The sequence below is a fragment of the Hibiscus syriacus genome, unplaced genomic scaffold (genome assembly GCF_006381635.1).
Source record: "Hibiscus syriacus cultivar Baekdansim isolate YM2019G1 unplaced genomic scaffold, ASM638163v2 tig00112253_pilon, whole genome shotgun sequence".
Lineage (NCBI taxonomy): Eukaryota > Viridiplantae > Streptophyta > Magnoliopsida > Malvales > Malvaceae > Hibiscus > Hibiscus syriacus.
In genome coordinates, this window is record NW_024063283.1 from 780,331 (window position 1) to 852,419 (window position 72,089).

At 36.3% G+C, this 72,089-nt stretch overlaps 1 protein-coding gene and 2 pseudogenes across 1 annotated transcript; 2 read left to right on the forward strand and 1 right to left on the reverse strand.

The window, feature by feature from the left end:
• Positions 1 to 3,198: 3,198 nt before the first annotated feature.
• Positions 3,199 to 5,598, forward strand: LOC120176763 (annotated as a pseudogene).
• A 6,537-nt stretch (positions 5,599 to 12,135) lies between these two features.
• Positions 12,136 to 30,046, reverse strand: LOC120176765 (annotated as a pseudogene).
• A 37,922-nt stretch (positions 30,047 to 67,968) lies between these two features.
• On the forward strand, positions 67,969 to 70,275 carry LOC120176762 (aldehyde oxidase GLOX1-like). Its single transcript, XM_039183104.1, has 3 exons — positions 67,969 to 68,513; positions 68,595 to 68,755; positions 69,078 to 70,275. Exons 1-3 carry the CDS (start codon positions 68,010 to 68,012, stop codon positions 70,258 to 70,260), a joined length of 1,848 nt encoding a protein of 615 aa, XP_039039035.1. The 5' UTR covers positions 67,969 to 68,009; the 3' UTR covers positions 70,261 to 70,275.
• The last annotated feature ends 1,814 nt before the right edge of the window (positions 70,276 to 72,089 follow it).

Here is a 72,089-nt window from a genome sequence, read left to right on the forward strand (position 1 = left end):
AACCAAACTTCCGTGCACAGCTATAAAATTTGAGAAGATATGGAGATGATGTGTATGAATTCGCTGTTGAAATCCCTAAGGAGAGATGGTTATAAGAATATGATGTTGAGGGTCGACGTTACGATTATATGACTACCAACCTTACCGAATGTATCAACTCAGTGCTGAAAGGGACTCAACATCTCTCGATAACAATTATTGTTAGAGAGACATACTTTAGGTTGGGAAAAGTATGGGAAGATAAAAGTGCACAAATAGATGACATGATTAGCGATGAGAGAAATTGGGCTCTAGATTTAGAGAAGGCAATGCAAAAGTATCAAACACATGCAACATCAATGTTTGTCCATAATTTTGCCAGACTTGATTCTGATTTCGTTGTCCAAGCACTAGTTCGACCACATGAGGGAGGTAATTCTACAATGTACACTAGTAATCTGAATATAATATGGTGTAATAGTGGTTGATTTCAAGCTTTTAGATTCCTATGTGCTCACGCTGTTGCTGCTTGTATGCACATTAAAATTGACCCATACTTATATGCTGATGACTGATATAGCTTGCACACTATGCATAACTTTTACATTTGTGTCTTTAAGTATCTCCCAAATAAAGCATACTAGCTTACATCAACAATTTTTGAAGAATGGTTGCTAAATCCTAAATTGCGTAGGAAGTTAAGAGGTCGACCTGAATCTAGTCGAATTCATACAGATATGGATGATCCTCAAATAGAGCCATGTCTACCAAAACTTTGTGGCCACTGTAGAGGTGAAGGGCATAACAGAAAGCATTGTCCTCATCTTCCTAAATATTGGGCTGGACGCTAAAATAATTGTTAAAAAATATTATGTTATCTTTTTACTTTTACTATTTTAACTATGTGTTTCACTATGTTTTTAGTTTGTACTCTAACTATGTTTTTTTAACTTGTACTCTTCGCAATATGTTTATGAGTTTTTTTAGTTGAACATCATTACTTCAAACTTTCACTTCAATTCTTATATAATTGCAAACTATTACTAAATAAGTTTACTTAATCCAATAATTACTTAATTAATAAAGACAACTTCATACTTAAATTAAAACCATAAAAATCAATATTTTTACATGTCGTTTTCTATTTTTTAGATCTCTCTTCAATTCGTTCACTACGTCGGATTAAGACACCTTCGTATTTTTCTTTCTCTTTTGTCTTATTCTTCTCTTCCATTTTCATCTTCTTCTTCTCTTCCATTTTCATCTTCTTCTTCTTATGCTCCTCAACTATGTACTTTATTGCCTCTTTTTCCCACTCTTCATTTAAAGAATAGCTTGAATATGAATCGTCGATCTCCAAGTCGGTGTTGTCAAACCCATAAACACCGTTCGCCAAATCATACTCAAAATTTTCTCACGACCACATTATTTGATAATCTCAATTTTTCTCACTTCTCATACATTAAAACCTTCACCCTAAACCCCAATTTATACTAAAACCATATCCCAAAATAGCCATTGAAACTGGTCACACTGGCGTGACAAGCTCCATTGAATTTAAAAAAAATCGACCGCAGGCGAACGATCCCCCACCAATCGATAATTTCAAATTTTTACCCGTTGGAACTCATCACACACACACAGACACACATATATATATAACAATGTTTTTAAAAAAATTATTCGGACTCGTCACGCGGGCATGTCATCCTTGAATATATATTAAATAGATTCGGTCTATGGGACCCACGTCCCACGACCCAATAAAATATTATATCCTATTAAACTCGTCACGCCGATATGACAAGTTTCAACTCCACTTTAGCTTTTGTCGTAGATCACAAAATAAAAAACAGGATGCCCTATTGGGCTAAATAATTGAGTCGCTTGCATTATCCCACTAATTTTGCCACTGGATGATCGGCTTTATTTAGTATTTTCTTTGTTTCTTTATTTTTCTTGTTCAGCTTTTGATCTGATTCATTTGTTTTACTTTCCTTTTCTTTTGTTTTGGCACCGTTAGTCTTTTTTCTTCTTCATCTTTGTCATCGACAGCGGCATCAATTTTGGTGTTGATCGATGACCGTCTGTGTTCATTGTTTTTTTTTCTCTATCTTTATCGAATGTTTTCGGTCGTTTGACCATTCTTTTTGTTTATTCTTTTTTTAGGGTTGGATTTGACATCGTCAAGACTGATCAAGATGACATTTTGTTTGTTATCATGTTGATCTTCCGTGCTTTGGACCCTCGGATTTGATTTGGATACACTATTTAGGTTTATTGATAGTATTTTCAGTCGTTCAATTCTGATTTACGATTTATCGATGACCTTTCAATGACTTCATCTCCTTTTGTGGTTCATTTGTCGATCCAGTCAGATCTATTCGTATCTACCTTTTATCTGAGTTTATTTGGTTAGGTTTTTTAACATTTTTCATGTATGATCCTTATGATCTTAAGTGTCTAGTTTTCTCGTGTTTAGAAAAATATCTCTATTATGTATTTAGTTTATATTGTGGTTGTAAACCTTAATTGTAATAGGCAAGCACGTGGAGACTCATTTTGTTATGATTCTTGTTGGTTGAGTGAGCAAGCTTACAGGATTGTGTACACACGGCATGGGCGTACGCCAAAATCATTTTCACATGGTTGAGTGAAGATTTAGATTTTACACGCACACATTTAAGCTAATAATTCGATATTAATTGAAGAGTCGGGAGAAAATTGTTTAAATTAAATGATTGAGTTGTAACATAATCAGTCGTTTGATAATGACTTGCTACTTTCTTTTCTAATTAATATAATAACAAAAAAATATTTACGTAGCCTTCATGAATTTAGGTTTCAGATAGGCATTTTAGATACATATTTTTTTTTAAACTGTATTAAACTGGATGATAATTGATTAAAAAGATTCAGTATTTAGACTTTATCGTTAGACCGTATATCTTCCTAAAACTGTGTTTGAACGATTCAAGCATTGAAAATATAACGGCATTGGTTTAATTAGCTGTAAACAAGGAGCAAAGACCGGATTGCCGTTAATTGCATTTGCATGCACTCAAAATGCATATAAAAGGCGACCAACCCTTGCTGGAAAACTCAGGCAGCAGATCTTAGATAAATAAAAACAAGCAGATTTAACTGGTAATAATAATGGTTTCTATTTGGAGAGGCTTATTATTTACCTCTCCTTTGTCTATGGAAACTGTCAAGGCTTGCTGTTTCCTAATCTATTCCATCACTTCGGCAACCCCATGACGGGATTCGAGGCCCCGCGGTTCGACGGACCTGCGACCTTGGTGGCCGATGATGGTGGATCTGCTGCCGCCGGCGACGACGTTGAAAGTGTAAAGCAGAACGGCGGGAGTTCACAGACGTTGTTGGTTGAGGGTCTTGAACGTGTTGTGGAGGCTCAAACTACGTTCAAGGGAAGTTGGGAATTGTTCGTCGAAAACTCCGGCGTTTCCGCCATGCACTTGGTGTTGCTTCCGAAGATCGATCAGGCTCTGATTTTTGACGCCACGGTTTGGAAGAAATCGAAGCTGAAGTTACCGGGACCGCCGTGCCGGAAAGTCGAGGGAACCAATGAAGAAGATTGCTGGTGCCATTCGATTCTCTTGGACGTCGAGACAGGAAATATTAAGCCACTAAGGGTACATTTATCTCTTATTTTACTCTTTTTTTTCCCTTCAAAGTCCGACGTTATTAATTTGAACATGTTTCTTCGGAACAGATTGAACATGATACATGGTGTTCATCTGGTGCCCTTGATGCGAATGGCCGATTAATAAGTACCGGTGGTTTTGCCAATGGATCCGACACCATCAGAATCCTCGACATAGCTCCCAATTCTGATTGGATTGAATATCCTGGTGCACTTGGAAATGGAAGATGGTATAAATTCAACTTTAACCTATTAGTTAGACTTAGATTCGAAAAGTTTGAAATTAAACTTGACTCCATAAGTTATAAATTGTCATATCAAGTTCGTCTCGAATCTAAATTAAAAAATTAAAGTTGACTGAAAAAATCACAAGTTTAAAATTTTTAAATTTCACTCAAAATAAACACTGTAATATGATTTGAGTTAAAAAAAAGGTAACTTAAAATTTTTCCAGACTTGCGATGCGTAGTCTCGTTTATGTCCCTACCTTTATTACTGTTTCCACATTAAGAGCTTGAATCTGACAATATTTTTCTGGGTTTTCCATTGAAGGTATGCCACACAAGTGACCTTAGCCGACGGGCAATTCATGGTGTTCGGTGGCCGGGGAGCTCCGACGTACGAATTCGTTCCAACACAAGGGCAGAAAAATACCCGTTAATGAAGTCTTCGATTTTAAATTCCTTGTGGAAACCAATGATCCTCCAAAGATCGAGAACAATTTGTACCCATTCGTTTACCTTTCAACCGACGGCAAACTCTTCATCTTCGCCAAACAACCCGCTCGATTTCCTCAACCCGAACAACGACAAATCGTCCACGAGTTCCCAGTTCTCCCCAACGGCGCCCGCAACTATCCGGCTTCGGGTAGCTCCTGTCTCCTCCCAATCATACTTAACCCCAACGAAAACCGCCGAGTGATTCCGGCGGAGGTTTTGGTATGCGGAGGAACGGCGCACGACGCGTACCCAAAGGCCGAAAAACTGCGGCCCAAGGTGTTCGTCCCGGGGAACACCGATTGTGCCCGCATGGATATCACGCAACTATCCGGCTTCGGGTAGCTCCTGTCTCCTCCCAATCATACTTAACCCCAACGAAAACCGCCGAGTGATTCCGGCGGAGGTTTTGGTATGCGGAGGAACGGCGCACGACGCGTACCCAAAGGCCGAAAAACTGCGGCCCAAGGTGTTCGTCCCGGGGAACACCGATTGTGCCCGCATGGATATCACCAAGAGAAATGGCAAATGGAAGATCAATAACATGCCGTCAGCTCGTTTAGTGGGAGACGCGGTGGTGCTCCCTACCGGAGATGTTCTTCTAGTCAACGGTGCAAAAACCGGTGCAGCCGGTTTTGATAATGCCAGGGAGCCGAATTTGAACCCGGTTTTGTATAAGTTCAAAAGTGACGGAACCGGTTCGAAGTTCACCGTGATGAACCCGTCGAACATTCCCCGTATGTACCACTCATCGTTCGCCGTTCTTCCCGACGGTAAAATCATGATCGCCGGAAGCAACACGAACCCAGGATACAGACAACGTACTGTTCCCAACTGAAGTTCGGGTGGAAAAATTCTCGCCCCATTACTTGGATCCGAACTTGGCCCAGTTCAGGCAAGAGATCGTGGTCGAACAGTCCGATAACAAGGTGAAGTACGGACAGAAATTCACGGTGCAGATTCGTTTAGGTGGTGCGATTAACGAGACAAAGCTGCAAGTGACGATTTACTCACCGCCGTTTACGACGCACGGGGTGGCAATGAACCAGAGGTTGGTTCAGTTGGGTATTCTGGAATTCAACAATGGCAAATTAGTTCTTCAAGCTCCCATGAATGGAAACATTGCTCCTCCTGGGTATTACATGCTCTTCGTTAACTACAACGGAGTGCCTTGCCGCCGTTCCATTTGGATTCAGATTCTGCCCTAGAGATCAATCGTCGTAACCGCTAATGTAATTATTAGTATATCTATTGAATCATTTGTTCAACGTTCAAATCACATAATAATATTACGTGAACTTATTGGTTTATTTGTTGGCGTCGCCGCTTCTCTCTCTATATTAATCGCTGAAACACTAACACAAATTTTAAATTATTATAATTTTGAGTTATTCTTAAATTGTTAGAGCCAATAAGAGCACCAAAATAACTTTAACACTAAAGTTAAGTATCAAGTCTATTTCTAAGATTTTAATAGAATGGGACCAACATGAAAATTAGGTCTTTAATAACAAGGATTGAAAAAAAATTGAATTATAATAACAATCAAAAATAAATAAATTTCCTTGTAAATTAATTGTTTTTATTACATTTAATAAATTATCTAATAAATAAACATTAAGAAATTTTATTTAACACCAATTACTCAACAACATAAACATGACCCTCTTTTAAGAAAGTCTATGTTCAATTTCAACATCTTCATCTTATAAAAAAACAAAAATAAAAAAAATAATTAAGTAGAAAGTAAAAAATAATTTTAAAAATTTTCATAAAAGATGTGGTTAATTTTTTAATAATAAAAAATATAACATTAAATATAATTAAATAATTAAAATAAAAATAAAATAATAGATGAGTAATAAATAATGTACCTTTTTTCATTATATATGAACTTTACAAGATCAAACGTACAGGCAATTACTCAGAAAATTTTCGCAATCAATTTATATTCATATAAATAATTCATAAACCTGGATAACGCAAGTTCATGACATAATATTTAAAGTAAAATATATAAATAGTCCCTAAATTTTTTAGATTCTTGTATTTTGGTCATCTAATTTTTGAAACTTTTAATACAATCATCAAACTTCCTTTACATCCCGTTTTAACTTTTGTCCCTCCCGTTACCTCTGTTAGTTTTTGCTAACGTTGCAGTTAACTACCGTAAACCCACCCCTTCTTCATATTATTTCTTCTTCTTCTTCTCCAGGTTACTTTTTCTTCTTCTTCTCCAGGTTACTTTTTCTTCCTCCTAAAATCCCAACTCTCCAAATCAAACAAGACTTCACTCTCACACTCAAATCCATTTAAGTCACCAAAACCGTAACAAGGATTATAAAACTCACTATGGAATGTAATACTGGGAAGAAAAAACCTCACAGTTTCACTTAGAATCATGCAACACTAAAAAATTGTAAACCAGCATAAGAATTACGAGGAAGTAAAGTGACTTGTTTATAGACCCCATCATTCTCCTTATTTGCCTGGTAAAAAAAAAGGAAACTACAATTTAAGCGTCGATGTTTTATAGAAAAGGTAAAGTTATAACCTTTAGGGGGAAGCTAATGGCTAATACAAAGACAATTTAGGGCGCTTATAAGAAGTTAGACGTTCACCACTTGCAGAAGATTTGAGGGAGAAGATCAAAGGTGGACAATTCCAAAGGAGAAACAGAAGCCACTCTTTCCAAGTGACCTTGAGGGAAGTAAACAACAAGATTTCTGATTTTGGGAAGTGAAGTGAGGGGGCAAACACAACCATGCCAAAGCTCTAAGTAAATGGAAGAGGATGAACATGGACATGGTGGTGATGCTAAGTTTGAAGAACTTGAAGAAGATAGTGAAAAGGACAAACAGTTCACTTTGTCACACTCCCCATCGCAAACTGCAGTCGTCTTCTCCTCCTCATTCACACTGCATGGTTCAGATCAATTTCCATGAACACCCCAAGTTCTTTTCTTTTTTTTCTTCTTAAAAACAAAAGCTTTTACCTCATTATAAGCACCCACATAACCAAACAAAACATCAAAGGAGAGTGATAATAGAAAAGGGAATTCCCAGAAAGCTAAAAACTAGAGAAAATATGGAAATTTTAGTGAAATTAGTGTCAAGAAAATCCCTTTCTAAACAAAGGAAGAAAAAGAAGAAAGGCATGTTGAATAAAAGGGGGGGGGGAAGGTTGGTTAAATAATAACAAGGAACTCGAAGTAGGATTCCTCCCCCATTTGCAGGTACTGAGAAGAGGGAGCAGCAGACATGAACAACTGTGTTGGTTGATGAATTTGAGTGTGGGAGTGAAGTCTCATTTGAGCAGTGTTTGGAGAGGTGAGATTTTAGGAGGAAAAAAAAGGAGGAGAAGAAGAAATAACCTGGAGAAGAAGAAATAACCTGAAGAAGAAGAAGGGGTGGGTAAACGGAAGTTAACTACCACATCAACAAAAGCTAATGGGAGATAACGATATGAATAAAAATAAAAACGAACTAAAATTCGATTATTATATTATAAGTTTCAAAAGTTGAGTGACAAAAATACAAACACCTAAAAATTTGAGGATTATTTATATATTTTACCCTAATATTTATTCAATTTGAAAGTTCAATTTCAATTATACTCGCTTACTCCAAGTTTTTAACATCATCAATTACAGCAAATCAAGTATCAATCATCCCCTTTAGATTAAAACCACTAACATGATCTTGACATATATAAATCAACATAAACACAACTAAAGGGTATGATTTAACATTCAACAACATATGAGATGGTTTCCGAATGGTCTTACCTTGCTTGTAGGATAATCTTGGTACAAATTCAATCAATCATCAACTTAGTTAGTATCTTAACTCAAGATGGCTCTCATCTTTATTATAAATCAATTTATTATTCATAAATCATTTTATTATAAAGCCCCTTAGTGATTTTCTAAAAACACTTTTATTTAAAAAGTTTGTTTTGACCACAAAATCAATGTCAAACAGATAAAAAATAAAGAAAATACAGTGAAAACAATGATTTCAAATTAACCATAAAAACTAGAATTTATCGCTTTTCATTTTTTAACTTTGCCTTTGGAAACAAATTATAATTTTACCCTTAATAATATGAGCTCCACTCAATAATGCATTTACATTTTATTTTAATAATTTAATATTATCCTTAAAAAAATTATTACTTAATAATTTATTTTAATTACTTAAAAAGTAAATAAAATTCATAGTTTATATATTAAATATTAATAGTGAGTTGTTATAAAATATATTTTTATTATAATTATATTTTTTATTTAATTTGTATTTTTTATATTTGTATTATAGTTTAACTTATATATATATATATATATATTGAATGGTTAAAAAGATAAATGTATCATTTAAATTATGTTATTTTAAATTTTAAATGAGTGATTGTGGTTAAATTAGAATAATTAAAATATTATCATAAAATTCAATCGTTAAATGAATGATTTTAGTTCAATCAAAATAATTAAAATATTTTCTTAATATTCAAATATTAAATGAGTTATCTTAAAATAATTATTTATATTTTTATTATAGTTTAAGTTGATATATTTTATATATCATAATATTAATAAGTGTAAATATAATTTAAATTATATACTTTTAATTTACAATATAATATGTATAATGTATGAACCAACTTACCTTAGTGGTGAAAGGAATCGTTGTTGTTCATAGAGATTATGGGTTTGAGCGGCTGCACCATGGTGATTAAGCATTTATTTTCAAATAGTTGAGAGTATTTAGAACATATACTACTTTGTAATCACCTTAACTTAATAAAAAATATTATATATAATGTACATTTTATCTTTCTAATTTTTTGAACAACAATCTCAAACAGTTAAATTTTAAATTACACTTTTAAACAACACTTTTAAAAATTCTTTTCTACCGTACTTTTAAAAATTACTTTTCAAATGCCCTGCCGAATGACCTAACTCAATTACATATTTATATAGAATAAGTTTATCAATTTTAAAATTATAAAAAGTATTATCGTAATTCCTTTTTAAATTTACATTTATACATGATTTTTTTACATAAAAGTTTATATTAGGGGTGAGTCTCTAGTCTAGGGTCAGGATATACTTATGAGACAATTGAGATTTACATAAGAATTTATATATTGCTCAACAAGTAGGGATGGCAAACGGGTACAATTTCGTGAATTTCGCACCACATCCGCTCCAATTGGGGCGGGGATGGGTATAATTTTAGCGGGTAGTGGGCGGGTGTGGATTTAGAAAGTGGTACTGTCGCGGGTGGTGGGCGGGTAATGGGTTTGAGACATTACCCGCCCCGCATCCGCCCGCCCCGCATCCGCCCGCCCCACATTCTCCCGCCCCACATCCGCCTGCCCAGCTAAATATCCATTAAATTTTGGACCATTATGAATTTAGGTGTAATTTTAGAGACTAATTTATAAATTCTAATATTGTATAAGATATAACATGTAATTTATCCAACTCTCCAACAAATAGCAAAGGATATTTTGGGCATTCATGTCTCCACTGTCCCATCAAAATCTGCATTCAGTATAGGTGGAAGAGTAATTGGTCCTTATAGTAGTCGACTACTTCCGGAGACGATTGAAACATTATGTATGCTCAAAATTGGCTTTGGGCCGATATTAAAGGTAATATTATTATTTAGTTTATATTAGTTGTCAAATTGTGCTTAATTATCTTATTAAAGTTTAGTTATTAACTTATATTACTTTTACTTTCTATTATATATATGTAGGTAGTAGTGAATTTAAATTGGAGCGCTCTCAGTTGGAGGAAATAGAGAATGATGATTGTAATACTGGAGTATTATATGTCACAAATATTACCTGAAATTTTAGAATGTTGTGCCAAAGAACAAAAACATTATGTGTTTGTCATTTATGTTTCTAGACTTTAATTATGTCATTTATTATGGTGTTTTATGTATTTTAAGATCTATATTAACACTTAACTTAGATAATCCTTGGATTATTTTATTATGTTTCTTAATGGACATGTTTTTTTATGTTTGTTGCTTATGTATAACTTAAGTTTGTTATCAGGCGGGTCTAGACGGGTACGTCGCTAGTCGGTAGTGGGTGTGGAGATGGATTTGAGAATGTACCCGCGTGGGCGGGTGTGGATTTGAAAATTTGTACCCATCATGGGTGGTGGGCAGGGTGGTGGATTGAAAAATATTAGGTGAGTATGGGGATGGGAGGGGGTATCCGCACCCGACCCGCCCGTTTGCCATCTCTATCAACAAGAATAACGGTGATAGGATTTGAACTTAACCTTACAAATTCAAATTTCTGAATTACAATCACTTATACTAGTACTCATTTATTACTTTTATACATGATAGAAGATATAATATTTATACCGTAATAGTATTTAATTCTTCTATCCAAGAATATTCTAAATGAACACATCCGCAATGATGTGGATGTTGAATTAAAGTTTTTTTTTATGCACTAATCATTTTACTTCAGTGATTAAAAGAATTGTTGTTATCTTTAGAAGTTATGTGTTCGAACACTAACAATTTTAGTATGGTGACTGAGCATTTATTGTCAAATAATTTAAAGTATTTAGACTAATCACTTTTGGTTAATAAAAAATATTTTTAAATTTTTCTACTTATGGCCCCTTCTCTTTCTTTTCTATAACCCATAATTGGTTATTTTTTCATCCTTAGTAAAAAGAGAACGACATTATTGATTATTTTTTCATCCTTAGTAAAAATACAACTACATTAGCTTTGATGTTAATTATCGTCACTATTATCTTAATTTTTTCTTTATTTTTTTATCATGTATTTTTTTCTTTGTTTTTAATAATCTTATTTTTATGGTATGATTTTTTAAGGAATATTTTTCGGTTTTCTTTTTCGATCGTTTGACCGTTTCTGTAGTTTATTTTTCTTATTGTCAATTTAATATCATCGTGACTGATTAAAATTATACTCATTTATTATTCGGATGATCTTTCCTACTTTAGACCCTCGAATTATATTTGAATACACAGTCTATATAGTTTTATCACAATGCTCATGTTTTTTGTGGGTGTCTTTTAGTAGTTTAATCTCATATTGTGGTTAGTTTGCCGTAACAATTAGATATGCTTGTATTTATCTTTTGTTCAAATTTTTTGAATATATTTTTATCTTTTTCTTGTATGGTCCTTATATAATCTTAAGTGATTAGTTTCTTGTATTAATAGTTACTGGAGAATGTTCTATTATATATTCAATTTAAGATTCTAATTGTAAACCATCATCGTAAATTTGAATATTTTCTCTTTCTTAATAAAATTAGCTGATTCTAATTCTGTAAACAAAGTTTTATTTAATTTTTTCATCAAAGTTTTCATGTGAGATTCGCTAAAAGAAATTCAAAGAAAAATACTTGTAAATTTGTAATACATTTTATATGCTTACATTCATCTCCCAACAAGTGAGTGAGTCAAACATAGAGGAAGATAAGTAAACAGAAACTTACATTTAAAGACTTCATCTTTTTGGCGAATCGAACGCCTATCCGATTGTCGCCATAAAAGATTTATCTACAGAACGGGACTGGCTGCATTCTCACCAAGAATTTCTTCAACAAATATTTTCAGCTCAGATTTGGATTTCACTTTCCAAAACTCACTCCAATTCCTCGAGGAAATCAATATTATCAACAGAGACCTGCAAAATTTTCCTTTGATAAGCTAAAAGGTTTCAGCCTCCCTAGTATCGACCCAAAACACAAGATTCGTAACAAAGCATCAATTTATAAAATGTGCAAATGGTATGCCATCTTCCAGCCATCGGGATCTAAGCATGCCGTGATCTTGGTGTTGATACCAGGTAAAGGTCCGGGTTCCCGGGTAATTTTTCCACCAAAAGAGTTTAACTGCTTCTGCAGTTTTGTAAACATCATCTGTTCCAATAGCAATCTGCAGATACATGAGCAGTATGTGTTTAACTTGTTTCCATACATAAGAAATAAGGTTCAAGTAATCAAGTAGAATCATAAAAACATACTGTATGCAGTTAAAAAAAGGATTTTTTTTACATTGAAGTGAAAAGATTGCAGAAGTATTTTTACCTGAGCGTAACCATTTCCTTTATCGTAATCAGTGACCCCGTAATTATACGTCAACTCAAGCACAGCATTTTTATCTTCGGGCCCATAGCCCATCATGGCTATTGTATACTGACCGAAAGTTCACAAACATACGTCAATTAATATAATCTGAACACAGAAATGTTCACAGAATACTTTCATCAATCACATACTTGAATCCTTCTTTAATACATGCACCTCTCATCCTTCTCTACATTTTTCAAAATACATATTGTAATGAGTTCCATTTGCCATATTGAATAGAGGATAGTTATTTACATTGTACTGTGGATTATCTCGTGTGTGAAGAAGTTCCATGCCAAAGGCCTACAACAAAAGGAAGAGAGAGAATAAGACTTAGGGCATAACTTAAAACATAGATAACACCATGTCCTGTAAAATAATAATAAAATAAAAGGTGTGAGGTGTCCGTGAAAACTACTGGAAATAGCATCAGATCATCTTTGCCTAATATTCGCAACTCTCACCTTCTCGTAAAATTTTATTGAACGATCAAGATCACCAACGCGGAGCATTACTTGGCACAGAGGTTCAGGAGTAGTACCCCTCTCAATTAGTTCAAATTTGTAACCATCGGGATCCTCAACAATTGCAATTACAGTTGAACCACCTTTCACTGGGCCAGGTTCTCGGGTTACTTTTCCACCCTTGGCCTTTATAAGTTCCACAGTCTTGGCAACCTAATCAGAGGAGCATGTAAGCATTCAGCTTTCGAAACAAGGACCTAGAAGTTCTAAGATACATGACAGTCTATCATCTTGTTCAAATGAAAAAGAGATTGTATAACTTTCAGAAGCCAAGGTTAGAACTTACATCATCAACAGCAATACGGAAATGACCAAATGCAGTTCCGATGTCATACTTATCAACTCCGTAATCTGGAAAATTATTTAACTACTTAAAGCCAAGCTCATACATATGGTTTAGAAATTCCAAGTGTAATCTGATAGCTTACTATAAGTGAGTTCAATAACAAACTGAGAATCTTCTGGCCCATATCCAAGAAAAGCATCTGTGTATCTCTCCTCTGCTATGTCCCGTTTCCTCAACAGCTTCATTCCCAAACACTCGGTATAAAATCTGCAACCACCATGCGTTCGAGTTTGTTACAAACGTTCCAACCGCAAGATTGTATAAAAGGAATAAATCTTGAAATGACATACTTGATAGTCCTATCCAAATCCCCAACTCTATAAACAACATGGAGCATTCTTCGGTTGTCCTTTTTAACCCATTCTAGGGCAGCAGTCTCTTGGGTGGCAGCCATGCTTGCCCGTACCACATTTCCAACAATAGGCATCCCTGACTTGTTTTCTTCACCTCTCGACATCTTAGAAGCTTTGAAACCAAAGAATTGTGACTCGGGAGCAGCTGGAAAAAGATCAAAAAGAGATACATTTACATCAAATAAATTCAAAATCTCTTTTCCATTCTATAAAACTCAACAGAATCTCCTGATCAATATTGTTACTTATTCTCACAAACTGACAACCAACAGAAAAAAAAGTAACTATTTCAACAAATTTGAGATTCTTTCAATAAGGAAAAATATAATTGCATTGTAAACAGATGCTTCTAAATTCCTTAAAATCTCCTCTCTTTTTTTCCTATTAAATCTCAAACTAAAATGAACAGAGGAAGTTTCACATCAATGCTCGATTCCATCTAATTCTTCAATCAATAACTAAAGTAATAAGAGAATTCCAGGGCATAAAACAAAAAAAAATTACAACAGCGAAAAGAGAAAGAAAAGGGAAATAGTGCTTACCGCTGCCGAGATGAGAGAAAAGAAGGCGCCGGGGGAGGTGGAGCGGAGAAAGGGAAACGACAAAACGCGTGGAAGCAACACCACCGGAGCACCTAAACGGTGAGAACGAAGGTCGTATTGAGGACGATGCTATGGGAATTATCCTCACCATCTTCGCGAATTGCTATATCGTAATTGTTTAGTTTCTTCAAAAATAATATTAATAACAAGTAAAATTGAAAATCCAATCAATTCTCCTTCCCTGTGTAGACACATTTTTTTCGTCCGATCTTGAGTATATAGTATATTATATTATTATATCATATAGTATATTTATATTATATATTATAAACATACTATATGATTATGCATTTATTATATGGTATAGCATGCATATATATATATATTATATTATATAGTACGTAGCGGTATATTTATATTATATATTATATATACATATTTATTACATAGTATATTTTATTAAATTTATATTTATAATTCTTTTATTTTTTGTTAGGTACGACCCAACTCGAAAACAATTACAACACATGCCCAATATTACAAGACCCAAATAGCTGATCCATAACCAGTTGAAGCCCGACCCACTTACAGATAACAAACCAACCCAGCTACAACCCAGAGCTGATCCGACCCGGCCCAGTCAATACCCTAGGGTTTCTGAAACCTTAGAGAGCAACCGCCGCCTCTTGGCTTTTGCTCCTAGTCGCCAGTATCTCTACCTTTGGACCAAGATGAGATCCAACGGCCTACAACATAGATCAAATTTAGGGTTTCTAAACCTAACAACCCCAATTCGTGCAGCCGCCTAGCAAGGATGGATTCGGCTCCATAACCCCCGATTTTTTGGCCGATTTTAAAGAAGTTATCCCCTAGTGGGAGACTAATTTCGGAAAATCAAGCCAACAACCAAAATCCTAAAGGACTCTAATCTAACTAGGACTCTAAATCGAACAGAAAAAGGGGATTATTAAGTCTATAAATCCCTGCAAAATGAAAAGGAAAATAGGTTAGATTGAAAGCAAAAAAGACTTGTATTCTCGAAAAAGAAAAAGTCAATAAACAAAGGTATTATTTTTTACCTTCCTCGGTTTGGTTTTAGATGCATTTGTTGGCTTCGGTTTTGTTTTTTGTTGTTGTTTTATTCTTTTGGCTCGAAAAACCCTATGAAAAGAGAAAACCGATGATTGGGAGGAAGGGTATGCGAAGGATCTTTCTTAGATCTAGCCCTCCTCGAGGTTGTTTTATAAAAATGGTGGGGATATTTGAAAAAAGGAGATCGAAAGATGCAAAAAAAAATGTGGGTTTCACCGCCGATGAACGACAGCCGGCAAGGCGGAGCACGGCCAGAATCTGGGTTTCCCATGAGTTTTTCGAAGAACACAGAGAACACTTCAGAGAAAAAGAAGGAATGCTTTTCGATCGGTTTTGTGGGGAGGGAAGAAAATGAAAGTTGTTTAAGATTTTTTGGGCTTTATACGTGACCCGATGACCCGTTTGAGACCCCCAGGGTCTGTGTGTTTTGTCGTGGATAGGGTCTAATTGCATTTTCAGCCCTTTAAAGTTTAATGCAAATTTATCTCATTCTTTTACAACGTTTTTTTTAATTTAGCCCCACACTTTATCTTATGTTTGCAATTTGGTCATTTCTTTCTTTATTTATTTCATGTTTTCATTTGATTATTTTTAAAAGGCTACTACACTTTACGAGTTCTTGATCCGACAATAATCATTTTTATTTTTATTTTTATTTTTATTTTATTTTTTATTTTTATTTAATTAATTTTTAAATCGTCTTTGTTTGTATTTGATCTTGCATTTGACATTTTATTTTTATTTTAATTTAATTAACTTTTTCTTTATCTCGTCTTCCTCATCACTTTATGTTTTTAACATGTGCGATCCGTTCCTTTATGTGGTATGAATTTGTTCTATTTATTATTTTTGGCATTTCATTATGTTAATTTTATGTCCATTTATTTTTCGGCTTGTATGATATATGTATTTCTTTTTTTTTCATTTAAAGTATTTAAATTTAATTTTTGTTAACTTTTCCTTTTGATACATTCAATATTTTATTTTACAATCTAATATCTTTTTGACATTTTAGGGGTACTTTTTAATCGATCGGAGGTAAGTAATTTGGATCGATTTCTTATTTTTAATTTTCGCAATTAAGACAACTTGGAAATTAAATTAGTACCGAAAGGGCAGTACAAGGGTGCTAATCCTTCCTTGACTGTGACCTACTCCCGAACCCGACTTATTTTTGGTAAGACATGGATCAGGTAAGAGAATAAATCGAGGTGTCCGATAAACCTAATTTGTATTTTTTTAAAATAAATGATCGATGGCGACTCTAACCTGTTTATTTAAGTCAAAGCCTGATTCTGGGCCCACCCGATGGACGGTTATGACAGCTTGGTAACTCTTCTGGGGACAAGTAAGTGAGTAAGGCTAAAATTAATTTCTGGTTGTCTTTTTAAGAAAAAATTATAAGTTAAAATTTTAATTTATTTATTCGATCCTTATTACCTATCTTTGATTATTTTTCAAATAAATAGTTGAACTGACTTTTTTGAATGATTTCAGCTTCTTAAAATTTTCATCTCAGGCTCTATACCCGAGCTCCGAACCCTTTTATAAGTGGAGGTGAAAGCGACGCCTTCGTGGGAATTTATTCTCCGTATAGGCCTAGCAAGTAACCTTCGGGATTCATATACCTTATGTCTTCGTGTGAATTTATTCTCCGTATAGACATAAGGGAATGTGTCATCTCGAGTTTAACTTGGTCCATATAAGCTTTTAATGGGCTTAGGACTGAAGGTCTGGCAAGCCCAAGGGGGTAGCAGCAAAGAGAACTCGGGTACATTTTTTTTAGAACTTAAACCGGGAGACTACAAAGAATTAGAGCCCACCCCAAAACTCCATTTCAAAATTTAGGCTGCTTGAGTGATTTACTACTTTATTATTATTCAACGCATGTAGTATATATGGTTGGGACTTGTTCAAAATTAAGCATGTAGGGTAGATATCATGTGGGGTAGGATCATTTTTTACTTTTATTATTATTTTGATTATTATTTCTATCTTACTAACTGGTTTTGATCAACAAAAAGTGTTTTTATACACAAATAATTTGTATTAATGGAAAAAGAGGTTGTAATGCAAGAGGTTAAAAACGTAGAGGTTCGACTATTGTCCGAAAAGACTCATAAAGAAAAGGGAAACAGTCTGCAAGGAAACTATGTGTCAGATCTGGTTGGTTATGCCTTTGTCAGCCTTAAGAATAATGATGTTCAGGAACTGGGTAACATTTGGGACAGCTGGGAAAGTGACCAAAAACAGAGATTCTGCCAGCGGTATGGTGATATCGCATTTCTACTCTATGTCAAGATATATAAACCCCTAATTCGAGCCTTAGTATAATTCTAGAATATGGGGTAAGTTTTTTCACATTTAACCAAGAATACATGGTACACACAATCGAAGAATATACCACTTTGCTGCATAGTAAAGGAATCAAAATGGACCGGGTTTACAACAAGTACATCAAAAGTCAATTTCAAGAATGGGTTGGCGAAAGTTACGGGGGTAGATGAGAAGTGAGTAACTGATCGGATTCATCACAAAGGTAACGAGGAATGAATTGCTTGGACCTATATCAAGAAACTAATGAAGAATCATCCCGATGAATGGAAGGTGATACACCTTTTCGCGCTGGACCTTTATGGTTTGGTTATCTTCCCAAAGACTTTGAGATACATTGAGGCGGCTGTGGTAGAACTGTTTGAACAACTTATGAAGCGAGTAAATCCGACACTGACAATATTAGCTGAAACTTTTCGCTCACTCAACCACTGCAGGAGACTGACAGAGGAAGATTTATATGATGCACACAATATCTTCAGGTCTGGATCCATAGTCACTTCTGGAAACTAACGAGATCTCTTACCGTCAATTCAACACCACTTATTCTCCTTTAGGGGAATTCGTTACACTGAAATGGAAAAAAGGCATCCCAAAAGAAAAATGGATAAAAGTATTCAAAAACCTTAAGGATAGGGATATTGTTTGGAGAGCCCCTTGCTTAACCCATAGTGACATTCTTTTCTGATGTGGAGACTAAAAACCATAATGTTACTTGGATTATGGGGAGGAGTCGAATATTCTCCACTTTTGGCACTTCGGCAGTATGGGGCACGCTAGTTTGTCCCAACTACACACGAAATATTTGGTTCAGAATTTGCGTACCATGGGGACAACTACAAGAAAAAGGTCAAAGAGATAGCTGAGTAATGGAAGAAGATGTTCCTCATGGATGTCGTGGCCACTAAGGACATGCTTACTCCAGATTATTGGGAATGACAGAAGTTAATGAAGAATGACACCATCCACGTGCCAGATCATGAAGACACTCGGACCATGGAAGAACATCTTAAACCCGTTTCCTCCGAACTATAAATATCAAAGAAAGAATTTGAAGATGAAAAGAAAGAGCTGAAACAAAGGCTAAGGAAACTCAAAGCTGAAAGATTCCAGTGGAAGTTAGATGGCGATACTCAGAAGGATTGAGCAGACAAGTTAGAAAGGAAACAAAAGAAAATCTACTTTGAGCTCAAATATTTGAGAAAAAAGATATCAAGAGCAAGTCCAGAGCAATTCCAATCTAAAAAGATCTTCTGAATACTGGAAAAGTGAAGCTAACAGCTTGAAAAGAAAGTTCGAAGGACAAGATGAAAGAGAGACCTTGAAAACAACTAAAGACATCACAGAGACGTTTGTTAGATAGCCAACACCAGAACAAGCATTTGAGGATCCATGTAACTGATTTAGAGAAGTCTCTTCAGAAATAGCAAGAACAGGATGGTAAAACCATAGCTGATTTAGAGGCCATTGTGGACGGGTTCAAGAAACAAGCAAGTGAGCTTCAGATAGTTCCCTTTGAAGGAGGATTTCAGTGGCATTTTCGTTGGGAACAGGTCCAACAAATGGTGAAAGCTAGAGATGTATTCATTCGAGATTTCTTGGAACAAGTACAAAAAGTAGCTCACCACTTATAATGTTTAGTGAGAGAAGCTGAAGTGGTCCAGCAGGGTATTCAACTAGTGACAAATAAAGGAATAAGACTTGTCAACCTGTTAGAAGCTATTCGGGGTTTAGAGGACTTAGTTAGAATGTACCTTTAATATTTTTTTTTCTCTTAAAAAATAACACTTTTGTCTCAATAAAGATTATTTATAATAACAGACACATTTTTGGATCAATGTCCTAATTCTCATGCATAATACATTTTTTTCATACTTTGCATTTTATTTTTATTTTCCATGTTTTTACATTCACATTAACTAACAAAAAATATCTCATCAGAAGAGGGAACAAACACCGGGTTTACCTCCACAACCTTTGGACACGTATCATCCTCACAACACCCATACAAAGAAAAGACAAATGGAAGCTAAAATTGCTCATATCGAAGAGAACATGTTGTGGTTGCAAAGAGAATTGGAAGAAAAAATAAGTCAGAATAATCAAAGTACTCTAGAAACGATCACTAAAAGCCAAGAGTCTTTGGTCGATCAAATTGTTGCCAAGTTATTTGGCTTAAACCAAGCAAGTGCGCCTGGGGCAGGGTCATCTCAAGGGGTAACTATGCCACCTACCCCGCAGGTGGTTATCTCATCTGGAATCTTACCAAGACTTCAAGGGGACTCATCCGCTGCAAAAGCGAAGGCCTCGTCCGCTGTAAAAGTATAGACTTCTATATCCAACCCTGAGAATAATCTGAACGATTACCATATACCGACTTTTAATAAAGAAGACAAGGCAAAGAAAATGGAAGAAAATTTCAAGCTGTTGGAGAACTAAATGAAAATATTAAGACCTGGAAAGATCTAGCCAAGTCATTCTTAGAACAATACAAACATATAAACGATATGAGACTAGATCGAGTTATGCTGCAATGTATGAAGAAGAAGCATAACGAAAGTTTTAGATAATATGTACATAGATTGAGGGATTTAGCTGTGCAAGTTCATCCACCTTTGGACGAGAAGGAAACCAGAAAGCTCTTCGTGCAAACACTGAAGGCTCCTTACTTCGAGCACCTAGTTACAATCACATCTGGAAATTTTTCTGACTTAGTTATGGTCTGGGTGATGATAGAAATGGCCATAAAACAAGGCAAGATTGAAGGAGGGGAGTAAAACAAGAAACCTCCTATGAATAAAAAGGATGGAGAGATTAACAACATCAACACCTACAATGCCAATAAAGGTGTTACAATCTATAACTCAAAATCAACTGCAGTTGTACCGTCAGGTACTTCTAGACAAAATCCAAGGGAACCTAGGAAAGAAAGAGAAAATGAATATTTCGATCCTATTCCCATGACTTACAAAGAATTGTATCAACAACTCTTTGACACACATGTAGTGTCACAATACCCGGTGGAACCTATGAAGCCCCAATACCTCAGGTAGTATGATGAGAACGCTCAATGCGGATATCATGATGGTGTTCCAGGGCATACCATTGGAAACTGCCTCGTATTCAAGAGGATCGTACAAAGAATGGGCAATAAGAATTGGATCTACTTCAACTCAGGAACGCCAAATGTTGCACTAAATCCTTTGTCTAATCACCAAGAGACTGGGATTAATGCAGTCACTAAAGAGAAATGCAGGAAAGTTAAAACTGGTGTTTCTGAAATAAAGTCTCATTTGGCTTGGGTATGGAGAAATATGGTGAAATCATGATTTCTTGCACCACATTCTGATACATCAAGAAGTGAATATGGTAATAACTGTTGTTACCACAATGAAGAATGACATGATGTGCAAGAATTCTCAGAGTTTAAAGATTTGATCTAGCTCATGATGGATAGAAATGAGCTGTAATTCTACGAAGAAGTCCAAGACACTCTAGAAGCTGATGTTTGTGTGATTGGAGAGTTAGCGATAGAGGATATGGTAGGAGTCGTCCATTATTAATCACCCTAAGATGCAACCGATAGAAAAGACACCCAGGCCTTTTCCTTACAAGGAAAACAAGCAAGTGCCTTGGAAATACGAGTGTCAAGTTAGCACTTTGAAGGAAGATGATAATAAAGTGGGGCATGTCGTGGGGAAATACTACTCCCAAGAGGCTAAGTTACCCCAGAGACCACTTGAACCATTAAAAGGGGACGTGCTGGGAATAAATGAGCCAATAAAGGAAGAATAAGCTATAGAGTTCCTGAAATTTATAAAACACTATGAGTACAGTATCGTGGAACAATTACATAGCTTACCATCACGTATTTTAATGTTGGCATTGCTGCTGAATTCGGAGGCACAAAGGGAAGTACTTCTGAAGGTCTTAAATCACATATTTATGCCATAAGACATACCAGTCAGCAAGATGGATCGGCTAGTTAACAACATCTAAGCTGATAATCTCTTCTCATTCTCTGATGATGAGATTTCAACTGGAGGAAGAGATCAAGCTAAGGCTTTACACATCATCACTCATTACAAGGGGCACGACTTACCGAGTGTGTTAATCGATAATGGTTCTGTCCTTAATGTGATGCCTTTGGTTACTTTGAAAAGGCTGCCAATGGATACTTCCCACATGAGAGCATGCCAGAGTATGGTCCGAGTATTTGATGGGACTAATAGAGAGGTAATTGGCAAGATCGAGATACCCTTAACCATTGGACCTGCTACTTAAAATATCAAATTCTTGGTGATGGATATTATGCCTTCCTACAACTGCCTTTTAGGAAGGCCTTGGATCCATCAAGCTGGAGTAGTACCATCTATGCTGCACAAGAAAGTCAAGTTTGTCATTGACAGGGCTCTTATAATCATTAATGCTGAAGAAGATATAGTGGCGAGTGTGACCACTGATGCCCCTTATATAGAAGTAAATGAAGAAGCAGTAGAGTGTTCATTCTGCTCTCTAGAGTTTGTGATTGCCATATTTGTGGCTGAATGAGAAAATATTTCCAAACTCAGGCTCTCTGAATACACTAAAATGGAGATCAAGTAGACTTTGGGAATAGTTCCAAGGTAAGAAGAGGGTTTGAGAGTTTTTACAAGGAATGATCGACCCCATTCTTCCTATAACATAGTTAGACCAATTCAGGTTTGGTTTTCAACCCAATCATCAACAGAAGAGAAAGAAAATTCAGAAGTGCCAAGAAAGAAGGTTGACCAGATTAAACGGGAATGAATTTCAATGGGAACCCATGGTTTTCCTACCTCTTTACGACACATTTAAATATGGTGGCTATGTATTTGAGACCACCATACTAGACTGGGAAGTTAATTTGAAAGATTTGACTATCAATGAAGTAATCACAGAGAATGCTAAAGATGCAGATAGATCCATAATATGTCCATTGCCACCCGAGTTTGTGCTCAACAACTACACGGTTGAAGAACTACCTGTGCTTTTCAAATGTCTTTCAGAGTAATACTCAAACTCTCCCTATTTGCTTATACCCGGGGAAATAGGTGATATTTTGTAAGGGTGAATAAATGGATTTTATTGTTATTCAATAAAAGATGCAATTTCTTTCACGGCAAACATTTCTTCTTACTTCATTTCATTTCCTTTTGAATTTAATTTTCTTTCATTCTGTAATTCATTTCATCTCCTTTTGAATTTAGTTTTCTTTCATTCTATGTGGGATATTTACCTCTCGCATATACACATTTCTTTTCTCCTTCCTCTTTCAGGTCCCAAGATATTAATGATGCGGGCATTGATAATCCTAACCCGGAGGTGAATTTTGAACAGTTCAATTGTCTTGAGGAAATTGATAAATGTGACAATGAAGAAGAGTACAACTTACATTCCAAATTATTAAGGATGGTAGAAAGAGAGGATAAACAAATACTGCCACATGAAGAGGAAATTGAAATTTTGAATTTGGGCATAGAGGAGGAATGGAAAGAGGTTAAAATTGGCACAACTCTGTCGGTTGAAGCAAGACAAAACTTGATAAACTTACTTCAAGAATACAAATATGTGTTTGCATGGTCGTATCAAAACATGCCTGGGCTAGATACGGATATGGTAGTCCACAAATTACCTATCAAACCAGAATGCAAACTCGTGCAAAAAAAAACTAAGGAGAATGAGACTTGAAATGCTCCTTAAAATAAAAGAAGAAGTCAAGAAGCAGTTCGATGCTGACTTCTTTCAAGTGGCCATGTATTCGGAGTGGGTGGCTGACATAGTGCCAGTTCCAAAAAAGGATGTAAAAGTGCGCATGTGTGTCAAATATCGAGACCTTAACAAAGCAAATCCTAAAGATAATTTTCCCTTGCCGCATATAGACACTTTGGTGGATAATACAATAGGGAACACTTTCTTCTCATCCATGGACGGATTCTCAGGATATAACCAGATTAAGATACATCTTGATGACATGAAAAAGATCACATTCGTCACAATGTGGGGAACTTTCTGCTACAAGGTGATGCCCTTCGGATTAAAGAATGATGGGGCAACATACCAAAGAGCTATGGTGACCTTGTTTCATGACAGATACACAAGGCAATTGAAGTTTCTGTCGACGACATGATTTTCAAGGCACAAACCGAAAACGAACATATCGAGAATCTGAAAAAGCTCTTCCAAAGATTAAGAAAGTTCCAGTTGAGACTGAACCCCAATAAGTGTACATTCAGAGTAATATATGGAAAGTTGTTAGGTTTCGTGGTCAGCAAGAAATACATCGAAGTTGATCCAGATAAAGTCAAGGCCATCCAAAATTTACCTCCTCCATAATCATAAAAAGAAGTTTAAGGTTTCCTAGGCAGATTAAATTATATTGTGCAGTTCATATCTCAATTGACCAAAAAGTGTGACCCAATTTTCCACCTTCTTCGAAAAAACAACTCTAGAATATGGGATGAGGACTGTCAGAATGCATTCGAGAGAATTAAAGAGTATATATCTCGTGCTTCGATTTTAATGTCTCATATTCTAGGCAAACCTTTATTTCTGTATTTGTCCATCTTTTAGAATTCAATGGGATGTGTCTTGGGCCAACAAGATGAGTCCGGAAGAAGGAAAGAGTCATTTACTACTTGAGCAAGAAGTTCACTGATTGCAAAGTTAGATATTCATCCATTGAAAAAGCTTGATGCTCTTTGGTCTGGGCTACACGTAGACTCAAACAGTACATGTTGTATCACACTACTTGGTTGATTTCCAAGTTAGATCCACTAAAGTACAAGATGAGTGTCCCTGTTCTATTTGGAAGGTTAGTCAGATGGTAGATGTTATTATCTGAATTTGATATTGAATATGTGAGCCAAAAAGGCTATAAAGGGAAGTGATATATCTGAATTTTTGGCAAGAAGAACGACCAAAAATTATGAGCCACTTGACTTTGACTTCCCAGACGAATACTTGATGGCCATATCTCTAGAAGAAGCAAGCACTTCTACAAGTGATTCTTGGAAAATTGATTTTGATGGTGCATCAAATGCATTAAGACATGGCGTTGGGGCCATATTAGTCTCACCTGAAGGAAGTCACTACCCGTTCACTAGCATATTGAACTTTGATTGCACCAACAACATGGTAGAGTATGAAGCTTTTGTTTTGGGGATTCGAGCTGCTATTGGACATAACATAAAGATCTTACGGATATATGGAGATTTGGCCTTATTAATCTATCAGCTTCGAGGAGAATAGGAGACGAAAGATGCAAAGCTGGTGGAATACCGAAAGCTAATATTGGATATACTCAAAGAGTTTGATGAAATCACCTTCCATTATGTGCCTAGAGAGGAGAATCAAATGGTTGATGCCTTAACTACCTTGGCAACAACATTCAAGGATGGTGGATAATCTGATATGATGCCAAATTACATGCAGTCGTATGAGTACCCGACTCATTATTACCAAATTGAAGAAGTAAAAAACACTAATCCCTGGTATCACGACATCATGCAATACATCAAAAACTGAAGTTATCCAGAGGAAGCCACCAAAACTGATAAAAGAACCATCAGAAGGATGACAACCGAATATGTTCTAGATGGGGAAGTCTTATACAAGAAAAATCATGATCAAATCCTGTTGGGATGTGTAGATACAGAAGAGGAAAAAATGATATTATAAGAGGTACATGACGGGGTTTGTGGGACACATGTGAATGGACATATGATGTTGAGGCAAATTATGAGATGCGAATATTTTTGGTCTACATTGGAAGGCGACTGCATCAACTATGCTAGAAGATGCCATAAATGCCAAATCTACAGGGATAAAATAAATGTTTCACCTCAACCTCTTCATGTAATGACAGCACTGTATCCCTTTTTTATGTGGGGAATGGATGTTATCGGGAAAATCTAATCGAAGGCTTCAAATGGTCATCAGTTCATTCTTACAGCAATTGACTATTTTACCAAGTGGGTGGAAGTTGCGTCATATGCTAGTGTCACTCAATCCACTATGTACAAGTTCTTGAAAAAAGATATCATATGTCAGTATGGTTTACCCGAAAGAATCATTACTGATAATGCTACGAACCTGAACAATAAGATGATGGACTCTGCTTGTGAACAATTCAACATAAAGCATCACCACTCTACTGCTTATAGACCGAAGATGAATGGAGCAGTAGAAGTAGGAAACAAAAACATCAAGAGAATAGTGGAGAAAAAGACTAAGACATACAAGGATTGGCACTAGAAATTGCCTTTTGCTTTGTTTTCTTACCAAACTTTGGTACAAACTTCGACTGGAGCAACCCCATTTTCATTAGCATATTGGATAGAGGCAGTATTGCCCATTAAGGTGAAGATCCTGTCACTCCATGTTTTGTCAGAAGTTAAACTAGATGATGTAGAGTCATGGTCAACTCTACCAAAAACGAATGATGCGCACACATAATAAGAAGGTGCACCCAAAAGTATTTCGCGAAGGAGATATTGTGCTAAAGAGGATTTGACCAATTGAAAAAGACTTTTGAGGAAAATGGATGCCAAATTGGGAGGGGCCTTATGTCGTGATAAAGGCCTTCTCTGGAGGAGCACTTGTCTTGAATAAAATGGACAGACCAGAGATACTTAATCCCGTTAATTCGGATACAGTCAGAAAATACTTCGCTTAGGATGAAAACTTGAGAGGGCACCCTAAGTTGAAGCAAAAAATTAAAAACAAAAAAACCAGAAAAGAAAAACGTTTAGGGTGAAAACCTGAAAGGGCACCCTAAATTGAAAAAAAAACAAGAAAAATAAGGTGGGTCCAAGATGAAAACCCGAAAAGGGCGTCTTGAAACCAATGATGGATCCGAGTTGAAAACCCGAAAGGGCAATTTGGATAATGATTCAGGAAAGGTCCCAAATTAAGACAATAAAGCTTCATGACATCTAAATCTTTTATAAACTTAATGATTCAGAGAAATGTTTCACTCTCCCGAACATTGTCGCATTTTCGAAGTTCCATTGACAAAGGTTGTACTCAAAAGTCATCTAACGATGTATCAGTTCAAAAACACCCGCATTGTTGAGATCTAAGGCATCTACTTATATTTCTTTTATGTATTAACTTTCCAGAATGTTTTTCATGTACTCCTTGCTCCTTTTCCCTTGTAAATAAATATGGTCATTTCTCTAAGTCATTTCCCTTCAGATATCTTAGATTGAATTTAAATAAGAATGATTTATTCACTTAATAACGTATTTCTGTACAAAGATTTTTAGGAAAGTACAAGTGGTCGGAAGCTGATAAAGGTTGTTACACCATAGTCAAGATAATGGGTTCCAGTTTATTAAGGCGACGTCAAGACTAGAGATAAAGCTTATTTTACGAAACTCCTAGAGTAAGTGTCAAATCAAAGATCAGAAATCAAGAATAAAAAACTTCACGACGAATGAGTCATCTGTAACACAACAATGAAAACCATTTTCATACCAAAGTCTTCAGGTCAAATTTCAGCTTCATGATGAAGAATATTGGGCTAAAAGATGATTCAGAAGCTACGTTCCAATACTTTAAGCTCGGTTTTAACTTCACAAAGAATGTTATCACACTTAAGAGGTCCATGATTTCAACTTCACAACGAAGAATATCATGCTCAAGATTTTTCAGTTCAACTCAATTTCACAGCGAAAGAGTCAACCATGATTTCAACGTTATGACGACGGATATCGTGCAAGCCATCGTTTCAAGATTGACTCAACTTCACGGCGAGGGAGTCATCCGTAATTCAGTACAAGTTAACAAACCAATAATAACATCGAATTTTAACTTTACGACAGAGGATATTCGATAAGATGTGAATCAACCCCCCATAACAGAGGATGTTAGACCTGGTGATCCATTCATGATGGACGAAAATAGTGTCTTTTAATCTTTGTCGTATTCCCATTACAAAAATATGGGCAAAGAGGGGTAGCTACAGAAACACATTTTTTGTCCAATCTTGTATATATAGTATATTATATTATTATATCCAATAGTATATTTATATTATATATTATATATTATAAACATATTATATGATTATGCATTTATTATATGGTATAGCATACATATATATATATATTATATAGTACGTAGCGATATATTTATATTATATAGTATATATACATATTTATTACATAGTATATTTTTATTATATAGTACATTATTATATATTACTATAATTATTTTATTAAATTAATATTTATAATTCTTTTATTTATTTTTTGTTAGGTACAACCCAACATGAAAACAATTACAACACAGACCCAGTATTACAAGACCCAAATAGCTGGCCTTGAACCCAGTTGAAGCCTGACCCGCTTACAGATAACAAGCCAACCCAGCTACAACCCAGAGCATCTGACTCGACCCAGTCATACGCTAGGGTTTCTAAAACCCTAGAGAGCCAGCAGCGGTCTCTTGGCTTTTGCTCCCAGTCGCCAGTGTCCCTATCTTTGTTAGGTACAACCCAACATGAAAACAATTACAACACAGACCCAGTATTACAAGACCCAAATAGCTGGCCTTGAACCCAGTTGAAGCCTGACCCGCTTACAGATAACAAGCCAACCCAGCTACAACCCAGAGCAGATCTGACTCGACCCAGTCAATACGCTAGGGTTTCTAAAACCCTAGAGAGCCAGCAGCGGTCTCTTGGCTTTTGCTCCCAGTCGCCAGTGTCCCTATCGTTGGATCAAAATGAGATCCAATGGACTACGATATAGATCAATTTTAGGGTTTCTAAACATAAAAACCCCTAATTCGTGCAGCCGTCTAGCAAGGATGGATTCGGCTCTAAAGGACTCTAAAGAAGTTATCCCCTAGTTGGAAACTAATTTCGGAAAATCAAGCCAACAACCAAAAGCCTAAAGGACTCTAATCTAACTAAGACTCTAAACCGAATGGAAAAAGGGGATTATTAAGTCTATAAATCCCTGTAAAATGAAAAGGAAAATAGGTTAGATTGAAGGAAAAAGACGTTTATACTTGAAAAAGAAAAAGTCAATAACAAAGGTATTATTTTTTACCTTCCTCGGTTCGGTTCTAGATGTATGTGTTGCCTTCGATTTTGTTTTTTCTTTTGGCTCGAAAAACCCTATGAAAAGAGAAAATAGATGTTTGGGATGAGGGGTATACGAAGGATATTTCGTAGATCTAGCCCTCATCGAGGTTGTTTTATATAAATGGTGGGAATATTTGGAAAGAGGAGATCGAACGCTTTCAAAAAATTCCGGTTTAAATGTTCTTCGTGTCATTAAGAACACGAAGAACACAAAGAGAAAAAGACGGAAGGCTTTTCGATCGGTTTTGTGAGAAGGGAAGAAAATGAAAGTTGTTTAAAGATTTTTTGGGCTTTATATGCAACCTGATGACCCGTTTGAGACCCTCAGGGTCCGCGTGTTTTGCCATGGATAGGGTATAATTGCATTTTCAGCCCCTTAGAGTTTAATGCAAATTCATCTCATTCTTTTACAACTTTTTTTTAAATTTAGCCCCACACTTTATCTTATTTTTGCAATTTGGTCGTTTCTTTATTTATTTCATGTTTTCATTTGATTATTTTTAAAAGGCACTTTACGAGTTCTTGATCCAAAAATAATCATTCTTATTTATTTTATTTTCATTTTAATTTAATTAATTTTTAAATCGTCTTTGTTTGTATTTGATCTTGCATATGACATTTTATTTTTATTTTTATGGCCTTATCATCTATTTCATGTTTAATGTAAGTATTAAATTTTTCGGCATTTGTATTTTTGTATATTTTCCATGTATTGATTTTTTTTGTTTAATTTAAAGTATTAAAAATTTATTTTTTGTTAATTTTCCTTTTGATCCGTTCAATATTTTATTTTACAATCTAATTTTTTTTGACCTTTTAGGGGTACTTTTTAATCGATCGGAGGTAAGTAATTTGGATCGATTTTTTATTATTAATTTAACTTTTAATTTTCACAATTAAGACAACTGGGAAATTAAATTAGTACCAAAAGGGCAGTACAAGGGTGCTAATTCTCCCTTGACTGTAACTGACTCCCGAATCTGACTTATTTTTGGTAAGACGCGGATCAAGTAAGAGAATAAATCGAGATATCCGATCAACCTAATTTGTATTTTTTAAAATAAATGATCAGTGGCGACTCTAACCCATTTATTTAAGTCAAAGTCCGATTTCGGGCCCACCCGATGGACGGTTACAACAACCTGCACTAAACTTTGAGAATCAGTGATATTTGTAGCAACTGTGTATGACGGTGAGAGTAACGGGACGTTTCTCCCTCTGCCCTTGTTTCGTTTATTCCTCTCTAATAGTATTTTACGTCATTATCAATTTAAATTTAATTTAAATTAGATGTTTGTTCCTTCTATTAGATTAAATATGTAATAAGTTTGTATTAGGGTAAACTACTCCAATGGTCACTAATGTTTGGGTAAGTTTTCGTTTTCACCACTGATGTTTCAAAAATAAAAAATTGGTCACTAACGTTATTGTTTGATACAAATTGGTCACTCACCGTTAACAGGCGTGACGAAAAACATAATTGGACTATTAACAGCCGTTAACAGGCTTACCTAGATGGTATTATTACACAAATAGTCCATGTTATGTATATATTCTTTCAATTTGATCCTAGTTTTAATAAATTAAAATATATTTACCTACGAATCAGGAGGTTCCATGTGTCATTGGTTACACACTTGTCATGTTCTCTTTTTGTGGTTCGTTTGTCGATCCAATGAGATATGTATTGATACCAATTAATTCTAGGCGCGTTGGCGGCATTGATAAAAAATTGATTCATGGAATTTAGCATTTAGTCAACGCAAGCTTTGGTGCTAAATTGGGTTAGAGCCATATAAATTTATTATGAGAAATTTAGGGTCTAAATTAAATTTATTTTAAAAACTTTTAGTGTATACAAAATATAAAAAAATTACAAACCCAAATTAAGCAAATGTCCACGGTCCAATATTTTTTTACAAAATCAACAACTCAAATTATATCATTAAACCCATTAAGAAATTACCCACCTAAACTCATAACACATTATCAAACCCAACAGCCCCAATACACGATGAACTCAAATTAAACCTAATGGTGCGTCAACTATAACTATAACACCCTAAATCCAAATGGGCCTAAAGTGCCACATTGGATTATCGAGACAACCCAGTTTTCCAAAACTTACTTCCTTTTCTTTAAAACATGATGAATGGTATCATAAAATAATTGTTATAAAAACATTTTATAAAATGGAGCTCCATGACACATAATTTAAAACAATAATACATCTTGAGTGTTAGGATTTGCGGAAGCTCGAATTAACAACCGAAAAATTACAAAGGGGTGAATTGACAATAATTTGATTAGGGAGTAAGGAGAGTAAAAGATAGAGAAATTTGGCACAAGGATTTATAGTGGTTCGACTTATCAACCAAGTCTACTTCCACTACCTAAGCTCCTCATTTAGGATTTTCTAACAAATTCACTAATTTGTTCTTTCTTTTTCAAGGATCAAGAGATAACCTTTACACTCACTACCTTTTCACTTGGATAAGATAGAACTAATCCCCTTTTACAAAAGGTAAAAAGATGCAAACAATAAAACCTCTCAAAGGTAGGCTGTTTACAAATTTAGCTCACTAAAAACACAAAATATTTACAAGAGAGATAAAATAAGATTGGAAAACTCTTCTCTTGTGTTTGAATGCTTGGATATGTGTTCTAACCCTTATTCAAGTGTCTTGAACTTGTATTTATATGTTGGAATGAAGTTGTGGCCGTTTCTAGCCGTTGGGGATGATTTCTAGCCGTTTGAGGATGAAATCTCTACAAAATAAAACTGCCCAGTGCAGAGGGTATCAATACTCTTAAAGGGAGTATCGGTACTAATTTTGTTATTTTTAAATCAACTAGCTGTTTCTAGCCGTTGGGGCCTGATGGTATCAATATTATGCTTATGGTATTGATACTACTATACAAAGTAGTATCGCTACCCCTTTGGGTATCTGACAACTGTCGTTTCGGATGTCAAATAATTCCTTATTCTCAATCAATAAATTAAGGAAATGCGTAGCAAAGAGAAGTAAGGGTCGATTCCACAGGGACTTAGAAAATTATAAATTTATGTCTGAATTATTTATGCCAGGCGTGAAACAGTGAAAATGGGGGGATTTTAGTAAAAGATAATAAAGTGATTAAATAAAAGTAATTAAAGTAAAAATAAGAAGATGAAGATTTTGAATAAATACGGTAAAAGTAGCCTCAAGCTTCGCTTTGATTCAATTTCTTTTAGATCATCGAATAAGATTTTCTCTTCGGGATTCACATCAGTTACTTTGTCTACAAGGGCTATCATTGTGACTCTATCTTGTATACCGAATACCTAAGGTAATCTTTGATTCCGGCTTCGGTAGTTGATTCTAACAACATCTATTGTCGTAGATCAAATACCATTTAAGTTCGTGGCGACCGACTCGGATTGTTGTTTCTATAACCGTCAATTCCGATCTCAATTCCCTCTTGGCGAAGCTATCTCGCCAAGTGTGTTCCCAGGAAGTCGAATTGCTTTCTATAAGCCGAATCTTCCTCCCACACGTTTAATTGCAACAACTTCTTGACCAAAGTCAATCTTCGATTTTGAAAACTGTTTTGATTTTGAAAAATAAGCGCAGAGATTGAGAGAGAGATTCCGAAGATATTAAGGGACCGTTTCAATTCTCCCGTTGGAATTGAATCATCGCGACAGCTCTCGGCTTATGAAAAGTTTAGCTAAGCATGACAAAAGTCATACTTAGCATAAAAATAAAACTTGAAAATAAAGAAAAATAAAAAGAACTTGAAAAGGAAAAGAGAAAACTTTTATAAAAACTAGAGAGAAAAGAAGAATGTATTCTGAATGATTCGTTTAGGCTTACCCCAAGTGGGTATTTATAGCCTCTCAAAGCCTAAAGGATAAACAAAGAAAATAATAAAATAATACAAAAGATAATTGTTTTTAAATTTAAATTCAAACTTAAACTAGTCTCCTAATGCAACTCTGCTCGTCAATCTTCCAGAAGGCGTGCAGACGAAGTCTCCTAGAAACCGCCGCTGACTGGACCTTCTAGAAACTGCCATGTCAGACCGCGTCGTGCCCAGAGTCGTGCCCATGTCTCCAGCCGTGACCAAATAATAAAAAAAATGCAGAATTCGCCCGTTTTATCACCAATTCTGGAAAGTAAGGACCTGCACGAAAATAGACATAACACAACCAAATCAGCAGCAATAACTTCACAAAATCGAAGAAATAACGAACATATATTAACGATTCTGAACACTCATCAAATTCCCCATCACTTATCTCATGCTTGTCCTCAAGTATGATTAACCAAATCAGTCAAAAACTTTATTAAACGTTCTTTGTCAAGTTTCATATTCAAGGAAGCAAGGTAGAGACCACAATAACTATTGAAGTCAAGAAATCAATCAACTGAACATCACCAATTGAAACAAGTCAAGTGCAATTGTAATATCCATTCATTCATAAATCTCAATGCTCATAACTCAATACCTTACCGGGATTCACTCAAATCACTCAATGTGTTTGGGGTAAAGAAACGCTCAATGTCAGAATCGACACGATATTACCATAAGCCTGCAAGTAAATCAAATCTCCACTACTAATAAGAACAAGATGATAAATCAAGGGTCTTTATTGGTTGTAACGTGGCTTAGGTAAAGGTGGGGAAAAGGCTAAATATATGGCTAAAATTCAAGGCAAGGAACTAAAAAATAATAATCTCAACTCCATCAAAACATTAAGCACAACAAGATAAAAAGACGACATATCAAACAACAATTTTCTCGTCCAAATGCATTTTTTCTTTTTCACACTTTTGTTGTTTTGTTTTCCATTTTTTCTTTCATGTCTTTTTTTTTCGAACAGTTTTTTTTTCTTTTTCGAACTGCTATTTTTTTTTCAACATTTTTTGTGATGGAGAATACAATGGTAAAATTATTCACTTGCCCTGAAAAAGGTAGAAAATAGGGATAAAATAAAAAGGCTCGGGTTTATGAATATGGTGGAAACAAAGAAATGGAAATAGGCTCAAAAGTGGTTAACTAAGGGAAAATATGCATGGGTAGGCTATTTAGTGGGGAAACGGAATGGTTAATCCTAAGGTGCCCAAATCATTTTTAAGCATCATGTTCATGTGTAATCTCGACAGTATTTAACATGCAGGTTCTAGAATGCCAATGTCAAATTCGACACACTCAATCAAACAAAATGAGAGCAAAAATGATATGCTCGTAAAGGCTCAAATCTCACAAAATTATTTTCATGTATTGAGCTAATCACATTTCAACCAACAAAAATCATGGAATATCACAAAAATACCAACTTATCACAATCCATTCTATCCATTATCAAGAATATCATAACCTAAATAATCATGTGTTCCCAAACAAGCATAGCATTCCAAAAATTTTCACCAAGACAAAGACAATCAATGAAATTTCCGACCAATTCAACCAACACATACTAGATTCAAAGCATAAAAATAAACAAAGGGAAATACAACCGACACTCTACTCCCCCTCACTTAGAGTGTTTTGCCTCAAAGCGAAAAAAATTAAAGTGCAAGAGAAAGAACAGAGAACTCCCCGGATTTAATGTCGACCGCGGCCATGGTGGGAGGTACTGGAAACATCATGTTGTCGGTGGAAAACCAGCATCTACATCCCCCGATTGTGCGTACCATTGTGAGTGGAGAGGTTGAAAACACGTTAGCAAGGGCGTCGGTGAGGAGAGGAAGAAAGGATGATGGTCTCGTGCTTTTTGGGGAATGAGCGATCGGGTTTGAGAAGATGAAGATGGTTGGAATTTTGGTTGAATTTGGTTTAAAATTGGTTCTTGCCGTGGGTTGTAGAGTTGGGAGTAAATGAGAACTTTTGGTTTTTCTGTAATTTAGAAAAAGGTATACTTAAAAATTGAAAAGGGGGAAAGAAAAAAATAAGGTTTGCTAACGTGCGCCGGCCCCTCTATGGGTTTCGCTAACGTGCGCCGTTTAGTAAAACGGTGCGCACGACTTGAGGCTCTTTTTTTCTGCTCAATTCGATCGAGTACTGCTCAATGGACTCTGAAATTAACACTGCTCGAATCATAATTCCGTAATTTCTCGCCGTTTAAATTTGAATAAAAATATTCGGTTCCTACAAAATAAAAATAAAAATTAAATTAAACATGCTTGAATGAATAAAAAAATAAAAAGTAAAAATATAGCGGAATTGAAAACAATGGGTTGCCTCCCATAAAGCGCTTTTGTTTAACGTCATTAGCTCGACGACCTGATTCAGTCTACAGGTTCCGTGACAGACACTTCCACTTCATTCGCTTTTTCCAACTAAGAAATTCCTTATGAGAAATTTGAAAATTCTCACAAAGATTTCTTCGGATATTTCCCAATTTTAAAATCTTGTCCAGAAGAATGGCCGTCAAAACATCTTTTTTACCAAAAAATGATTTCTTCAAACGGCTCCTTGATGATTTTGACTTAATTTTTGATGCCTGCAAAAAGGAATGTAAATCTTTAGTTTTTAAAGGAGTTGAGATCAAATTTGAATCAACAACTGAAATATTTTTCAACTCCCTTATGTCGTCTTTTTTATCATCTGATTCCTTGCATAAATCATCAACAAAGTTAGATTCATCATCAACAAGTTCAAAAATGCCAACAAAATTAATACTATGAATGTTATCCGGATATCTCATTGCTTTATAAACATCAAATTTTAAGATCTCACCGTCAAACTCCATAGTAAGAATACCGCTTCGAACATTAATTTTTGCATTTGTCGTGCTCAGAAAAGGACGACCGAGGAGGATTTCAGAACCAATGTTGCTACGATCATTTTCCATATCAATCACATAAAAATCAGCAGGGAAAATTAAGTTTTCTACCTCCACTAGAACATTTTCTATGAGTCCTTCAGGATAAATAATTGATTTGTCGGCTAGCTGAAGTGTAACTCTCGTCTCTTTCAAAGGCTTGGTGGAAATTAAATTATAGACGGAGAGGAGCATTACATTGATAGAGGCACCTAGATCGCACATAGCTCGCTTGATCTTAACCTCACCAATTTTACAAGGTATTGAAAACATACATTGGTCTTTATACTTCGGTGAAAGCGGTCGTTGGAAAACTGCTGAGACGTTCGCGCCTAAATCCACTTTCTCGACCCCGGTAAGCTTTCTTTTAGTCATACAGAGATCCTTCAGAAACCGGCAATACCTTGGAACTTTTCGGATAACTTCGAGGAGAGGTATATTAACTTCCACCTTCCGAAGTACGTCTAATATTTCCTTTTCCTCAGCTTTTTTATCCTTTTTAACTAACCTTGATGGAAAAGGTAGTGGCACGTCGTAGGGAGATGGCTTCGGATCGTCCAATTGTTCTTCTTCATTCTTATTCTGGGATCCTGTGTCATTGGTCTTCTTTTCCTTTTTGGACTGCTTGGTTCGATGGGATAGGTGGCGCTACTACTGTACCACTCCGAAGGGTGATGGCGCTAACGTTTTCCCTCGGATTCACTTCAGTTTGAGACGGAAGTTTACCTTGTGACTCTAATCTCCCCACGGTTTGAGCCAGTTGGCTCAATTTCTTGTCCATCTCTTGGAAGTGGGCTTCAGTTCGGGTCTGGAATTTCTCCTGGGATAGTGCTAACCTTTCGACAATCGATTCTAGTAATGTCTTCTGCGGCTGTTGTTGTGGTGAAGGTCTCGCTTGATAGCCTTGATTCGGTCTCGGGTTCTGCGCATAACTGAAGTTCGGGTGATCCCTCAATGCTGGGTTGTATGTATTACCGTAAGGATTATAAGCTTTTTGGGGAGGTCCCGGGAAGTTTCCGACTACGTTGACTTGAGCAGTTGCATCGTCTTGAATCAGTGGACAACCGTCTGTTGGATGATCAAGTAGTGCACATATTCCACATAATCGGTTTTGTCCTGTCTTTCCTGCAACAAGAGAGTTTACGACTTCAGTTAACTTATCTATTTTACTTTCCAAGGAAGATGAACTTATCTCATGAACCCTTCGAGAAGGTTCATTATTTACGCGGAACTGTTGGGAATTTGCAGCCATCGTCGATATTAAGTCTCTAGCCTCGGTAGGAGTCATATTCACCAAGGCTCCACCGCTAGCAGCATCGATCATCTTCATTTCCAGGGGAGATAATCCTTCATAGAAGTATTGAATGAGTGTTTGTTCGGTTAGCCCATGTTGTGGGCAACTAGAACACAACTTCTTAAACCGCTCCCCAGTAGTCGTAGAGCGACTCTCCATCAAGTTGCTTGATTCCAAGTATTCTCCTTTGTAGTTCACTTACTTTTGCTGCAGGGAAAAACCTGTCAAGAAAAAGACGAGTCATATTAGCCCATGTAGTAACAGAATTAGGAGGAAGATAAAATAACCACTCCTTAGCCGAGTCGGCTAAGGAAAAAGGGAAAGCTCTAAGTTTTATTTGGTCCTCGGTTACTCCCTGTGGTGTCATGCTAGAGCAGACCATGTGAAATTCTTTGAGATGTTTGTGTGGATCCTCATTTGGCAATCCGCGGAATGTAGGGAGGAGATGAATAAGGCCAGTTTTCAACTGGTATGGAGTTTCGCCTTGGGGAAAATTAATGCACATAGGTCCTTGTTCAGTGGGTGCCGCGGCTAACTCCCGAATAGTAGGTTCGGCCATCGGATTTGTATTACCTGAATTTGATCTTTCTTCTGGATCTAATTGTTGTCTCCTTCTTTCCCGAAGTGTCTGTGCATGGAGTCTCCTAGCTTCAGCTTCGATCTCCGGGTTGTACTCCACTAATGTGCCCGTATTAGTCCTGGTCATAAATCAAAAACAAACAAAAATTAGTAACTTTGGCGAAGTCCCCGGCAACGGCGCCAATTTGACAACTGTCGTTTCAGATGTCAAATAATTCCTTATTCTCAATCAATAAATTAAGGAAATACGTAGCAAAGAGAAGTAAGGGTCGATTCCACAGGGACTTAGAAAATTATAAATTTCTGTCTGAATTATTTATGCCAGGCGTGAAACAGTGAAAATGGGGGGATTTTAGTAAAAGATAATAAAGTAATTAAATAAAAGTAATTAAAGTAAAAATAAGAAGATGAAGATTTTGAATAAATACGGTAAAAGTAGCCTCAAGCTTCGCTTTGATTCAATTTCCTTTAGATCATCGAATAAGATTTTCTCTTCGGGATTCACGTCGGTTACTTTGTGTACAAGGGCTATCCTTGTGACTCTATCTTGTATACCGAATACCCAAGGCAATCTTTGATTCCGGCTTCGGTAGTTGATTCTAACAACATCTATTGTCGTAGATCAAATACCGTTTAAGTTCGTGGCGACCGACTCGGATTGTTGTTTCTATAACCGTCAATTCCGATCTCAATTCCCTCTTGGCGAAGCTATCTCGCCAAGTGTGTTCTCAGGAAGTCGAATTGCTTTCTATAAGCCGAATCTTCCTCCCACACGTTTAATCGCAACAACTTCTTGACCAAAGTCAATCTTCGATTTTGAAAACTGTTTTGATTTTGAAAAATAAGCGCAGAGATTGAGAGAGAGATTCTGAAGATATTAAGGGACCATTTCAATTCTCCTGTTGGAATTGAATCATCGCGACAGCTCTCGGCTTATGAAATGTTTAGCTAAGCATGACAAAAGTCATACTTAGCATAAAAATAAAACTTGAAAATAAAGAAAAATAAAAAGAACTTGAAAAGGAAAAGAGAAAACACTTATAAAAACTAGAGAGAAAAGAAGAATGTATTCTGAGTGATTCGTTTAGGCTTACCCCAAGTGGGTATTTATAGCCTCTCAAAGCCTAAAGGATAAACAAATAAAATAATAAAATAATACAAAAGATAATTGTTTTTAAATTTAAATTCAAACTTAAACTAGTCTCCTAATGCAACTCTGCTCGTCAATCTTCCAGAAGGCGTGCAGACGAAGTCTCCTAGAAACCGCCGCTGACTGGACCTTCTAGAAACTGCCATGTCAGACCGCGTCGTGCCCAGAGTCGTGCCCATGTCTCCAGCCGTGACCAAATAATAAAAAAAATGCAGAATTCGCCCGTTTTATCACCAATTCTGGAAAGTAAGGACCTGCACGAAAATAGACATAACACAACCAAATCATCAGCAATAACTTCACAAAATCGAAGAAATAACGAACATATATTAACGATTCTGAACACTCATCAGTATCGGTTTCATTTTTATATTATGGAATTTGAGCAATGCTAGTATTATCGATTCTACCTTGTGAGTATCGATACTTCCCTTACCTTTGGTATCGTACCATATGAACAATATCAGTACTGTTCAAGTGGTATCGATAATGTAAGAACAATATCGATACTTCTTGCACAAAAACGTATTTTGTGCTCAATTTCACTTTTAAGGCCTTTGAATTATTTTTGAAAACTTTGAATAAATTCAATTCATGCCCAAAAACAATTTGTCTTAAATTGTTATATCAAAATATAGTTCAACAATCTCCCCCCTTTTTAATATAACAAAACATTTGAAAAATTGTTTTTGGCAAAATTCCTCCTTAATAAAATATTTAATGAAAAGGATACCAAATGTTGAAAAATGTATGAAAATATTCAACTCCACCTTTTTTATTAAGAAATTGGATTTTTCAAACTCATACTTCTCCTCCTTTTTGTTATATAAAAAATAATTCAACTTTAAAGTTCAAAAATAACATTGGAGGGTAAGTGGTAATTTTGACATTAAAAAAAGCATTTGAAAAATCAAAGCTCCCCCTCAAAAAAGTGCATTACAAACAAAATTTGACTTTAAAAGCTTGACACTTAAACAAAATTGAATTTCAACAAAGAATAACAAACATGCTAGTAACACATGAAATTTAATATATCCAAGTCTAAAATACTTTATGCAATATCAAATGTTGAAATTAAGTGCATATGCATAAAGCTTTCCAAAAATGTTATGCATTTGAAAATTTTGATATCAATTGTTAGAAAAATATCACTTGCATTTTTAAAATACATCCATAAACATTTAAATTTTGGTCAAAACTTAAAAAAATTTAAAATCAAAGCATTTGGAAAATTGATATCAATTGTTAGATAGATATCATTAGCATTTAAACCCAATTTTGACCAAATTTCATTATGATGAACCAAAAATTATGAAAAATCATTAAATCTTTAAAATGTTCATCATAAAACTTTTTCAACATACATGAGACAAATATCAACACAAAATCATTGAATTTTAAAACTCATGCATGCAAACACTAAATGAGCAACCAATTATGTAAAACCAAAAAATTTTAAGCTTAAAGGTTACCCATTCCTTTTCAAGTGTGGCTAGAGCATTTGAATATAATCACTTTCATCACCATTGCTCCCACATACCTACAAGAGAGATTTAAGTAGATTTTGGTATCCAAATTGCTTTGGATCCTTGAACGTTAGTTTCAATGCCCATTGTTGCCTTAGGAACCCATACTTGTCTAATTTTAAAAGTTTTTCTTTTTTATAGGACAATCATGTTCCAAATGACCATGAAAATAGTAATGTGAGCATGTTGCCATTTTTAAACAAAATGAGTTATTTTTAGAAATTAATTTTTTTCTTTTGTTAAGCTCTCAAGCTTAACTTTTAAATTAAAATTTTCTTTTTCTAAATCATTGATTTTGACTTTTGAAAGATCTAATTCATTTTTTAAAATTTCATTTTGATTTTCAAAATCAACTTTTGCTTTGAAACCAAATCATTTTCAACTTTAAGTTTTGAAATGAATTTCTTATATTTGGAATTCATGGTCTCAAATTCCAAATAAAACTCATTATAAGCATCTTGTAACTCATCAAAAGAATATGAATTTAATTCATTTGAGTTAGAAGATACCATTGAATATTCTTCGATGGCCATGAGGCATAGGTTGGATACTTCATCTTCATCATTGAAGTCATCTTTCATCACTCCAAGATACCATAAATGCATTTTCCTTGGATGATCATTTCTTCTTTAGGAGGGGACATTAATACTTGACATGCCCCGTTCTTTGACAATTGAAGCACTCTGGGGGACTTTTCTTCTTGCTCGATTCATGCTTCGCTTCCTTGGAAGTCATGAATCTTTTAAAGAGCTTGGTCATCTATTCTCCTTCATCGTCGTCTTTATCCACCTTTTCATTTGTATCTTCATAGCTCTTATTGGTGGACTTGAAGGCAATGCCTACCTCCTTCTTCTTTTCCATATTTTCTTCATCATCTTCCTCTTCTTTCACCATCAAGTCATGAGTAAGAAGAGAACCAATAAGCTCGTTGAGAGTGAGAGACTTTAGATTCTTAGCCTCAATGATCGTCGTCTTCTTCGATTGCCAAGACTTTGGAAGAGAGTAGATCATATCCTCACAAGCTTCTCATTAGATATTACTTCTCCAAATCCTTTGAGACCGTTGACAAGCATGAAAAATCTATCCGTCATAGCTTTGATATATTCATCAGGTTTCATCTTGAAATTCTCGTAGCTATGATTGAGAAGACTTATCTTGATTTCCCTTACCTCATCCGTTCTTTCATGAGTGACTTGGAGCTTGTCCCATATCTCCTTGGCATTGGAACAAGAGGAAACTCTTCTATATTCATTCGGGTTTGATGCATAAAATAGTATGTTCATAGCTTTAGCATTGAGCTGGAACTTTTTCTTCTCTACATAACTTCAATCATCCATCTCACGGGGTGGAGTTGAGAACCCTTTATGATTGAGTTCCAAGCTCCTAGATCATTGGCTTAAATTAAGAACATCATCATATTCTTTCAATAGGCATAATTTACTCTATTGAAGTAGGGTGGCTTGTTGACTGGTTGAGAATCTTCCATGTAATAAACATCGGAGGTTGAAGCCATTTCTTTGTCAATTGCATCGAGAATTGGTAGAGCTTCTTCGAGGATCGTCTTAAGGATGTAAAACCTTATAACGAGTCAAGCTCTGATACCAATTGTTAGAATTTGTGGTAGCTTGAATTAACAATCAAAAAATTGCAAATGGGGTGAATTGGCAATAATTTGATTAGGGAGTAAGGAGAGTAAAAGATAGAGAAATTTGGTACAAGGATTTACAGTGGTTTGACTTAATAACCAAGTCTACTTTCACTACCTAAGCTCCTCACTTAGAATTTTCTAACAAATTCATTAATTTGTTCTTTATTTTTCAATGATCAAGAGATAAACTTTACACTCCCTATCTTTTCACTTGGCTAATATAGAACCAATCCCCTTTTAGAAAATATAAAAAAAATAAACAATAAAAACTCTCAAAGGTAGGGTGTTTACAAGTTTAGCTCACTAAAAACACAAATATTTACAAGAGAGATAAAATAAGATTGGAAAACTCTTCTCTTGTGTTTGAATGCTTGGATAGGTGTTCTAACCCTTCTTCAAGTGTCTTGAACTCTTATTTATATGTTGGAATGAAGTTGTGGCCGTTAGAGATTATTTCTAGTCATTTGGGGATGAAATCTCTACAAAATAAAACTGCTTAGTGCAGAGGATAGTGGTACTCCCTAAAGGGAGTTTCGGTACTACCTTTCTTATTTTTAAATCAACTAGCTGTTACTAGCCGTTGGGGCCTGATGGTATCGATATTATGCCTATGGCATCGATACTAATATACAAAGTAGTATTGGTACCCATTTGGGCATCGATACCATTTTTGCATTTTAGAATTTGAGCAATGATGATTGTATCCATACTACCTTATAAGTATTGATACTTCCCTTACCTTTGGTATCGATACCATATGAATATTATCGATACTTCTTGCACAGAAACATATTTTGTGCTCAATTCCACTTTTAAGGACTTTGAACTATTTTTGAAAACTTTGAATAAATTCAATTCAAGTCCAAAAATAGTTTGCCTTAAATTGTTAGATCAAAATATAGTTCAACATTGAAGTTTACAACTCACATAAAAAATAAGCTTATATTAATACACACACCCACTAAAATTTATAGTACAATACTTTGTCAAAGATGCTGGAAGTCCTGCAGCGACGGTGCTCTATAAACGGTCCAAGCTAGAAACATGCAATGGAAAACATATGAAGGCTGAGCTTACAAAGTCCAAACAATATAATTGCTAATCTAGAGCAACATATGAATCTCATGAACATATGTATGCTAGAAGACATGTCAATAAGAAATATGTACAAGCATGATCCTAATCAAGTGCTACATACTAAAGGTTCAACAGTTCTACCTCTTTAGTGTAAGTCTCATACTTTCCTTAGTCTCCGCTAAAGGTCTCTCCATGAGTAAACCTATACCATACCTCTAACCTCATTATTATCCTATAATGCATCACCATGCAACAGACAATGATAGTACCTGGTATCACAAAGATGCCTGGTACCATCACATAAACAAAGGTAGGTATCATGGTCTAGATGGAGGGTCACTTAGTATCTCAGACTCACATCCCTCTATTCTACCAAAGGTACCCTAGATAAGACCCAAATCACTTAGTATCGAAATCTTCATCTAGAAAGGTCCTCATTGCCTAGTACCTAAGACAACATTGGGTCACATAGCATTAGAGTCTACATCCTGCTAGTCTAGTCGAAACAATACTCGGGACACCTCCAGGTCATATAGCATCAGAGCCTACATCTAACTAGCAACTAAAATGATCTCGTACTGACATGGATATATCATGATATTTCTCAGACAATTGGATGATATTCACTCACACACAAGTAATTCAAGTGTCCTCATCGTTTCCCGAGAAGTAAACAAATGTATAAGTTTTATAGAATCTTACCTGATAAGGTTTTTATGATTAACACACAATTTACATTATTATTATCTCGTTATTATTATAAGGTTCTTTTCTAGAGTTAACATCTTATCACACGTCAATCGATGCCACACTAGGTGATCGAAGTTGTTCAGTTAGTCACTACCGAATTTATTGAAGTTAGGTGAGGTCATTCCTCTTCACCCGATACTATCTCACTCGTCTTCTCATCTAGAACATTATGTGAAGGCTTATTAGTCTGTTATTATTGTTAGTTATTAAGTTGCTCTATTATGGGCATTCGTTACTTAAGGGCATTTTAGTCATATCTATCTCTAGAGAGATTTCTAAGCATTTCATGATTTCATGACGATTATTGTGTTTGTTATTCATTGTCTATATCACTAGTTAGCCCGATAGCAGACTCAGGTTCATTACTAGGTAGCAACACTCCTAATGATCTTATCGTACTTCTCCCAATACCCCTAAAAGTGAAGGAAAGACTTATACGTTCTTAGTTTATTGACATTCTCGAATTAACACGCATTCCATCATTACTGAATCTGACTTACTCATAGTGTCACTTTTTAGTACATCCCCTACAATGATTCTTAAACTTAACTATTTAGATACGTGCTCTACTGAAGATACTTCGACGTATCATCCTTATAGTTACATCGGTTTTAACCAATTTCTACGAGTGTTTCTAGGTATGTTTAGTCATTTATGTCCCAATGGACTAAGTCTTACTATTACTAATCATTCTTAGTTCTTACGGGCCTTAATTCAACCATCCAAAGTAAGTAGTGTCGATACACTACTTGCAGTATCAATACCCCTATGAGTATTCGTACCAAAAATGCATTCTATTTCTGAAAAATAAGCCTAGTATCGATACTATCACATTGAGTATCGATACTGTAGGGTCAGTATCGATATTCTCCCTGGAAATATCAATACTTCTTCTGTGAAATCCCTAATTTTTACCCCAATTCATCCAGTATCGATACTGTTCATCACAATATCAATACTCAAACCCAAAAAAATATATGCTTGAGAAAACTCCCAAAATCATTATAAAGGCCTTAGTTTGGTTCCAAATCATGTGATACTATTTTTAGAAGTTATTTAGGGCTATTTAGAACCTTAAGAACAATACTTTTACCAAAAAATGTCATATAGACATAAATCAAACAAAACCCCCAAATATGCTCAAAACCCAAATTCCCAACAAGCATCAAGATTAGGAGTTTCATAACGTAACAAAGGATTAGAAATCTACCTTAGCTTATGAATCTGAAATAAAGTTCCTTTCTTCAACTACTCTTATCTTTCTCTTCTCCATTTGCATTTGAACACTCTAAACCCATTTTCTCTTGCAAAATAAGAAACCCAAGGCTTGAATCCTTAAAACAATGTTGATGAAGGAATATGAATGAATTTGAAGTATGGGAAAGACTCAAGAACTTACCTTAAAGCTATGGAATTTATAGAGAAAGAAGGATGAAATGAGGAAAAAGATAAATGAAGAGGATAAGAAGATGGAGAGATATAAAAGTCTTAATCTTTTTAAAAATGGGGAAATTTATCAATTGGTCTTTCTTATTCTTTCTACTAATAAAAACTACCTTTTGATAGATTCAAGTTATAGGAGGTTTTCTTAACTTAATCTAAACTTCTAAATAAGTTAGTTATCCATTTTCTTACCTTTGATTAGTGAAAGAAGTGGGAGAGAGCTCTAGAGCATATTTGAGGTCATTTCTAGCAGCTAAGAATTCAAGGTAAGACATTTACAACTTCTTTATACCACTTTTGAGCTATTAGAAATGCATTTTAACTTAAGAGATTAAGTTAAAACATATTGAGTAATGCCATGGTAAATCTTATGTTTTAGTATTATAGTATGTTTTAAAGCCATCTTTATAACCCCTAAAATAAATAAAACACTTAAACACTAATTGGGGTCTTTAATGGGACTTTTTTGGGTGGCTATATAAGTTTTTTGGGCCAAAATAGGGCACTTTGTAGCGATGGTATCAATATTGTTATAACAGTATCGATACTATTCATCTTTCATGCTTTAAATTAGGTAATTTTATAAAGGGGGTATCGATACTCATTTATTGGGTATCGATACCAGGGTAAGAGTATCGATACTCCCTATAGGGGTATCGATACGAGGATATTTTCAAAACATCGAACCTAAATTTGGTACTGATACTCATGTAAGAATCAATACCAGGGCACTAGAGTATTGATACTCAGCCTAGAGTATTAATACTACCTTACTCAAATAGGTTATACCAATCTGGGGTATCGATACCAACATGTGGGTTTCAATACTAAAGGTTTAGTATCAATATTGAAGGGTCAATATCGATACCCAAGAACATTTTTAGATAGTTAATTCAAGGATTAAGGGATCAAATTCGAGGTACCCCATATATTCAGATTAATAACAGATAAAAATCCAAGTGATAACCATAATTTATATCATAATAATAGAAACAATAACTACTAGGATCAAATAAAACTAGCATTGTTTGTACACTCAAGAAACGATCAGGACACTCGAGACACTTTAGCAAATAATGCTAGTATCGAGCAATAAAATCAGTTTGGATATCCTTAGGTAGTGTGCGAGGAACTTTAAACTAACTAACTAGGGTCGAGTCATGGCACTCGCGAGGGGTGGGTTAGTCGAGGGTGTTGCATCCGATGTAGACATTTTGGGCCTCATCCTTGATAGACTAAAGGGGTGCATGAGCTTCGAGATACAAAACCCTCAATCAAACTATGATGTATACCATAGATTAGAGAGTGTAGTATATGAGCATACTCACTATTGCATTTTTACCAGTTAGATTAAGCATTTAATGAACACTTGTAACATGGCTTAGTTGTTAGTGTGGCACTGTGCTAGTTAGCTCAGCATTTTGAATTTGTTTTCTTATACATGATAGTTGAGGAGAAGTAGAGGATCTTTTTTAGCAGCAATGATCAAGACCGAGTTGTGAGCATAATACATCTCGAGATTATCCTTTAGAAGGAATGTATAGTTGCAGACCTTATTTTATACCTTTGAGTCGTAATTTATTTTAAAAAATAGTATGTATAACTTTTGATTTATTTTTTGGAGAGCTCTTATTGTAAACCACTTTATTTGAATATAAAGATTTATTTTAATTATGAGAAATTTTGAACAACCATTTTAATTGAACAAGTGAAAAAAAATTGGTTAGCCACATTGGTTGTTCTGTGTGGCACTCTAATTGGTCGACTGTGTCATACTAGTTTAGAGTGTTACATTTAGTGGTATTAAAGCATCAAGTTTAGATGTTCCTAGGGCCTAGGGATGTTAAGAGTACTTCTGCATATGGAATAGTGATAGTAAATTCTCGTTATTGTTTAAATTTCAGATTTTTAGCTATGGAAGAGAGTCCAGACCATAGTCAGAAAGGTAAATTTGAGAGTAAGGCTTTCTTAGAGGGTTATTTGGGGATTTTATCCAAGAAATAGAGTTTGAGAAGCTTAGAGATGTAGGAGTCGAGGAGGTGACCATCTTTAGGGAGATAACTGCCACCTTGAGAAGCATACCTAGAGCCCTTCCTAGGACACCTGTTATCTCACTTACCCAACCATGTCTGCCATCACCTCCCATCGTAGCACACCAAGAGTCCCCAATAAAGAGGTTTCAGAGGTACCATACTATAAACCTTTTCAGATAAGGACACGATGACCCCATAGAATCTGATCAGTAGATGGGAGATACCTTCAGAACCATTCGTCAGCTACACCTCACTCCTGAGGGCATGCTAGAGTGTGTCATCTCCTTATTGAAAGGTTATGCTATCAACTGGTGGGAGACAATTGAGATATCGATAGATTTCTAGAGACATTCTTGGGAGTACTTCTTGGAGGGGTTTCGCCAAACGTATATATAAAAGAGGATCATATGGATGACTTGATAGATTAGTTTTTGCAGTTGACTCAGGGAGACCATTATGTGTTTGAATATGAAGTGGAGTTCCTTCGACTTAGCCAATATGCACCAGATTTAGTATCATAGGAGCATTATCGCTGTAGGAAGTTCTAGGAAGGCCTCCTCCAGGATATCCACACCCATTTATTCGCCAATCCACCGAGAGTTTTCACTAAATTAGTTCACCAGGTGAAAACCTTATAGAGGGTTTTGAGGAGAGGAATTATAGTTACGAGTGCTACTTTAGGGTAGATTAAGATAGCAACAAATTTATCTTGATCATCTCAGTTTTCTAAGAGGGAAAATAGACACTTAGAGATCATAGAGGGCCCCATCTAGTTAGTCTAGTAGGCCAACTTAGAATGCGAGCATAGGAGGCGGTAGGTCTGACCAATGCAAGAGACTGTTGGCTATTAAGTCAGTGGCGAGTTTTGGGGGCTCGTCGAGGGCACAATCTTAGCCTATTTGTTTATTTTGTGGCTAGAAGTATGTAGGAGTTTTTCGTCAAGGGTCACAGGCTTGTTATCTATATGGTTCTTTGGATCACTTTATCAGAGAATGTCTAGAGTCTCGGGATGTGACACCAGCTTCAACTTAAAGTTAAGCTACATCAGTTCAGAAGGGTAGAGGATCTCATCAAGTAGGGAGTTCAACATCGGGTCAATTTGATAGAGGTGCAAACCGATCTAGGGCCAGTGTTGAGCCCAGAGTTGTTATTTGACAGTATATAATTTGAGCTTGGGAGGATTACAACGTTGTCTATATACTTTAGGTATCTTTACAATGTTTTCTCTTTCTCTTGTTGCATTAATCGACCTAGGATCAACCCACTCATATATCTGTTATAACCTAATTTAAGAGAGAAATATCCCAATTGAGAATCTTAAGATAGGGTTGAATGTCTAGCTTATTAGGATTAGATGTCCTAGTGAACAAGGTTCATCACAGATGTCCGGTTGAAATTAAAGGTGATATCTTCCCCCACTGATCTTATGAAGTTGTCATTTAGAGAGTTTGATCTGATTGTAGGTATAAACTGGTTGTCGGAGCAAGAAGTGAGTTTAAGGTATAAGCTTTGACAGTATAAACTTAGAGAGGATGATAGGACTAAGATCATAATGTTTGACGAGAAGCCCAAGTGTGCAATGGTAGTGTTGGCCCTTAAGGCACAAAGGATGTTTTACCATGGTTGTGAAGCCTTTTTAGCTCACATAGTCGACACCATAATATACGTTCCGTGACTGAAGGACATCCGAACCGTCAAAGAATTTTTAGATGTATTTCTAGAGGAGTTAACAGGATTACTGCCAGATCGAGAGTTAGAGTTTGGTATAGAAGTAATGTTAGGGCCTGGTCCGGTGTTCATTGCTCCCTACTGCATGACATCCATAGAACCAAAAGAGTTGAAGGTTCAAATCAAAAAAAATTATTGGAGAAAGGTTTCATTCGGCCAAATATTTCTCCTTGGGGAGCATCGTTCTCTTTGTCAAGAAGAATGATGGGTCGATGAGGTTGTGCATCGATTACCGTCAGTTAAACAAGTTGACCATTAAGAATCGTTATCCCCTTCCAAGAATCGATGACCTTTTTCACCAGCTCAAGGGGGAGTGTGTTTTAACCAAGAAAGATTTGAGATATGGTTACTACCAACTAAATGTTAAGGAGTCAGATATAGTAAACACAACTTTCATAATAAGATACAATCACTATGAGCTCCTTGTAATGTTGTTTCGACTCACTAACACTCTAAGGACATTATGGATCTTATGAACTCAATTTTCCATCCATACTTGGACCAGTTCATGATGGTTTTCATTGATGATATCTTGGTATACTTTTTATCAGAAGAAGATCACGATCGACATCTCTGAATAGTTCTTCAGACCCTTCGAGATCGTCCGTTGTTTTTCAAGTTTGGGAAGTATGAGTTCTGATTATCCAAGTTTTCATTCTTAGGGCACGTCGTGGTAGAAGATGTCATCCATGTTGATCCTCAGAAAGTTTAAGCAGTCCATGAGTAGGAACTGCCAAAGAGCATAACAGAAGTGAGTAGTTTCTTAGGTCTTGTTGGTTATTATCATCGATTCCTGAAGGGTTTTTCGATGATAGTCACCCCGATAACTAAGTTACTTCAGAAAGGAGTGGCGTTCATGTGGGTAAGAAGTAACAAGGTATTTTCGAGCAGTTGAAGAACCTTTTGACCCAAGCTCCAGTTTTAACCCAACCTGAGTCAGAGAAGGAGTTCGATATGTTCAGCGATGCCTCGCTAAATGGTCTTATATATGTGTTGATGTAAGAGGGGAAGGTGGTAGCCTATGTATCCCGTTAGCTTAAACCTCACGAACGAAATTACCTTACTCACCATTTAGAGCTTGCAGCCATAATCTTCACCCTCAAGATTTGGAGGCATTATCTATTTAAGGAGAAATGAAACATCTTCACTGACCACAAAAGTTTAAATTATCTACTTACCTAGAAAGAGCTAAACTTGAGAGAGCGTAGGTGCATTAAATTGTTAAAGACTATGACTGTGTTATATATTACCACCCGGGGAAAGCAAATGTTGTAGCAGAGATGTTAAGCCGTAAGTCTATATCAGAGTTGAGGACTTATTTGCACGCCTGAGTTTATCTTGTGATGAGGTATTATTGGCTAAACTCTGAGTAGAACCAGAGTAAGTGAGCGGGGTAAAAAGATTAAAATTTCAGATAGTAGTTTAAGGGCTCGCGTGGAGTAAGTCCACCAAGACGAAACCCAGGGTTCAAGTTATGTAATGGATGTGTTATTCTTTAGGGGTCGCTTGTGTGTACCCGATGTTGATCACTTTTGTAATAAGATCCTTTATGAGGCCCATTGCAGTCCACTTTCAGTTCATCCTGGTAGTAACAAGATGTATCAAGAGCTTCGACCATTGTACTTTTGGCATGGTATGAAGAGAGAAATGTCTGAATTCGTTGCAAAATGTCTAGTTTGCCAAAAAATTAAGATGAAACATCAGGTTCCCTTGGGGATACTTTAGCTGATTCAAATACCGCAATGGAAATAGAATAAAATAACTATGGATTTTATGGCTGGGTTACCGATGATGATGCAAATATGATGCAGTATGGGTAATAGTAGATCGGTTGACCAAGTTTGCTCGCTTCTTACTAGTTAAGATGGATTTTAGCTTAAAAAGGCTAGCTCCTCTATACATCATTGAGATACTGACTTGCATGGAGTCTTATCTTCGATTATTTTAGACAGAGACCCTAGATTTTCTTCTCGATTTTGGAAGGTTCTTCATGAATCCCTTATCACCAAACTTTTTTTATCACCGCGTTCATCCTCAGATCGATGGTTAATATGAGCACTTTATTCAGGTTCTTGAGGACATGATCATGTGTGTTGTTATAGATTTTGAAGATAGTTGGGAAGATCACCTGCCTTTAGTGGAGTTCGTGTACAACAATAGCTACCAATCCAACATCTAGATGGCCCCATATGAAGTTCTTTATGGGTGCAAGTGTAGAACTCCTCTTTTCTGGACTGAACTTAGTGAGAGGAAAATAGTGGGACTAGATTTGATTAAAAAACTGAAGAAAATTTCAGAATAATTCAAAGTAGACTAAAAGAGCCATCAGATAGGCAGAGGTCATATATGGATTTAAAGCATAAAGAAATTGAGTTTGATGTGGGTGATAAAGTATTCATTAAAGTGTCTCCGTGGAAGAAAGTACTTCGGTTTCTACGAAAAGGAAAGTTGACCCCACATTTCAATGGTTCTTATGAGGTACTTGAGAGAATCGGATCGGTAGCCTACCGTTTAGCCCTACTCCAGAGTTTGAGCGCATTCATAATGTACTTCACGTGACCATGATTCGAAGATATCATTCTAACCCATTGTATGTTCTATCCTTAGAGCAATTCGAGTTGAGCCCATGCATGACCTACGAAGAGGAATAAATCCAAATTTTGGCCAAAGAGGTGGAAGTGATGAGAACTAAGAAAATCCCCTTGGTAAAGGTTCTTTGGAAAAATCATGGGGTCGAGGAAGCTACTTGGGAAACCGAGAAGAACATGGAACTTTAGTATATGCATATTTTCTATTCAGGTAAATTTTGAGGATGAACTTTCTTATTAGGAGGGATGAGTTGTAACGCCTCGAATTTGAGGTTAGTAGTTCGAGTAAACCCGAGACCCATAAATTGAGCCAAATTACCCATTAGAATAGTTTGGACTTATTTAAGAAGGGAGTGAGCTTGAGTTGGGCCCAAGGGTTGGGGGTGATTTTAAGTGGAAACTAAAAGTAAATGGACTATAAGTGTAGTTTACCCATATTTTAAATTGAAAGGTGAAAACTCCCTATTTTTATATGCCTGACAAGGACTACCGCCTTATTTTCTCACCAAACACTATTCTTTTTCCTTCCATATTTTCTTTCTTCTTATTCCTTTCCAAGTTGAGATTATAGGAGTTTCAAATTTAAGTTTTGTTAACCAAGGTATGATTATTAATCTTCACTATTTAAGATGAAATTCAAGTTCCATTTCTCCAGTTTTAGAATTAGTTTCCAAAAATTGGTTATTGGGAGGTTTAAGATAATCTATGGATTCTAGTTTACTATTGATAGATTCAAGTTATAATAGGTGTTCTTAACTCAATCCAAACTTCTAAATAAGTTAGTAACCTATTTCTTACCTTTGATTAGTGAAAGAAGTAGGAGAGAGCTCTAGAGCAAGATGAAAGGAGAAATTGCCTCTTGGGTGATTTTAGGGAATTTCTAGCATCTAAGAATTCAAGGTAACATATTTAAAAGTTCTTTATATCACTCGTGAGTCATTAAAAATACATTCTAGCTTAAAATATTAAGTTGAAGCATGTTGAGAAATGCCATGGTAAATATTATGTTTTAGTGTTATAGTATGTTTCAAAGCCTTCTTTAAGACCCCTAAAATCAATAAAACACTTAAAACACTAATTGATGACCTCAATGGGACTTTTTAGGAGTTAAATAAGTGTTTTCATGCCACCAAAATAGGGCACTTTATAACAATGGTGTCGATATTGTAAGGACAATATCGATAATGTTCATCTTTCCTATTTTAAATTAGGTAATTTTATGGATGGGGTATCGATACTCATTCATTGGGTATCGATACCAGGGCAGGATGATCAATATTCCCAATAGGGGTATCAATATTAGGGTATTTTTCAAAATATTGAACTAAATTTGGTATCGATACTCAGCCTAGAGTATCGATACTACCTTACCCAAATAGCTTATACCAGTCTGGGGGTATCGATAATAGCATGTGGGTATTGATACCAAAGGTTTAGTATCGATACTAAATGGTCAATATTGGTGCCCACAAATATTTTTAGATAATTAATCCAAGGATTAAGGGATCAAATTCGATGTACCCTACATATTCAGATTAATAAAAGATAAGACTCCAAGTGATAACCATAATTTATATCAGAATAATAGGAACTTTGATTGCTAGGATGAAATAAAACTAACCTTGTTTATACACTCAGGAAACGATCATGACACTCGAGTCATTTTAGCAAATGATACTAGTATCGAGCAAAAGAATCAGTCCATATATGCTTAGGTAGTGCGCGAGGAACTTTAAACTGACTAACTAGGGCCGAGGCCCGACACTCGTGAGGGGTGGGTTAGTTGAGGGTATTGTGTCCAATGTAGAGATTTCGGGCCTCATCCTTGGTAGACTAGAGGGGTGCGTGAGCTCCAAGATGCAGAACCCTTAATTTCACCATGATTTATTCCATAGAGTAGAGAGTGCAGCATACAAGTATACCCACTATTGCATTTTTACCAGTTAGATTGAGCATTTAATAAACACTTGTAGTATGGCTTAATTGTTAATGTGGCACTGGGCTAGTTAGCTTAGCGTTTGGAATTTTTTCCTTACGTAGGTTAGTTGAGGAGTGGTCGAGGAGCTTTTTGAGTAGTAATGATCCAGAGCGAGTTGTGTGGAGAGTACGTCTCAACATTATCCTCTAGAGGTCATGTATAGTTGTAGACCTTATTTTGTACCTTCGAGTCATCATTTATTTTAAAATATTGTCTTTATGATGTTTGATTTATTATTTGGAGAGCTTCCGTTGTAAATCACTTTATTTGAATGTAATGATGTATTTTAATTATGAGAAATTTTGAATAACCGTTTTAATCGAACAAGTGAATAAATTTTTCTAAAGTTATGAATTATGTACGAATGAAAAATAATATGAAATAGTTGTTATATCTAATGTTGATTTACATGATTTTGTTAAAATCATGAAATGATGATTTTAAGGGTTCTGAAGAGGAAATCAGCTTGAATAGTTCAGTTTAAAAGTTTTAACGATTTTCTTTAAATTATATTTTTATGTTTCAAAGTATTTTATGAAATTTTTTCATTCCTGGAACCATTGTTATATATTATACTCTTCCTACAGACACGCTTCAGGGAGATGTTATCCCTAGAAAGAGAATTTTTGGTGGCTTGTTCTGGGCGTTTAAGTCAGCTATTGAAGGGTTACAATTTTGCAAACAAATGATTCAAGTCGATGGGACTTTTCTGTATGGGCTCTACAGACACGTCTTGATGTTAGCTATCACATTGGTGTGAGAATTCCCTACCTTTTAAAATAATATATATATATATATATATATATATATATATATATATATATATATATATATTAACAATATTTTTTAAATTTCAAAAAAAATTATTCGGACTCGTCACACGGGCATGATGAGTCCCTGAATATATATTAAATATATTCGGCCTATGAGACCTATGTCCCACAGCCCATTAAAAATTATATCCCATGGAACTCATCACGTCAGCATGACAAGTTCCAGCTCTACTGTAGCTTTTACCGTAGATCCCAAAAATAAAAACTAGGATGCCCTATTGGGCTAAATAATTGGGCCACGCGCATTATCCCACTAATTTTTCCATTGGATAGTCATCTTTAATTAGTATCTTCTTTGATTATTTATTTTTTGAGCTCTTTATTTTTCTTGTTCAGCTTTTGATCTGGATTCATTTGTTTTTTTCTTTTCTTTTGTTTTCCTCGCTTGTGTCGATTGGATTTTACAAATCGCATGTAACACCCCCAACCCATATCCGACCCGAATACGAATTTGAGGTGTTATATTGACTTTTCAAAACATCTACTTTTAAAAGATAGTTGAAAATTTAAACATTTATTTGTGTAAAAATGGTGGAACCTTTGAAAAGTAATATCTATCAATATAATTCAACTTATTTTGTAAATAGAACCTCATAATTCACATAGATATAAAAATGTATGTTTACAAAAGTGATCAGAGCATATATAATTCACACCTTAAATACATGCCAACATATTTATTACAACAAAATACATATTGTGTAAATTACTTCTGATCTGATCTTTGGTAGAGGTATGTTGTCTTTACATATCCTAGCTTTGATCTTATGTCTTCCTCGAACCTACGTATGAAACACTCACACGCTAAGTCTTTGACTTAGTGAGGAATATAAAGAGTAAAATAAAACCTTAAACATTTAACATAATTAAGCATTTCATACAATCATATAATACATGAACCATATAACATATCATATAACGAAATGCAAACATGTATATATACTATCATTATCATGCAATGTTCATTTATATATTTTCTTTTAATAGCCCATGGTACATCATTGAGAACTTAAGGTATATGAGTGTATTGAGGTTGTGCACTAATGTTGTCACCACAACTCGTATAAATTGCACCGAAGTGCCGCTTAGAAATTGCACCGAAGTGTCACATAGAAATGTCCCAAAGGACCACATAGTATTGTTCCAAAGGACAACGTAGATTTCTCCCGAAGGACCGCATAAAAATCTCGACTCTTGGAATGCCAATTATATTTTTAGCTCTAATATCATATACTTTTGGGCTTTATTAATTATACCAGTTCACATAGATTATCACATAGACATGTATTCACATAGATCATGGTCACATAACTTATATCTTATTCTCATATATCCACATAAATCATGTAACACATATAATAATAACATGTAACACATAACTCATGTATAACAGTGCTTGTAACATATAGACATATGTTTGTACTCATATACACATAAAAATCATATCAACCTCATACTAGCATTCACGAAATCATAAAATGACACATTGGAAATAGACTCATCGCAAGTCATATTTCCCATATAACCATATATTATAGTAGTATACACTCGCCTTAGCCTCACTTAGTCAAAGCAGAAACTTATAACTCTTGAACACTCTTATAACTTCAAATCGTCCGGAGCTTGCCTTCGTTCGATATCTATACAATAATACGATTAGTATAAATATCGGAATTCGCATCACTATAATCAATCCTTAATAATCTAAGCTAAAAGAAGCACTTAATTCAAAATTTCAATCTGAGTAGTATCGGTAACCAAGGTACAGTACCGATACTTCCTTATGGTGGTATCGATACTTTACTTCAGTATCAATACTCTTTCTAGATTCTAGAATTTCATCTTTGAAAATGGTACCAATACTTATACACTAGTATCGATACCCTTGGTATCGATGATATTCCTTTAGTATCAATATTATACTACTGATTCGTACAATTTCACCATATGGTATCGATACTGTTCTTCTAGTATCGATACCCAAACCCAAATATCACCTATTTTTGCTTTGAAGTATCGGTACTGTTCATCCAGTATCGATACCCCTTGCCCAGAACTTACTCAATTAACCCAAAAAATTTCCAAAACTTTGTTAAATTCCTCACTTTACTGTCCTTTTAAGCCTTTAACCTTAGCTACACTTATCCAAATCAACTTATATCACTTTAACACATCTAAACACCCAATATCTCACTAGCATACTTGAAACCAAAAACCATACCAATTAATCAACATTGTTCTTAATCCTTTCTAACACTTTAGATTTCTTATTTCAGCTTATGACAAGTCAAAACTCACTTCAAAATTCATTTACTAACTCTTTCTCAACAATTCACTCAAAACCCTTTATATTCAATCCCTCATAACTTGTAATTCTTTTAGTTTGTACTTCTCTTCAAGCTTCCATAAGCTTTCCTAATACTCTAAGAATCAAAACCACTCATAAATTGCAAGAAATAACTAACTGGAAGAATCCTTACCTTAGCTATAGAGTCACGGTAGGATGAAGAAAGATTCTAGATTTCTTTGATTTTTCTTTCTTTCTCCCCTACTTCACGTGGATATATATAATACAAACAATGAGTTTTTAATTTATTTTCTTGACTAATGACCATTTTGCCCTTCCAGTTTTCAATCTTTGTTATTCAACCTACACCAAAATTTCAAATTAACTCCCTGAACTTTTCAATTTTTTTTGAAATTAGTCACGAATATTTAAAATCTTACACTTTGGTCACTAACCCGGTTTTTGGATGTTACATCGCACCCATGAAAAAAAGTTTCAACTTTTATTTTTCTAAAAAAAGAAAATTTCTCTAAAAAAATTAAATTATTTTTTATTTTAAGTTATTTTAGTATTATTATCAAAATTTAAATTAAATATTATTATCAATAAATCCATCGAATTTTGAATTAAAAAATTTTAATGACATATTAAATATCTGAATCCACATAAACTTGACATCTTTAATTGAACATATATTCTCTAACGTGTAATATTAATCAATTAATGTTGAATATGAGTTACAATTTTACACATAATTTTATGTCAAGTTTAAAAACTACTATTATAGGATTTGTCCTTTTTTTCCTCTTTATGTTTGGCCACCATTGGTCTTTTTTCTTATTTTTGTGATCGACGGCGACATCAACTTTGGTATTGATCGCTGACCGTCGATGTTTATTTATTTTTCTCTATCTTAATGGAACGTTTTCGGTCGTTTGACCTTTCTTTTCATTTATACTTTTTTAGGTTGGATTTAACATCACCACGACTGATCAAGGTGACATTTTATTTGTTATCATGTTGATCTTTCATGCTTTGGACCCTCGGATTTGATTTGGATACACGATTTAAGTTCATGGATAGTATTTTCACGTCGTTCAATTCTGATTTGCGATTTGTCGATGACCTTTCAATGACTTTATTTTCTTTTGTGATTCGTTTACCGATACAGTCAAATCTATTCGTGTCTACCTTTTATCTAAGTTTATTTTGTTAGGTTTTTTAACCTTTTCCCATTATTATCATCATGATCTTAAGTTACTAGTTTTCTCGTGCTTAGAAAAATATCTCTATTATGTATTTAGTTTAGATTGTGGTTGTAAACTTTAATAGTAATTTGAATATTTTCTATTTTTTAATAAAATAAGTGGTTTCTATAAAAAACATATTCAATTAAGTAATAAATTCTTCATTTTGATCGTATATTTTTATTTTAAATTATATGTCAAATATATTTTGAATTTTGTTTTATTTTGAAATCTTTATTTGATTAATTGATTTTTGTGTTGATGTAAGAATTGTAAAAGTAGACTTATCAAGGTGGTAATAGGCATGCACGTAGAGTCTTATTTTGTTATGATTCTTGTTGGTTGAGTGAGCAAGCTTACAGAATTGTGTACACACGGCATGACGCCACAATAATGCTATTAATAAAATAACGACAATTGGTGATACACTTCGGGACTAGCAACTAGATAGATTTTCAAACGTTAAATCTCGTATTAGTAGTCTTCGAAGGAAAGTTAATAACGATCTCTTTGGTCATCTCACTCGGAATAAAATGGCTCATTTTATTGCTACGAAGCATGAACTTCAACGTCTACTCAATTCGGAAGAGAAATATTAGGCCCAACGATCGCGTGTCAATTGGTTATCTTATGGCGATTGGAATACATGTTTTTTACATGTCCGAGCTAGTCAACGACGAAAGAGAAACATGATTCATGGTCTTTTTGATAAATCAAGACATTTGATGACTAAGGATGATGACCTTAAAGAGGCTATAGTAGATTATTTTCAAGAATTATTTACAACCTCTAATCCCACTGATGTCATTGATATGGTAATAACTCCGGATGTGAATACTGAATTTTGTAAACCTTTTACAACTAACACGGCTATTGTTGCCTTTTGGGATATTAATCCCAATAAATTCCCTGGTCCCAATGGCTTACCGGGAAGCTTCTTTCTTTTACATTGAGATGTTGTGGGATAAGATATCATTGATCTATGCCTACAACTTCTTGGTTGACAGCTGGATATGGCTACAGTTATAAAGACAATTCTCGTTCTGATCCCGAAAGTCGATGAGTCGGAACACATGAGAGAGATAAGACTCATCAGTCTATGCAATGTTATCTACAAGATTTTTTCAATGGTTCTGGTTAACTGTCTAAAGCCATCTATGTCATCATGTATAAGTGATAATCAGGCAATGTTTCTACCTAGCCGACAAATTGAGGATAACATTTTAGTTTCCTATGAATTATTACATTAGTTGAACTCCTCTAAGAATGTAATTAATGTAATTAATAAGGGGACAACACTCAATTTAGATATTAAAAAAAATGCTTATGATCAAGTTGAATGGATATTTTTTAGAGCAATTAAGTTGAAACTTGGGTTTGCATCGAAGTTTGTGGAGACGATTATATGTTGTGTGACATCATTAACTTTCTCAATGAGGGTCAATGGGTTACTTACTACTGAATTCTCCCCATCTCAAGGACTTCATCAGGGGAACCCACTGTCTCCATTTCTATTCCTCTTTGTAACTTATGGATTGTCTGCTTTGTTCCATAAAATGTAGCATGACAGGAAGATTAAGGGTATTTGACGCCAGACAGAATAGTGATTATCCTGTAGGCTAGTTCCGACAGACGATTCACAAGAGAAAATTCGCCCAAAAACCAGAGAAAAAAGTCTCTAGGGTTTAATAAAATATTATAAAATCAATAATCATCCAAAAGCAGTCCACAAGCCGGACTGTTATAGCAAAAGAAATCGTCTTTATTCGAATTTTGCCAAAAATAGCAAAAATCGTATTTATTCGAATTTTTGCCAAAAATAGCAAAATCCCGAAAATCACTCTAAATTGAAATTCAAAATAAATAAGCAATCTCCCAAAATCCGGTCTAAATCGGATTTAAATTGACTTCCTAATTAACAATCGAATATTACCATAAATAGTAAAAATAACTAAATCTAGTGATTCGGAGGGGAAAACGGCAGAATTTGAGGTTGAAAAAAAGGCCACATGGAGCTAGCGTAGCTCTATGTGGAGAGCGTGCGCGTCGAAAAGAGCTTTCCGGATTGGGGTCTTATGCGCGATTCTGACACCTGTAGCCAAAGTTATGGCCAAAAGACTGAAACATACTCAAAACGACCCCAATAAGGAACATGTCACAATCAATTCCCGCCTTTGCGCTGATCTGCCAACTCATGGTATCTCAGCGCCATCAACGTGCAATCTGACAGCTCAGCGTCATCTGTCTCGGATCCCCCTGCATCAGTCGCCCGGGTTGGAAAGAACTCGTCCTCGAGTTCAGAGTAGTGTCATCAGGATCCACAAAACAATGACTCAGGTGCTTCACATTAAAGACATCAGAAGTCTTCAAGTGACTGGGAAGTCGCAACCTGTAAGCATTATCATTGATCTTCTGCACGACCTCACAAGGTCCAATCTTCCGATCCTTAAGCTTATTATACTCACCAACAGGAAAACGATCACGAGTTAATACAGCCCAAACAAAATCACCAACATCAAAAAGTACCTGACGACGATGATTGTCGACCCGAGTCTTGTACTTGGTATTGCTCTCATGAATGGTCTGTTTCACCTGCTCATGGATACCCCGAAGATACTTTGCCATCTCATCTGCTTTAGGACTGAAACGTCCTATACGTGGAATAGGGGCTAAGTCCAACACCCCGGATGGGTTCTGACCATAGACAATCTCAAATGGGCTTAAACCTGTGGTTCTGTTTTTTGATCTGTTGTAGGCAAATTCTGCCTGAGGCAATGCCAAATCCCACTGCTTCGGCTTCGTTCCTGCCAAACACCTTAAAAGGTTTCCTAAACTTCGGTTCACCACCTCAGTCTGGCCATCCGTCTGGGGGTGGTAGGCGCTACTGAAATTCAACTGTGTTCCCAGTTTCCCCACAGGCTCTTCCAGAAATGACTGATGAACTTAGTATCACGATCTGAAGTGATGGATCGAGGAACACCATGTAAACGCACAATCTCCTTGAAATAGAGATGGGCAATCCGGTCAGCATCCATAGTCTTTCTGCAAGCTACAAAATGAGCCATCTTGGAAAACCTGTCAACCACAACAAAGATAGAATCAGAGGCCCTTTGGGTACGGGGTAAGCCTAGTACAAAATCCATGCTGACATCGAACCAAGGAGCTTCAGGAACAGGTAAGGGAGTGTACAATCCCGCATTGGTGAGAACTCCCTTAGACCGCTGGCACACATAACAACGGTCCACATAATGGGTCACATCACTAGTCAACTTGGGCCAATAAAATTCAGAAGAGATAAGGGCCAATGTCTTATCTCGGCCAAAGTGTCCCTCATTATGGAGTTCACTTATAATTTGCTGCCTCAATGAACAATCTGGAATGCACAATTGTAATCCACGAAACAGATACCCATTATGCAAAACAAAATCATGACGGTGACCCTCAGTTACCTCCTGAAATATCCTTCCAAAGGAAGGATCAGCTGCATACATATCTGTGAACGTCTCAAATCCTGCAACTTTAGTACTCATGGTGGTGAGAAGTAAGGTACGACGGCTCAGGGCATCTGCGACGCGGTTCAAACTCCCTGCTTGGTGCCTCAGCGTAAAAGTGAATTCTTGCAAGTATGCTACCCACTTGGCATGACGTCTACTCAGCTTGTGTTGGCCATTGATGTACTTCAAGGCCTCATGATCGGTAAACAGAATAAACTCCTTCTGTACTAGGTAGTGACGCCAATGCTTCAGGGACTGAACTATGGCATAGAACTCCAGATCATAAGTGGAATAATTTTTCTTTGATCCCGATAGCTTCTCACTGAAAAAAGCAACCGGACGACCTGCCTGACTCAGAACACCACCAATGCCAACGCCAGATGCATCACAATTTACCTCGAACACTTTGTCAAAATCTGGAAGTGCCAAAACTGGAGCCTCGGTCATCTTCTGCTTGACCAGTTGAAAACTAGCCTCTGCCTCCTCAGACCACTGGAAATCACGCCCCTTGAGGCACTCTGTGATAGGGGCGATCAGAGTACTGAAATTTCTAATGAATCGACGGTAAAAAGACGCCAAGCCATGGAAACTTCGGATGTCATGTAAGGTTCTTGGTCTGGGCCACTCCAAGACTGCATCTATTTTTGACTGATCTGCATGAACACCATCAGTAGACACAACAAACCAAGAAAAGTCACAGAAGTGGTGAAGAAAGAACACTTCTTTTGATTGACAAACAAGCACTCCGTTTTCAGCATCTCAAAACAGCACGGAGGTGATCGAAGTGTGAAGTCCATGTCGGACTATAAACGAGGATATCATCGAAGTAAACTACAACAAATTTCCCCATAAAAGGCCGCAAGACCTGATGCATAAATCTCATGAATGTACTGGGCGCATTGGATAACCCAAAAGGCATGACCATCCACTCATACAACCCTTGTGGCGTTTTAAACGCCGTCTTCCACTCATCTCCAGGCCTTATTCTGATTTGGTGGTAACCGCTCTTAAGGTCAATTTTTGAGAAGATCTTAGAACCAGATAGCTGATCCAACATATCATCTAGACGGGGAATTGGAAACCGGTACTTCACTGTAATTCTGTTGATCGCTCGGCTGTCAACACACATACGCCAAGAACCATCTTTCTTTGGCACTAACAGAGCAGGGACTGCACATGGGCTCATACTCTCTCGGATATAGCCCCTCTCCAACAGCTCTTCCACCTGTCGCTGCAACTCTTCGGCCTCCTTGGGACTGAGGCGATATACTGGTCGATTTGGCAAACTTGACCCAGGAACAAGGTCAATTTGATGCTGAATATCCCTCATAGGTGGTAGTCCAGGAGGAAGATCCTCTGGCATCAAGTTAGAGAATTCTGCTAGCAACCGCTGCACCTCTACTGGTAAATCTGTATCCACGTCTACTGCATTGTTCTCGCAAGGTAGCAAGGCATAGACCACGTCGCCATGCTCAATCTCATCTAAAAACCTGGACATAGAAAGCAGATTAGTATTATGGGTTACTGGGGTAGGAGTAAGTCCTTCCCGCCGGGGTGCCAACACAATCTTTTTTCCCTTGATGCTAAGGGAATATGTATTCTTCCGTCCATCATGAATGACACTGCGATCATACTGCCAAGGTCGACCCAACAATATGACACGCATCCATAGACACAACATCACACCAGGCATTATCAAAATTTTCTACCAATTGAAAAAGACACCAGGCATCGCCTATCAACTGTTACCTCACTGTCTTTATTTAGCCATGACAACTTGTATGGCTTAGGATGACGGTCCGTCTTCAACTGCAATTTCTGGACAACCTCCTCGGACACTACATTCTCACAACTGCCGCTGTCAATGATCATTTTGCAGACTTTATCTGCAACTGTGCAAGTCGTGTGGAAAATATTGGTTCTCAACCAATCGTCCCCTGAATCGCCCTTGGGGGTAAGTAGACTCTTGCGAACGACCAGAGTCTCATGACCATCTCCATACAGCACATCATCAGTCTCATCATCGTCATACACGGGTTCGCCAATCTCCTCAGTCTCGTCTTCCACGTTTTCCTCAATCAACAAATTTTTGCCCTTTTGACTAGCAGGCTTCCTGCAATCAGTCGCCCTATGCCCTTGTTCACCACAACGAAAACATCTAATAGTAGGGTTAGAATTACCCTGCGGTGGCTGCTGAGCAGGACGGGACTCTTGAGGGCGAACTGGTCGACTGTTGTGATCGCTCCTGATCACTGGTCTCCTGTTTTGCTGTTTTTCAACAGCAAGTGCACGCTGGTATGCTTCCGAAACACTCCACAATGAATGAAGGCTGAGGACATCTTGCAAGGGCTGGCGTAAACCCCCCAAATATCGCGCCACCATCTGCTCCTCCGTCTCAGATAAATCGTTCCGGGCGACCAATTGGTAAAACTCCTCCGTGTAATCATCGACTGATCGCGCGCCCTGCCTCAACGCATGAAGTCGCTGAAATAAGGTTTGCGTGTAGCCGAAGGGAAGGAAGTGGCCCTTCATCTTCTTTTTCATCTTCTCCCAATCAGTGATCTTGGCTTTGCCCTGTCTTTCTCGTGAACGTCGTAACTGTTCCCACCACGCAGATGCTCTGCCCTTGAGTTTGATGGCGATCAGTTTCACTTTCACCCGATCGGGGACTTCCTTATATTCAAAAATACGCTCCACTTCATTAATCCAATCCACGAATCCCTCGGCCTGTAATGTACCAGAAAACTCAGGGAGATCGACCCGAAAACCGAGGTCTCCATGACGCTCCTCCCGACCACGGTGCTCCCGGAATCCTGCGCCCCGGAATCCTGCGCGATTGTGATATGGGTTTTCGAAAGTGGAATTGGTATCGTGATCAGAGGCCTCACGATCCTCTAAATCCTGCGCCGCCAGGCGCTGGGTTAATTCTGCGACTTGCCTCTGCAAATCCGCAATCATCACATCCTGAACGCTGCGATCACGGCGTTGGGCTTCCTCATTCGGAACCTGCTCACGACGACCACGACCACGACCTCCAGCCATTGAAACTGGTGAAATTTCCCAAGAAGATGTTGAAGCTCTGATACCAACTGACGCCAGACAGAATAGTGATTATCCTGTAGGCTAGTTCCGACAGACGATTCACAAGAGAAAATTCGCCCAAAACCAGAGAAAAAGTCTCTAGGGTTTAATAAAATATTATAAAATCAATAATCATCCAAAGCAGTCCACAAGCCGGACTGTTATAGCAAAAGAAATCGTCTTTATTCGAATTTTGCCAAAATAGCAAAAATCGTATTTATTCGAATTTTTGCCAAAAATAGCAAAATCCCGAAAATCACTCTAAATTGAAATTCAAAATAAAATAAGCAATCTCCCAAAAATCCGGTCTAAATCGGATTTAAATTGACTTCCTAATTAACAATCGAAATATTACCATAAATAGTAAAAAATAACTAAATCTAGTGATTCGGAGGGGAAAACGGCAGAATTTGAGGTTGAAAAAAAGGCCACATGGAGCGTAGCTCATGTGGAGAGCGTGCGCGTCGAAAAGAGCTTTCCGGATTGGGGTCTTATGCGCGATTCTGACACCTGTAGCCAAAGTTATGGCCAAAAGACTGAAACATACTCAAAACGACCCCAATAAGGAACATGTCACAATCAATTCCCGCCTTTGCGCTGATCTGCCAACTCATGGTATCTCAGCGCCATCAACGTGCAATCTGACAGCTCAGCGTCATCTGTCTCGGATCCCCCTGCATCAGTATTTGTGCAAGTCAATCGAGTCCTCATATTTTTTGTTACTATTTACCGATGATAGCTTGGTTTTCCTGAAAATTCTGTCTATGGCCCATGAAATAAATCAACTACTAATGATATATGCCCGTTCATCAGGACAGCGAGTGAATCTTGACAAATTGGTTATTTATTTTAGTCTCAACATAATTTTTGAACACCGTCAACAATTGACTAATGTGTTTGGCATACCGATAATTGATTCTCTATGGTACTATTTGGGTTTTCCACTTTACATTGAAAAGAATGAGACTCGTACATTTGGTTATTTAATGCGACAAAGTCGTCACAAAGGTCACAGGATAGACTAAACGCCTCTTGTCCTATGGAGGGCGGGAGGTCTTCTTTCAGTTGGTAGCTCAGGCCTTACCACAATATGCAATGTTGTGTTACGCTTCCCACGACATTTTCTTGATGAGATTGCCTCCGTCATGCGTCGTTTCTGGTGGACCGAGAAAATCTCAGAACGAGGTTGGCCTCTTATAGCTTGATCGATTATTCGTAATCCGAGAAGACAATGAGAACTAGGATTACGAGACCTTTGGTCGTTCAATCTGGCTATGGTTGGCAAATAGATTTCGTGTCTTATCACAAATCCTGCTTGCTTATTATCTAGAGTGTTACTAGCAAAATACTTTCTTAAAGGTGACCTTCTTACAACACATATTGGCAATAGGAGCTCGTACGCATGGAAAGATATTCATAACACTTCATGTGTTTAAAGGAGCTTTCTATTGACGGATAGGGATAGATAGTAATTTAATTAAGCTTGCTCCGGGACAGATAAAGTGGATCAAAAGTTGCACCTATTTTATGTGACTATTCTGCACTTCCTATTCACTGTTCAGGGCTTCGTTGTTTCAGCAGGTAGGGCAAGTAAGATGGGATGAGTTGAAAGTCCAAGCGACATTTGATGCTACTGACGCAGATATGATCCTAGCCACTTCGATTGCCCCTAGTCAATATGAGGTTCTTGTGTGGGGTAATCATGATTCAGGTATCTATTCTGTATGTTCAGGGTATTGGTGGCTTTAACGACTGATACACTCAATCGAGCTAACTACTAAGGCTTGGAAAACTATAGCAAAATTGTATGTACTCCCAAGATCCGATTTTTTCCTGGAGATTAGCCAATAGAGGCATCCTGTAGGGAGTCGACTTCGAGCACCTGGCTTAGGTACTGGCCTCCGCCCAATGTGTTGCTTACATGAGGAGACAATGATACATGCCTTGCGAGATTGTCCAACAACTCAGGAATCACTTGTATAGGCTGGCTTTCAAGGTACAGTCCTATCTAGCCAAACCACTACTCCTTTACTCTGGTTGGAAGCTACAATATCTGCACTTGATATGGAAGGTTTTGTAGGATTCATGGTGCTGCTTTGGAATATCTGGAATGGACGTAATGTGAAGATCCACTACAACAAAGTTCAACCGGCTTGGATCCTAGTTCTTAATAACTGGACATTGCATCGATAGTTCTTAGCGGTCAGAAAACAAGCTCTAGAGCGCACGTCTCGCGTGTCTCCCATACCAGTGCGCTCGATGTAAGGATCGACTAATCGTTGGGTTCCTCCCACTCCAGGTTATGCCAAAATTAATGTTGATGGGTCCTTCGACTCTCAGTGCAGGTTTGGCCATTGGTGTTATAGCTCGAGATTCCGGTGGTTTACCGTTAGGCGGTATGGGTTTACCTTTGGGCGGTATGGGTCCATTTGCACCGAAGCGGGTCTTGCAGAGATCCATGCTATGACTGTTGGGTTACAGTTTGCTCAAGAAACCATTGGCGCCAAATTGTATTTGAAACTGGTTTGGCAATGGTGGCTAATAAATTGTCTTGTGATGTGGAAGATTTATCCACCTTAGAATTTCATCTAGCTGAAGCCCAATCCATGTTCCAGACCAATGCATCTTTCTCAGTTTTTTTTTTATGTCATCAGTGAATTTAATATTAACAATAAAGCATCGTAAAGAATTAAAATCATCTATATCTATTTTTGATGTATCATTATTTGATTTACTCACAAAAACGATGCATTATACATAATAAATTTAAAATATTTACCCTACAACAAGATTAAAGTAGTTAATGAACATGTATACAAGATTAAAGAGTTCGAAACTATGTTAATTTTAGATTGAGACATAAAAAGCTTTTTTTCTGTTGTTGTTCATGTGAGGCTTTGCCTCTCTCTTTCCGGTGAACAAAGATCAAATAATTAATCAATTAACCTGTTCGGAAGTTATACAATATAAATTTAAGCATGGAAGAATTTCCACGGACGAATCTATGAACACTACTTTTGTAATATATACGAAGACATTATAGCTCGAAATTCACCAAGTTATCCTTGAAAATGAAATATTTTTTTTCTTATTTCCAATTTGTGTTGGCATGCAACATTAGTTTGCGACTAATAATTCGATATTAATTGAAGATTTAGATTTTACACGCACACATACCAGCTAATAATTTGATATTAATTGAAGATTCGGGAGAAAATTGTTTAAATTAAATGATTGAGTTGTAACATAATCAGTCGTTTGATAATGGCTTGCTATTTTCTTTTCTAATTAATATAAAACAAAAAAATAGTTACGTAGCCTTCATGAATTTAGGTTTCAGATAGGCATATTAGATACATATTTTTTTTTAAACTGTATTAAACTGGATGATAATTGATTAAAAAGATTCAGTATTAAGCTTTCATCTTTAAACCGTATATCTTCCTAAAACTGAGTTTGAACGATTCAAGCATTGAAAATATAACGGTATTGGTTTAATTAGCTGTAAACAAGGAGCAAAGGCCGGATTACCGTTAATTGCATTTGCATGCACTCAAAATGCATATAAAAGGCGACCAACCCTTGCTGGAAAACTCAGGCAGCAGATCTTAGATAAATAAAAACAAGCAGATTTAACTGGTAATAATAATGGTTTCTATTTGGAGAGGCTTTATTATTTTACCTCTCCTTTTTGTCTATGGAAACTGTCAAGGCTTGCTGTTTCCTAATCTATTCCATCACTTCGGCAACCCCATGACGGGATTCGAGGCCCCGCGGTTCGACGGACCTGCGACCTTGGTGGCCGATGATAGCGGATCTTCTGCCGCCGGCGACGACGTTGACAGTGCAAAGCAGAACGGCGGGAGTTCACAGACATTGTTGGTTGAGGGTCTTGAACGTGTTGTGGAGGCTCAAACTACGTTCAAGGGAAGTTGGGAATTGTTCGTCGAAAACTCCGGCGTTTCCGCCATGCACTTGGTGTTGCTCCCGAAGATCGATCAGGCTCTGATTTTCGACGCCACGGTTTGGAAGAAATCGAAGCTGAAGTTGCCGGGACCGCCGTGCCGGAAAGTCGAGGGAACCAATGAAGAAGATTGCTGGTGCCATTCGATTCTCTTGGACGTCGAGACAGGAAATATTAAGCCACTCAGGGTACATTTATCTCTTATTTTACTCTTTTTTTTTCCCTTCAAAGTCCGACGTTATTAATTTGAACATGTTTCTTCGGAACAGATTGAACATGATACATGGTGTTCATCTGGTGCCCTTGATGTGAATGGCCGATTAATAAGTACCGGTGGTTTTGGCAATGGGTCCGACACCGTCAGAATCCTCGACATAGCTCCCAATTCTGATTGGATTGAATATCCTGGTGCACTTGGAAATGGAAGATGGTATAAATTCAACTTTAACCTATTAGTTAGACTTAGATTCGAAAAGTTTGAAATTAAACTTGACTCCATAAGTTATAAATTGTCATATCAAGTTCGTCTCGAATCTAAATTAAAAAATTAAAGTTGACTGAAAAAATCACAAGTTTAAAATTTTTAAATTTCACTCAAAATAAACACTGTAATATGATTTGAGTTAAAAAAAAGGTAACTTAAAATTTTTCCAGACTTGCGATGCGTAGTCTCGTTTATGTCCCTACCTTTATTACTGTTTCCACATTAAGAGCTTGAATCTGACAATATTTTTCTGGGTTTTCCATTGAAGGTATGCCACACAAGTGACCTTAGCCGACGGGCAATTCATGGTGTTCGGTGGCCGGGGAGCTCCGACGTACGAATTCGTTCCATCACAAGGACAGAAAAATACCCGTAATGAAGTCTTCGATTTTAAATTCCTTGTGGAAACCCATGATCCTCCAAAGATCGAGAACAATTTGTACCCATTCGTTTACCTTTCAACCGACGGCAACCTCTTCATCTTCGCCAACAACCGCTCGGTTCTCCTCAACCCGAACAACCGACAAATCGTCCACGAGTTCCCAGTTCTCCCCAACGGCGCCCGCAACTATCCGGCTTCGGGTAGCTCTTGTCTCCTCCCAATCATACTTAACCCCAACGAAAACCGCCGAGTGATTCCGGCGGAGGTTTTGGTATGCGGAGGAACGGCGCACGACGCGTACCCAAAGGCCGAAGACATGCGGCCCAAGGTGTTCGTTCCGGGGAACACCGATTGTGCCCGCATGGATATCACCAAGAGAAACGGCAAATGGAAGATCAATAACATGCCGTCGGCTCGTTTAGTGGGAGACGCGGTGGTGCTCCCTACCGGAGATGTTCTTCTAGTCAACGGTGCAAAAACCGGTGCAGCCGGTTTTGATAATGCCAGGGAGCCGAATTTGAACCCGGTTTTGTATAAGTTCAAAAGTGACGGAACCGGTTCGAAGTTCACCGTTATGAACCCGTCGAACATTCCCCGTATGTACCACTCATCGTTCGCCGTTCTTCCCGACGGTAAAATCATGATCGCCGGAAGCAACACGAACCCAGGATACATGGACAACGTACTGTTCCCCACTGAAGTTCGGGTGGAAAAATTCTCGCCCCATTACTTGGATCCGAACTTGGCCCAGTTCAGGCAAGAGATCGTGGTCGAACAGTCCGATAACAAGGTGAAGTACGGACAGAAATTCACGGTGCAGATTCGTTTAGGTGGTGCGATTAACGAGACAAAGCTGCAAGTGACGATTTACTCACCGCCGTTTACGACGCACGGGGTGGCAATGAACCAGAGGCTGGTTCAGTTGGGTATTCTGGAATTCAACAATGGCAAATTAGTTCTTCAAGCTCCCATGAATGGAAACATTGCTCCTCCTGGGTATTACATGCTCTTCGTTAACTACAACGGAGTGCCTTGCCGCCGTTCCATGTGGATTCAGATTATGCCCTAGAGATCAATCGTCGTAACCGCTAATGTAATTATTAGTATATATATTGAATCGTTTGTTCAACGTTCAAATCACATAATAATATTACGTGAACTTATTGGTTTATTTCTTGGCGTCGCCGCTTCTCTCTCTATATTAATCGCTCAAACACTAACAAAAATTTTAAATTATTATAATTTTGAGTTATTCGAGTTTAATTATTTAATTCATTTATTTGTTAGAGACAATAAGAGCACCAAAAAAACTTTAGCACTAAAGTTAATTATCAAGTCTGTTTCTATGATTTTAATAACATAGGACCAACATGAAAATTAGGTCTTTAATAACAAGGATTGAAAAAAATTGAATTATAATAACAATAAAAAATAAATAAGTTTACTTTTAAATTAATTATTTTTATTTTATTTATAAACTATATAATAAATACATTAAATTTAAAAAGAAAACATTAAGAAATTTTATTTAACACCAATTACTCAGACAAAACAAACACATGATCATCTTTTAAGAATTCCATGTTCAATTTCAACATCTCCATCTTATAAAAAAAAATTAAGTAGAAAGTAAAAAAATAATTTAATTTTTTTTCATAAAAGACATTAATTTTTTAATAATAAATAATAAAAAATGTAACATTAAATATAATTAAATAATTAAAATAAAAAATAATAGATAAGTAATAAGTAATTTACCTTTTTCCATTATATATGAACTTTACAAGATCAAACGTACAGGCATTACACAGAAAATTTTCACAATCAATTCTCAAATCAATTTATATTCATATAAATAATTCATAAACCTGGATAACGCAAGGTCATGACATAATATTTAGGGTAAAGTATATAAATAGTCACTAAACTTTTAAAACGCTTGTATTTTGATCATCTAATTTTTGAAATTTGCAGTACAGTCATTAAACTCCCGTTACATCCCGTTTTAACTTTTGTCCCTACCGTTAATTTTTGCTAACGTGGCAGTTCCCGTAAACCCACTCTTTCAGATTATTTCTTCTTCTCCAGGTTACTTTTTCTTCTTCGTAAAATCCCAACTCTCCAAACACTACTCAAACAAGACTTCACTCTCACACTCAAATCCATTTAAGTCACCAAAACCGTAACAAGGATTGTAAAACTCACTATGAAAAGTAATACTAGGAAGAAAAAACCTCACAATTTCACTTAGAATCATGCAACACTCAAAAATTGTAAACCAGCATAAGAATTACACATACCTCTGGTTGAGGAAGTAAAGTGACTTGTGTATAGACCCCATCATTCTCCTTATTAGCCGGGTAAAAAAAGGAAACTTCAATTTAAGCGTCGATGTTTTATAGAAAAGGTAAAGTTATAACCTTTAGGGGGAAGCTAATGGCTAATGAAAAGACAATTTAGGCTTATAAGAAGTTAGACGTTCACCACTTGCAGAAGATTTAAGGGAGAAGATCAAAGGTGGACATTTCCAAAGGAGAAACAGAAGCCACTCGTTCCAAGTGACCTTGAGGGAAGTAAACAACAAGATATCTGATTTTGGGAAGTGAAGTGAGGGTGTCGACACAAGCATGCCAAAGCTCTAAGTAAATGGAAGAGGATGAACATGGACATGGTGGTGATGCTAAGTTTGAAGAACTTGAAGAAGATAGTGAAAAGGACAAACAGTTCACTTTGTCGCTCTCCCCATTGCAAACTGCAGTCGTCTTCTCCTCCTCATTCACACTGCATGGTTCAGATCAATTTCCATGAACACCCAAGTTCTTTTCTTTTTTTCGTAAAAACAAAGGCTTTCACCTCATTTTAAGCACCCACATAACCAAACAAAACATCAAAGGAGAG

What these genes read in the sequence shown, in the direction of transcription:
- LOC120176762 (XM_039183104.1), top strand. Translation starts at nt 68,010, where the DNA reads ATGGTTTCTATTTGGAGAGGCTTTATTATTTTACCTCTCCTTTTTGTC. An exon ending in GAAATATTAAGCCACTCAGG is followed by an intron (nt 68,514 to 68,594) that starts GTACATTTATCT and finishes TCTTCGGAACAG; the next exon opens with ATTGAACATGATACATGGTG. An exon ending in GCACTTGGAAATGGAAGATG is followed by an intron (nt 68,756 to 69,077) that starts GTATAAATTCAA and finishes TTTCCATTGAAG; the next exon opens with GTATGCCACACAAGTGACCT.